The sequence below is a fragment of the Chenopodium album genome, chromosome 8 (assembly GCF_948465745.1).
Source record: "Chenopodium album chromosome 8, dcCheAlbu1.1, whole genome shotgun sequence".
Lineage (NCBI taxonomy): Eukaryota > Viridiplantae > Streptophyta > Magnoliopsida > Caryophyllales > Amaranthaceae > Chenopodium > Chenopodium album.
In genome coordinates this window covers 66401401-66473489 of record NC_137841.1, presented here as the reverse complement: position 1 = coordinate 66473489, position 72089 = coordinate 66401401, and the positions used below count along the sequence as shown (strand labels likewise).

Genomic DNA, 72089 nt, shown 5'->3' with positions numbered 1-72089 from the left:
TCATTTTCATTAACATGTAGGCTAAATCAGAAGGTTGGGGATGCAAATTGCAATACACTGCTCAACTAATGCTACTGAAGAAAAACCATAAGTCTAAGAATAATAATATAGCATCAAGAAGATTTGCAAAGGCATAATATAATATGTTCACTTATGGATAGATATATGTCCATAGCTATAAAACTTATACTTCGTAGATATTATTTGTTAACAGAATTACTCTATGTGATTAACTATTTAATTTTATACGTTTAAAGTTTGACACGGAGTAGATATTATTTGTTTATAGAATAATTCTTACAATTTTATATGAAAATTGCGGATTTTATGTAAAGTATTATGTTAATCAATTTTGATCATTCACAAAAGCTAAATGATTCTTTACAAAAACTTAATGATCATTTTTAATAACTAAATGCTCAATTACAAATACTAAAATATTCACTTATAGAAGATTTTAAAAAAAATTAATATTCAATAAGAAGAATAGTACTTAATAACAAAAGGTTAAAGATATTCTTATAAATATTAGAGCCATTTGAGCATTTATAGGAATTTTTACATTTTTGGAAGATAATGGGAGGAATTTGAGCACTAGATCTTTTGAACACTAGTAGCAACTTGATTATTGGCTTGACCATATAATTGGAATTTGAACACATTTCATAAACTTCATCAGCAGTTTTAAATTGTTTCGTTCCCCACTAACTCAGACTTACTTGCTTCTTCAAAAATAATAATATCCTTTTTTTCCCACTGCAATAATGTAACATGTAATAAATTACATTAGCAATAATGTTCAATTATAATGATGCATTTGGTCAATTACAGTTGAATTACTAAATGTAAAACATAAATGATCATCTATCGTCATATAACTGAACATTATTTCTGAAACTACAAAATAGTGATAATCATTAAAAAAGTCACATGTACAACATATAATTCCATAAACACAAGTATATATATAAATGAACATTTATAATTACATAAATGAACATTATTACAACAAAACAAATATAAAATATATTCACTACTTAAAATGTATATGAGCATTTATAAAACAATGAAAATAATTGAAATTCACATGTACAACATAAGTATTCAAATACAACTACAATAAACATATACAAGTATTTTAATACATAAAAAATACATTAAACATAAATGAACATTTACTGTTACAGAAGTGATCATTATTTTAACTAAGATTATTTTTTTACGACGCACAAAACTGGTAAAAATAATCGAATAGCAAAATTAAAACAACAATATATACTCATACGAAACGCACAAAACTGGAATAAACAACAATAAAAAATACAAAAAAAAAAAAAAAAACCCGAATTAGATGAACAATACAAACTAAATTATTAATCAACTAATAACAACAATAACAAAACCAGAGCATTATCAAAATTAAAGTCAATACAACAAAAACTATGAAATCAGATCATTATAATCATCCAATTACAATTGTAAAACAAAGCATTATCAAAACAATTGACTAATTATCATTAAAAGTAAGAATTACTTATATTGATCTCCATGAAAGAAGAGAGAGAAAATTGAAAAACAATAAATCCAAAAAAAAACCAGGAGAGAGAAAATGAAATTGGTGAAAAAGAGGAGAGAGAAAATGAAATTGGTGAAAGAAATGAGAGAGAAAATGAAGTCTATAAAAATGTTTATATATAGTACTTATTTGAATGGAAGGTATAGAAGGGAAGGAAAAAAAATTATGCAAAAGTAGCTGCTTGATAAAACGACGTAGTATAGAAAGGGGGTGTAGGGAAAGCTACATACACTAGAGTCTAGTTAAAAATTTGTAGCCTTTTATGGTCTTCATATTCGTATCATTGTCTAACATCTAGCCTTATCATTTGGACACAAGGTATATTGATGAGTTGGCCCATATCTAACGATGGACTATGGATGGTCAACACTCAACAAAAAATATTACTTCCTCCATTTTTTTTTTAATGCATTATTCGGTTGTACACCAAGTTTTAGAAAAGTAATACAAAATATAATATTGTAAATGAATGAATAATTTATTACGGAGTATAGAAAAGTAAATGAGAGAATAGAAACCATGAGAGGGAAATGATAAAATAATTTAAATGAGGTTTAAAGTAAAAAAAAATGATAAAATATAGTATAAAGTTACCAAATATAAAAGTGATGTATTTAAAAAAGCACCTATAAAAGAAAAGTGATGTATTTAAAAAAAAAAAAAATAGAGGGAGTAATAATTATTATAATAAACCATGTAAAAGATGAATTCTTACAAAGATAAAATATCTAAAACTTGGGTATAAACCAAGTTGGAGATGAATTCTCACAAAGCGCATCATCACCTTCATAAAATTTATTGTATCTTGAAAATGTCTTCTCATATCCACGCCTAGCACATAATGGGTCATAGTTACCGTAGTAGAACTTTTTATCATATAATGGGTCTCTATAATTATTTGGAAATGCCATATCATGTACACCCATATCATGTCCACGAAATCTGATACATTCATTTGATTCCCAAAAATCTTCTTCATCATCAGTAAAGTAGATAGCATTTCGTTTACAATTATTAGCCTTTGATATATTAGCAACAATTGATGTGTTATTACCGACAAATAACGAAAAATCTCCCAAATCCTTAACTTGCTCCCACAATTTTTTATCAACGTCAAGTTTGTGGACTAGAAAACCACAAGTATGGTAGCCCGGACGCCCATGATCCTCATTTCCGATCCTCATTCGAGAGACTACGTGCAAATGACCATCAAACACCAACTTATACTACCTCCGTTAAATGTTATGTGCAACTTTGGAATATTTTATATCTCACAAATAATACCCCAAAGTTGCACATAACATTTAACGGAGGTAGTACATCTCTCCTATCCCACCAATAACTGCATATTTCAACACGTCGCAGGGAATAGGTAAATAAAGCTTGGCCGTATAGGAAAGAGATTGAAGGTTACATTTATCAGTTTTCTCCATATCACAATAATTATGTGTTCCGTCTTGATATAAAATGAGTAATACTCCGTCCCAAAAACACACATCAATTACGTGATAATATCCACTGCAAGGAGTGTGTATCGAGGTCCATGCTTGGTCTCCGGGCCGAGCAAATGCTAGATCGTCATGCCTCCAATGGATTGCCATTACAATAAACTCATCAACATTACACAAAGTTTCAGCCAATACTCAAGATCATCTATATCCTCAAAGATCTCATCTTCTGGATCAAATGGCATTTTAACATAGACGGGAGGTTTAATTGAGCTTTCGTAATTGGATTGTATAATTCGATTTTCTTGTCACGGTGTAGCAACAAGATCCAACCATATGGTGAACCCCAACATCTCGCCCCAAAAGTCTCTGGGAGACTTAATTCGTAACACTTATTTCTGCCAATACTTAAGATTTTCCTATTACCATCACTATTGTTATTATTAGGCTCACCTAGCAACAACCATGGTGTTGTTGGTTTATATGAACGACTCCATTGGAGTTTGACCATAGCAAAGGCACAATTCCATGAATGACATACCGCAGAGAAATAAATACAGTCTTCAATTGACTCCAATTCCAATGCAATCAAACCGAGAATGTCATGGGGCAACTTAGACCAATCAGCCATCTAATCAGCATTAACTCATATAATTAGAAACATTCAACCAAAACATTAGTTATATTTTAATATTAATATGCACAAAAATAGCCAAAATGTTTAAAGTTAGTGAATTGATGAACTTGGTTTTTCTAAACTGAAATTATTTTTACCGAAAGTTCATCAATTCAATAAAAATCAATAACTTCGAAGAAGAAATATATTTTATACGGAGTAATAAAGAATCGATAAAAATAGTTTCATTTCATAAAAAATAATGCAAAGTGAACATAGCCTAATGTTTAAAAGCAAGATTAGACTATTCACTAGATAAAAGTGAAGAGTCTAATATAAACTAGACACATATGTCAACTATGTCAAATTGTCAATGCAAAATGTCTACCAACATAATGCACCAAAAAAAAAAAAATGTCTACCAACATAAGGTAAATTCTATCCCTATCTTTTAAATTTTTTGAGAGAATTAGTCTTATAAATAGTGTTTGAACAATTATACCCTCTAAAAAAGTTTATTTACATAATTGCTCCCATTAATGTTAATTAACCCTTTTTTAAAACTCTTAAAAAATAGTGTATGGATATTTATTTCCTAACAATATTTTTTAAGTGTTTTCCATCATTAATGCTACTAGCAACTTTTGTAATGTAGGGCCAAAGTGAAAAAGCTTCCCCAATATTGCTAGCTATAGCGCATGCATTAACCATCTTAGAGCAAGTTTAGCCCCAAGTCTTAAGACTTGGGGTGACATCATCATTTTGAGTCTTAAGATTTATACTTAAGACTTTTCCCATTTTTCTTCAAAAATCTCAAGCAAGTCTTAAGTTGAGTCTTGAAATTTCAAGACTCAACTTAAGATTTGAGATTGGGACCCACTTCACCCACTTCATTTTTATTTTTATTATACTTTTTTTTTTTTACACTTTTCTACATATAATATGTCAAATATTTAAGTCTTAGGGCTAAAGTGATAAATTTGTGTAAATCTTAGTGATTCTTAACAAGAAATTGATGACATCATTTTCAATGGGGACCACCAAAAATGATGTTACATCCAAGTCTTAAGACTTGGGGCTAAATTTGCTCTTAATAATATTAAATATAATTTGTTACTACCTCTATTGCACATTATGCGCAGCAAAGGGGTAATGCGCAAAAATACTTACTACTTGACAAATTAGAGAGATATAGAATAGAATGACTTGATCATTATTCATCAATAGGTTGAGTATTTATATAAAACCTAAGCTCATAAGATAGGAAACAATCTTCCTAAAAGATATACGCCTAACCACAAACCCTAAAGATATATTCTCAAAATAATATCTTTAACATAAATATCCTAATTAAATATATTATTCTCTTAAATGATATCTACGGAAAATATATCACACATATATTTTCCGATATCTCTAACACCCTCCCGCAATCGTAACGGCAATAACACGAACGTTGCGATTGGAAATTCTTCAATTTGTTGAAGTCGAGATGCACACTCTTGTGATGTCTCCTTCAATTTTTGTTCTTCTTTTTCAACGAAACGTTCATCTTTTCGAACCCATCAGTGATCAATCAAACAGGAACGTCAATCAAACAGGAATGTCATTCTTTTCGAACCTGCAAATATAACAATTTTTGGTTTTTCCAGAGCAAAACCGAGTTCCAATCAAATATTGGTTTTTCCAGAGTAAACCACACTCAAATCTTTTATTGGTCTTTCAGAGTAAACCACACTCAAATCTTTTATTGGTCTTTCAGAGTAAACCACACTCAAATCTCTTAATGGTCTTTCAGAGTAAACCACACTCAAATCTTTTATTGGTTTTTCAGAGTAAACCACACTCATATCCAAAAGAGCAAAATAATGCTCGAATCAACTCACAAACCTTGTTTCATGACACGGGAGAACCAAATATATCTTGTCTCACGACACAAGAGAGCCGTTTTTTTTAAAAAAATAAATAATACTAATAATAAAAATCCTAGATTAATGCGCCACAACATATCTCCTTCTTCAAGAATCAAAGACCTACGTACTAGGTACTGATCCACCAACAATAAACTCATCAACCTCTTAAAAAAAAAAAAAAAAAAACTTTCACAGCGGAAAAATTTGGCAAAAAGTTTATCCCACCGGTGGGTTGAAATTAAACCCACCGACGGGGGAAAATTTCTGTGAATGACCCCAAGAGTTAACCTGCACTTGATATCATGTTAAATTTTTGAAACAATATGAAATGGGCCTGGGCAACCCAAACAAGGAGGAGAAGAGTTTGGTCCACAAACAAGGCTTTAGAGCTTCCATACTAAAACCAATTGGCAATAGTAGGAGGTACCCCTCTACCTTATAAAGTGAAACCATCTCTCCTCTTTCTTCAATGTGGGATACTCACAAGTGGGATACAATGGGTTTCAACACTCCCCCTCACTTGTGAGTGCCCTTAGAATTTCAGAGCTAACTGGATAAGGCCAGATCAATAATCCTCTTAGGGGCTGGACATCCTGTCGAGGTAAATCCTTATCCAGTAGCGATTAAATACCCAGTTTAGAAGAGACCCACAACCTGGGCTCTGAAACCATGACAAATTAGAGAGATATATAATAGAATGATTTGATCATTATTCATCAATAGGTTGAGTATTTATACAAAACCTAAGCTCATAAGATAGGAAACAATCTTCCTAAAAGATATACGCCTAACCACAAACCATAAAGATATATTCTCAAAATAATATCTTTAACATAAATATCCTAATTAAATATATTATTCTCTTAAATGATATCTACGGAAAATATATCACACATATATTTTCCGATATCTCTAACACTACTCAAACAAAGGGTAAGCTAGAAATTGGGGATTATTAATTAAACAAAAGGCTCGACAATTCAGCCGCACCCCGAGCTGCCACCACATGACCACAACCACTGCTCAGCCGCGATGGGGTTTTAGTGTTCTACTTTCCTTGTACTTTGACAAAAAAAAAAAAAAAAAAAAAAAAAAAAAAAAAAAAAAAAAAACCAAGTGTTGAACACTTTTTTTTTTTTTTGACAGCTAAAACAAAGAGACCTAGTCTCCAAGCTTCAAAAGACCTGCAGACAAACAGTGAAAATAAGGCATAAGCAAATAAATTTTCCTAAGCAGAATTCTGGTTCTCTGAGCTCCTGTTTCCAATCCCTGCAGCCACCTGAGAACCTTTGGATGTTGACAGTAAATCTTAACATGGCAATAAAGATCGTCCAAAGCTGTATTGAGCCCTTTATAAATAGCAGCAAGCACACAGTTATCACCATCTTCATGATCACACAGTTCCTCGCCCTTGCTAGCCAAACCTGCATCATTTTCCAAAACCCAGCTCCAGCCTGTAAACTTGCCCTACTTCTTACACTTGCTGATCTTCAAAGTAGTAGTTTTGCACTTTCCTGTCCCAGCAATCAGGTCAAGATGATGGTTCTTATCAGAACTGATATGAAAAAAACCAGGAGGATAATCACTTTCCTGCTCCTGGTTACTGTCCTGCTCCTGCTTCTGAGAATTAAGAGCAACTCTGCTTTCCATGGACATAATAGCTGATCGAGGATTAGGCTTATAGTTTTTGAATATAGCACCATTCCTGGCCTCCCATATGCATTCAAATCCTGCAAAGAAAGTTTGCAAACTTCTTTCCATGTACTTGCCTTTGGTACCCAGCAACCTTAGCCAATTCTGAATCCAATCTTTGATTGGAATATTGTCTTGGAAATCCACATTGATACCCAGATTACAGCCTTTCCAAACATGTCTAGCAAAAAGACAGTCCCTAAATAAGTGCTCCACGGTTTCAAGATGTTGGCTGCTCTCATATTCATTGTCAAAGCAAAGTTGGCATAGGTGATTGTCTCCTAGACCCCTTCTTTTCCTTTCACATCCAACAAGCAATGCACCTTTGATAATTTTCCACAAAAAAGTTTTTTGCTTAAGAGATCCAGCATGTTTCCAGAATTGTTTCCAGAATCTGTTATTATCCAAACCCTTAGATTGATCTTGCCCAGAGCAATTCTTTAAGTCAAAAAGGAACCTGTAGCCACTCTTGACAGTGTAGACCCCAGCTCTATTTCCTTTCCAAACAACAGTATCATCATATCCTGCTTCCAGATGGTGAAATTGTTGGATTTGCAGCGTGGTGTTATCAGAAAACCACATCCTACACATATCTAAATCCCATTCACCATTCATGTTCACTAGTCTGCAAACATAGTCAGTTGAGATATTGTTTTGGTTCTTCCACTCTGGTGTCTTGCCCTTAACCCAGGGATGGTGAATTCTAGCTTTGCACCCATCACCTAAGGACCACATGCACCCTTGCTTAAGAACCTGCAAACCCCATTTGACTCCCTTCCACCCCCAAGTACCAGCACTTCTACTTTCCCAGCTGCAATCAAATAACTTGCCGTTATCAATCCCATATTTTGGGCAAAACACCTTACTAATGAGGGACTCATTGTCATGAATAATGCGCCACCCTTGTTTAGCTAGAAGAGCTTGATTAAAGAGTCTAGCATCCAAGATTCCCAACCCCCCTTTTTCCTTGGGTTGCGTGAGATGGTACCATTTCTTCCAGTGTACACCCTTGCCAGTCCTGTTCCCTAGCCACCAAAACTTGGCAACTATACTGTTAATCTTTTTAAGAATGTTGATAGAGCACTTAAACACAGATAAAACATAAGTACCCAAACTTGTTAGCACAGACTTAATAAGGGTAAGTCTCCCAGCATGAGATAAGAAAATTGAATTCCAAGCATTTAGCCTTTCTCTTACCCTGTCAATTAACCCACCAAAGATCTGCTGTTTGTTTACTCCAAAATCAGCTGGTATGCCAAGATACACACCAAATTTATTGCTCCTCTTAATGCCTAGCAGATCACTAAACCCAGTTACCTCATTATCATTCATGTTAGGACTAGAAAGGAGAACTGATTTTTCCTGGTTGATCACTTGACCTGAGGCCTTACAGTAGATGTTAAGCACCTCCCTTAACTTTTGCACATACCTCTCTTTGCCTTGTAAGAAGAAAACTGAGTCATCCGCAAAGAAAAGATGACTTATTTTAGGGGTTTTATGAGCAACACTTAGTCCCACAATGTTACCTCTTCCTTCCTCAATCTTAAGAAGACCAGACAGAGCTTCCATACAGAGAATAAATAGGTAGGGGGATAAGGGATCCCCTTGACGAAGGCCACATTTAGGGAGGAACTTATCTTGAGGAGAGCCATTTATAATTACAGATAACGAGACAGAACACACACAATTCATAATCGTTCTAACCATCAAATCAGGCAGCCCAAATTTAATTAGAACTTCCTTTAAGAAATCCCACCTAATTCTATCGTAGGCTTTACTCATATCTGTTTTAACAGCAAGCTTCCCTTTCACCCCTTTTTTAGTCTTTCTGATACATTCTAGCTATTCATGTCCTATTAAAATGTTATCAGAAATAGGAAATGGATTGCTAGAATGTATCAGAAAGACTAAAAAAGGGGTGAAAGGGAGGCCATAAGGCACTCAAATTTCATTCATAGAGGAATCCGAAACCAAAAAGGGAACAATACAGTCTGGAAAATTACTAAACCAAAAGCGACAATTAGTGTCACATGGAAGGCAATGAGCCAACTCATGTGCAACCTTATTACCCTCTCTACGAATGAAACTCCAATCTACATACTCTAGCAAAGAACACACATGATAGATATCATCCAAAATAAGGTGAAAGCTACTCCACCCCTTCTCTTGCGATCGAATTGCATTCACTAACTCCAAACAATCAGTTTCCACTACCAATCTTCGAAAGCCACCATCAACAGTCGCGCGTAGCCCCAGGAACATAGCCTTTGCTTCAGCTATTAATGGCTCCCATCTGTCCTCAACGCGCCAAGTAGCAGCGAATTCGGCCTCACCCCTGTCATTCCTCACAACAGCTCCAGCCATCGAACCAACCCCCGCTTCCACCCCTGCATCAATATTCGGCTTATGCAACCCCATACTAGGAGCTTTCCTCCTCTGTCTTGCTGGCCTCCTACCTAACACCACCACATCATCCTTTTGGAGCTCCAAAAGGCCTTTTCTCTTTATATAGTAGTATAGATTATTATTATTAGTATTATTATTATTATTATTATTATTATTATTATTATTAAAAATTACTTTTTTTTCAAATTATATACTTCCTCCTTTTTTTGCTGCATTACTTTTTTTTTTTTTGAAACAAATTAGTTCATTAATAAAAAGTCATTTGGCATCTACAAATGAAATCTAAATTAACAAATACATAAAATTGAATCAAATTGGGTTTTTCTTCATCAGAGCTACAATCGTTGAAAAGATCTTGCACTGTGGTACATCTCTCGCACACATCGCTGGAATATACAGCTTTTTCGGAGAGACGGTCTAACGATTTGTAGTAGCCGTAAGGATGGTTCTCATCTAATTCGCCTGAACGCATTTAAAAATTTGACAACCGTTGCGATCCCGATCGAACAAATCTTTACCAAAGAACTGACAATAGAGCAAAAGATGATTACTTTTTTGATGAACCCTAACACACAAATAACCCTAAACAAAAACAAACAACTAAACTTACAAAAACTAACGACTCCACCATAGGGAGACGGACGAATATATACATTACTTGTGTAGATTTATTGAAACCCAAATTGCCAAACTAAATAAAATTAAATGAAAAGGGTCGGAAATAGTCTAATTTTCAAGCCTAAACGGCCAAGATTTTGAAGAAACCCTAGAAGAGAAGAGGAGATGAGATGAGAAACCCCAGTTTTTTCAATTCAACTTACTTCTCCTTTTTGTTGCATTACTTTCTTAATTTAACTCCTACCACACCATCTCCATTTATTTTTTCTCTCTACCTCTATCTACTCCAAAAATTGCTTAAAAGTCCACAAAAATAAAAGTGATGCAACTAAAAAAATAAAACGAAGGAAGTATTACTTAATAATTCCCTTACTACCTAAATTATATATTCTGAATAAACAAAGGGTATATTCAAACACCCTATATAATACACATTTAAAAAAAAAAAAAAAAACAAATAAACTTTGACCTTATTTTTTTGGTGGGGGAATGTATAAAAAAAATAATTTATTTTGAAATATGTTGTTAAGTACTAGCAGGTATTATTACAAAATTTCACAATCTTAAGTTCTATATACTTTTTTTGATAATATTTAATTATATACTTAAGGTCAAACTAGTACATTGATGATATATGTCTTAAAGTTGATAGTATCACGTGGGATGAAGGGGGTACTTTATATGAAAGTACGAGTAATCTATTTACTATAAAGCACATTTGGTCTAGCAAATTGATTTGTTATCTCATACTGGTTGTGCATTTGTGGTATAAAATATTATAGATACTTTAAGGGCCTGTTCACATTTATTTAATTTAAGCTCCAATCAGTTCTGTTCAATTTAGCTCCTAATTTCCTTCTCTCATAAAATATTCATTTCAGCTCAACTCAACTCAGTTCAGTTCAGCTCCAATCAGTTCAGTTCAGTTCAGTTAAGCTCTAATCAGTTCAATTCAACAGAGGGTGGAAATTCCCTCTTTGCTTCTATGTATTTATATATTTTTTTTTCCTTTTTAATTTGGGAAATTACTATGTTTTTCATATTCTTATTCAAATTTTTAGTTATTTCATTTTAAAAAAATAAATATATTGTGTGGTGCATAAATTTAAACCATCACTATCTCCAACAGATGTTAGATTTCATTTTAAGGAGCCAAATTGGAGGGTCAATTACATCCCTCATACGACTCATACCCGGTGCTTCATAGCAAAAAGATGATAAATACATGTCCAATACATGGTTTCTAACTATATAGTACAAGGGCAAATTTAATGGTAGTTTTAAGGATTTTTTTGTGTCACACTAAAAGACATGGTGAAGTTTTCGTATTAAATGTAAGCTTCTACTTGTTTAGTGAAAATATTCCAAGCTTAATTTGTTTCAAACATGATATGATTTACCGAGTAGAAGAAAATTAAGTTTCGAACTTTATTTTCCTTTATACGATTTCTCAAAAGTGAAACTAGGCATTGAGATGAATATGAATTTAGTTTGGCTTGGCTTAGGCATGACACTAGCATATTGCATGCGTTGAGGGCCTTGAAAGCACAAGCAAAACTTAAGGCATGCCTTTGACCCAATAAAACTCAATAATGCAAATTCCCACTCAATAATGCAAATTCAACACAACAACCCTGGCACTATTTTACTAGAATTTGTTATATACACCCTAGACCCCTAGTGCACCATACACTCAGAGTTATTTGCTCATTTAATCAACAAATGACCAAATAATAAATTTACTCATTTGTTGATTAAATGAGTAAATGACCTTGGGTGCACATAATAGGCTCTCCTATTTCACTATGTGCCCAATAACTAACTAGCTTGACAACTAGGGGTGAGCAAAAATTCCGGGTACCTGGAATTGGAACGGGAACCGGTTAGGAACCGACGGGTTGAGAACCGGAATTGGACCCAGTGGTTCCAATTCCGGGTAATAAATTAAGGACCCGGTTATAACCAATTCCAATTCCAATTCTCAACTTTATGGAACCGGAACCAGTTAGGTACCCGGTTACCTTTTTTTTTTTTTTTTTTTTTTTTTGAAGGAACCCGGTTTCCTAATATATGCTAAACTAAATAAATTTTAAATAATAAAAATATGTTGAATATATCTAATTTGTAAATTAAAAAAAGTATTATTAATACCTAACATAAATTCAAAATAGCTTAATGCATATATAAATATAAGCATTAAACGCTAAAAAGGAACCAAACTAAAATAAGAAGGGAAAATTACTTTAAATAAACCAATCTTTCCTCCATTCTCCCAAAATAAACCAACCTTTGGATTATTCTAGAATAATCCAACCTTTATACCCCTTCCTCCCAAAATGAACCAAAGTGACCGATCACCTAAACAACCGGTCATCTCTTTCTCTCTTCTTCCTCCCACCATTTGCCATCATCTTCATCCATTACCACCACCCAAAGCTCCATTTGCTGCCCCTCTTATCCAGCACCTCCATGCCACGATGCCACCACACACCAACCCCCTCACAGCTTCCCCTGCCATCACCGCCCAACCCACACACCAACTCCCCTGCTCCATTTCCAAACAACAGCAACACACATTGCAACAAACAACAGCATCACCATCCTCACATTAAAGCCACCTAGAAGCAGCACCACCTCACAAAAATTCCAGCAGCCCTTCTCACAAACAAACCCAACCAAACAACACCAACAACAACCCCTCAAATCGTCCTACACCACCTCACATCAACCAACACATCATACTCCCTCCGATCGCACTCCAGACCGCCACCAATCTGCCATAAATAAGCTTCTCCCTCACTTCACTACACCAACAATAACAACCCACAACCAATTCACAGCAAATTCAATCTCAATTATTAATTTATGTTGTGATTTGTCTCAAATACGGGGAGGTGAAGGGAGGGTTGGTTGGGTTTCCGTTGTGGGTGGGAATCGGAATTACGGTAGAGAAGGTTGGGGTTTGAACCGCCGGCTAAGGAGGGTGGGTTTGCGGGTAGTTTTGGGGGAAGGGGTGTGTTTTTCGGTGGGCTTGAAGCGTTAGGGGGCTAAGGGCTTGTTCATATTTACTGAACTGAGCTGAGCTGAACTGAACTGATTGGAGTTGAACTGAACTGAACTAAACTGAACTGAATTGATTAGAGCTGAACTGAACTGAACTGAACTGTTTGGAGCTGAACTGAACTGAACTGAACTGAAAATAAGTAAATATGAACAGGCCCTAAGGGGTACGGTGGACTATGGTGGTGATGGGGGAAGAGAGAGTAAGAAGGTGATGGGTGGTTTTTTTTTTTTTAGTAAAAAAAAAAGTAAATTAACAAAAAAAAAACCAATCATGAAGTGCCACGTAGCACGTATTACCGGTTGTATCGGATAGGTGACCTGCAAGGTACAATATGGGAAGATGGGGTATAAAGGTTGGAATAATCCAAAGGTTGGTTTATTTTGGGAGAATGGAGCAAAAGTTAGTTTATTTAAAGTAAATTTTCCAAATAAGAATTATAATTTGTATTATATTTTAACAATTATATACATAAATGGGTACCCGGAACCGGAACCGGTACCCGATGGTTCCAATACCAATTCCTAAATTTTAGGACCCGGTTGAATCAATTCCAATTCCGAATCCGAATTTTAGGACCCGATTCCAACCAATTCCAAGTCCGGGTCCTAAAATTTTGACCGGGTACCCGATTTGCTCACCCCTTGCCAACATGACCTACAGTCATCGTTAAGAGCATCCCCATCAATGAGCATTTTTTTGCTCTTGAGCAAAAATGGTGAGCAAAAATGGTAGAAGATGTTCCCCATCAATGAGCATATTGAAAAATGCTCATGAGCAAAATGAAAATTGCTCATAGGATGAGCATTTTTTAAGATGAATAGTAATCATGTGGGGTCCACAATACAAGTAAAAAAAAGAATTAAAAATAATATAGTAGAGAGAAATATAAAAGGGTATTAGTAAAAGTAAGAGAGAAGATGTACTAGAGAGAGAATGGGGAAGAATTTTTTTTTTTTGATCATTGGTGGGATAAAAATATAATCACAAAAATGCTCATGGATTGAAAGAGAGAGAAAGTGGGTAGAGAGAGAATGAGGAAACCAATTTTTGCTCATTGGTGGGAATGCTCTAACAGAGTTAAATGAAAAATGAGCGTTGTAAAAATGAGAGGAGCAGTACATAAGTGAGGAAATAAGGACATGAGATCGTCTAGATGCACGTGCACATACACACAACAAAATAAAATAAAATAAAAAAAAAAATCATTATCAGTCTTTAAAATAGATTATTATCTTCAATTGTTCTCAAGTATATATTCTCTTTCTTCTGAAAATGAATTAACCTGCCGGTAAAGCTATTAATCCCATGACCCTTTCACCTTTTCATTAGATTGGCCAACTTCTCTAAGGTTTGAAGAACCTGAACAAACCAGCAGCTTCTCTTATCTGTGAAAACTCAACATAAAAGACCTGAACTACGATAAAGAGATCTTGAACTACAAAATAATTCATAGGGAAGCACTCGAAGAAGTATCAGCATTTTCATCCCTTTCTTATAAGTTCAGGATATCCCCTTTCTTAAAAGTTCAGGATATCCAGTTTAAATTCTCTCCCACCAACTACAACTATCCTTTTCTTTAAGTACCTGAGCGTACTGTTAAGGTTTTTTTAGGAATTGAACAACTAAATATGGTCTTATCATTACCTTTTCTAATGTTCATTTATTATGAAATTCCAGATGAGAAGATACACTTGAGAACAATTGAAGATAGTTTACACACCAATTTACCAAACAGAACATCGATCAAGGATGGCAGAAGAAAGAGATATAGAAATCATCACAAGCCACCGAATAAATTACAGAGCAACAGTAACAACAGAGAAACTCTAGAAGGCATACATATTTCCTAGCACACAATTCTAAATCATAATTTCATAATATAAGAACATTAAAATTTCATAGTTCCAATACTTCCAAAGTTCCAATCTCTAAAGAAGCCAATTTACTAAACACCAACAAAAAAATCAAATCTATACTTAGGGTCTGTTCTCATTGATTGAAATTAGCTGAGCTGAACTTAACTTAATAATTAGTGATTTTTAACTACGGATTAGTGATCTTTGATTATTTATTGATTATTTATTACTATATATATGTGTATATACATATGTACATATTAAAATATTTATGAAAAATATACTTTATAATTATAATAGTGAATTGCTAAATCGCGTCCGGTATTTACCAGGTAACGTCCGTATTTTAACACGATCTTACAAACATGCCCCCTTTTAATTTTACCCTAATTTACTATTACCCTAATTTACTTCTACCCCTTATAAATTTACCCTATTTTATTTTCACCACACCGGCCACCAAACAGCCACCACCACCAGGCGCCATCCACCATCCACGACTTGAATTTTTTTTTTTTTTTAAAGAAAAAACTTTTGTCAACAACAATTTGCACAAGGGGTGAATGGACGAGTTTACGGAATTGCAGTCGCCGCCGGAGAGGTCACCTGTGCGTACGGAATCGGTGAATTTTTAGACTTTTTTTTTTTTTCGTAATTGCCAGAGGAACGCCTGATATTTTAGAATCTACCTAAAAACATTCTAAAATTTCAGGCGTTCCTACCTGTGTTCGCCTGAAATTTTAGAATGTTCCACGGTAGATTCTAAAATTTCAGGCATTCCTCTGGCTTCATATTTGAAACGCTTAGAAATGTAGTCTCATCCATAGGACATACTAAATTATCAGACGAATAATGGTAGGATCGTCTGAAATTTTAGAATGTACCACGAAAGATTCTAAAATATTAGGCGTTTCTCCCGTGGTACATTCAAACTTTTCAGGCGTTTCCTGTCTGTTTTGATTTTATTATTATTAGGTTATTTAAATATTATTATATCATTATTATTATATGATTTCATGGGTTCTTAAGTAGTTTGTTTTGTGGTTATAGGATTCAGAATTAGAAAATGGCGGTAATGGTGTGAATTACAGTGGCCATTTTCAAACTGACACTGTGTTTCCTACTTTTGATGCTGCTGTTGAATGGGCGAAAGATATTTCGCGAACAATCGGATTTTTATTCGTCTCATCGTCGTACAAAAAAACCACCGATGGTCGGCCGTATCGATATTTGGCTTGCGATCGCAGTCGAAAGAAAAGGCCAAGAGATTTGGAGAATGTGATTCACAAGGACACTAAAACTAAGTCCGTTGGGTGTCCTTTCTACATCAAGATTTATTATGAGAGAAGCACCAATGGTTGGAGGATCCGTGCTAAAAATGATGTAACCGGCACCCATAATCATCCATTCATTGTGTATCCTGAAGGTCATCGACAAATCAGCGGTCTTAGTGCAGGTGCAAAACAGGTTGTGCGTAACTTAACGAGGTCAAAGGTTGCGCCTCGTAATATCATGACAACCATTATTGAGCAATTTCCTGAAGATCATCCAAACATCAGGCATATCTACAATTGTAGAAGTGACATTAGAATGGAGGAGTCTGAAGGAAGAGGAGTGGTTCAACAATTTCTGCATTTGGCTAGAGAGATTCGCTACATTTACTGGGTTATGGTTGATGACATCGGCGTTTTACAGCATGCATTCATGGTGCATCCGATCACGTGCAACTTGTTACGCACATATTCGTACGTGATTGGTATGGACTCTACATACAAGACAAACAGATACGGCATGCCATTCTTTGAGATAGTTGGGGTTACACCGACAAATCAAAATTTTCTTATTGGATATGTCTTCATGAGAAACGAGACACAGGCTAGTTATCGATGGGTGCTTCAGAGATTGAGGGATTTGATTGGATACTAACGGGAGCCATCAGTGTTCTTAACTGACCGTGAGCTTGGACTTTGTGCAGCATTGAAAGCTGAGTTTCCCCACACTACGCATTTACTTTGTAGGTGGCACATTAATAAGGACGTTGAAGCTTATGTGACTGGATTGTTCAAGGACAAGACGGTGGGTGCAAAGTTCAAAAATGGTAGATGGAATCGAGTCATGAATGCTACATCTGAGCCGGAATATGAGTTAGCCTTGCAGAGATTGAAAACAAGTTGGGCTCGGTATCCGAAAGTTGTGGAATACGTTGAGACTACCTGGCTCCCTCATAAAGAGAAATTTGTGACGTGTTGGACGAACAGAGTTCTGCACTTTGGTAATGTTTGTACATGTAGGGTTGAGAGTCAGCACTCGGCAGTCAAGAGTTGGATGGAATCATCAACTGGTTCTTTGGATACGGTATGGGCTCGAGTACATTGCCAGATTGGAAATCAGATTGTTGGAATACGTAACGCTTTAGAGGCTAGTAGATCTAAAGTAGGTGAGAAGTACAGGCACATGCCGTTGCAGCGGCTGAATCAAAAGGTTTCTCATCATTGTTTGTCTGTTCTTTACGATGAGATAGAAAGAATGAGAGGGTTAAGTTATGAGGTGGATGAGCGTTGCGGTTGTGCTCTACGGATCACCCATGGGATACCGTATGAGTACAGGCACATACCGATTGCAAATGTTTGGTACCGGGCTCGTGAACCTAGCGTTATTGGATGGGAGCAACGATACCAACATAGAATTAGTTTGTGGGAAAGATTAGTCGCAACTTGATAGATGTAATGCGTTGATTTCTTTTGTCTGCACTTTGATTATTATTATTATTATTATTATCATCATTATTATTATTATTATTATTATTATTATTATTATTATTATTATTATTATTATTATTATTATTATTATTATTATTATTATTATTATTATTATTATTATTATTATTATTATTATTATTATTATTATTATTATTATTATTATTATTATTATTATTATTATTATTATTATAAGTTAGCATGCCAAAAATAATTATTAAAAAAACACTAACAAGTAAAGTGCTAATGTCCGTACAAATATTAAAAGTGTCCGATTACAATCATAAAAACAAAATAATAAAAGTGTCCAACTAACAATTAAACTGTTCAACTAAGAATAAAATTGTCTAGCGTAACTCAAATCATAACCCACGCATAACATCCCAATCACGAAGGGCCTGTGTAGCCATGGCCTTAGTCTCACGGGACATTGGCCCATGCGACTCAGCTAGTGCACGCTGTGTGAAATCAACGAAGCGTCCAACCCACTGTAAACAATATAAAATGTTTAAAAAATCAATACAATTAATAAAATACTAGATAATAAATACAAGGCTAAAGGAAAATGTACTTACATAATCAGTATTAGTCCTCTCGGGAAGACCGTGACCCTGAGGTACGTCAGGGGGTGACACACGAGGGTGAGAGTATCTGACCAACCATGGAATGTAATCGTCCGTGCATGTAGGACTGCCGCGACTGAGTCTAGTGTAGCGAGCCACTGGTAGACAATACGCAGCAAATGGAATAAAGCTCTCCCACATGTGTATGGACGTCTCAGCCGGGAACTCAACACTATACATCTTAACCTTCTTCGGTCTCTTGGCCTTCTCGGGCCTAATGGGGTACCTAGGTATACCTTGTACTAACCCAAGCTGTCTGACAACTCGATCAGGCATATACGGCTCAATGATGTTGCGATACCGTAAAAATCCCGAGAACAACGTCGTAGGAACAACACTGGCAGGGTCAGGTCCGTAAGGCAGCCAGTTTATCTGCATAATCAAACAATAAATTAGTCACATAAGAGTAACGCGATACAAATCACAACTAAATAATAAATTTCATATTTACCTCAATGTCAGTCAACACGTCAAGTCGAGCACGAAAAGCATAAAGCCGATCTGGGCTCTTCGGTGGCGAACCAACATCCCATAACAATGCACGTGGACGTCCAGGCTCCCTAGTCAGAGTGCCCTGCTGAGGGCGAAAGCATGGAAAATACTCATAAATCCACGCTTGAAGAAGCGTGAGACAACCAGAGATGGAATCACAATCTGCCCGTGAGGCCTGCCCCAACTGACGGTACAAATACGCTAAAGTAGCAGAGCCCCATGAGTAGGAACTAGTGACAAATGTACCCTCGACAGGCTGAAGCTCATGGATGATGGAGGGATGAAGTCTATTACCACTCTTGTCCACAAAGAGTGATGAACCTAGTAAAATCCACAAAAAGGACACCACGTAGATCTCAAGGGGCCTCTCAACATTGAAGGTCGTCTCGAGGACCCTCGAAGAAAGCGCGCCACTAGGCGCATAAGTGGGTTTACGTAGCTCCTCGACAGGCAAATCCATCATGAACGCACAATACTGTCGTAACTGTAGGGGGTCCATAACAGTAGAAACCATAGTACCATCTACAGAGATCCCAAGGATATGATACACGTCATGTAACATGATAGTCATCTCACCGAACGGCAAATGAAAGCTGTTAGTGTCTGGCTGCCATCTCTCCACGAATGCTGAAATCAAGGGCCAGTCGAGGTGCTGATACATAATACCAGGAAGATGTGATAGCCCGCTCTGATCTATCGGGGCTAATGTCTCTGGTAATAACGACTGTCGCAACTGATCTAGTGCAGTGCACATCTTTCTCCTACTCATACATCTCAAAACACCTCGCTCCACACCACCCCAAATTGCAGCTGCAACATGACCACCATAGCTAGGAATAACACTACCATCCTCTGGACCACCGGCCATCGGCGTACTCACTAACTAGCTGTCTTGTATCAGAGTCCGACTACGACTAGTCTCCTGAGTACTTACAAATCTACCATCAGCACCCCTATTCGTATGAATAATGTCATCAGCCTCCTCCTCATCGTCATCGTCATCGCCCGATAAACCCTGTTCTCCTATGTACGAGTACTCGGGACCCAGTGACTCACCCTCCTCCTGATCAGACTCGAAACCCGACCCATCCCTCGGAGACCTTGAATGATGACTCTGTGCTGCGGAGGTTGAACTCGCCATATTAGCATTAGGGACTAGTCCCGTCTCAGTACGAGGCTGAAAACGATATCGGTCTCTCTCCCTCCTAATTGACGCGTTCAAGCGCCGTGATACAACGTGTCGTGTTCCCGAACCCTCAATCTTAATTTTTTGCAAAAGGTAATTAAAATAAGTCTAATTTTAGTTCATAATAATAATAATTATACTAATAATAATAATAGAATAATAATAAAAATAATAATAATAATAATAATAATATATAACATCAAAACAATAATAATAATAATAACAACAATAACACTTGTGGCAACATTTTATTGCATCCATTCCAATTTTATTGCATCCATTCCCCCTCTTTCAAAATTGAATCAACTGCCTGTTTTAATTTTACAATGCCATATCATGAACCATCACACTAATACATTTACAAACCCCTCCGCCCTATCTGAAATTCCATCTATTCTAGTTTTACTCGACATTTTTACACTGCTGTTGACTAAAATAATTACTTCCTGCATCCCACATTATTTTGCACCTTTGTCTTTGGCACAAGATGATGAATTGGGGTTGGAATATTAGTACAGAAGCAAGAGACTATTACTTGAAAAGTCGAGTGTGCAATTATTTTGGGACTCCAAAAAAATGCAAGTTTACAAAACAATATGGGACTAAGGAAAAAGTATCATGAATCAGGTAATGTGCCTCTAAAAACAGAGCTTTGCTATATTGGTATCAACTACTTTCAGTAAAGAATCAGGACTATAACTTGACCCTCAGCTATTGAGGCATGTCACATTTAACAATGCATATTTCTAATTATACATTTTTTTTGTATAAACTGAAGTTGTTCTAAATTCTAATAGCTCATTTTGACCATCAGTAAAACTATAATTGCTCATTTTTTTTTACATCAACAACAATATAATAACAATAACAGCAACAGCAATCTATCGAGTTATACAACAACAACAATATATCGAGTAATACAGCAACAACAACAACAAAAACAACCACATATGAAAAAATAGTTTTTTTAAAAAATAAATAAATAAATAAAACGCCCAGAGATTTAGAATCTCTAGGCTACGAACGCCTGGAATTTTAGGATCCCCGGCCGTATGTTCGAAAATTCCAGGCGTTCGTGTTTCGTCTGGGATTTTCGAACTTACGCCAGAGATCCGGAAATTCCGGGCGTTTCTAGCCTCGAGATTCCAGATCTCCAGGCGTTTCTCAACCTCGACGGAAAATAAAAAAAAAAAGAAACGGCTCACCTGTTCGCCGGAGACGATGCCTTTTCCTCTCTGATTTCCAGACATTTGCGCCACCCTTGAACCGTCAACCCTTAAATTTCTTACAAAAAAAAAAAAAAAATCTTGGTGGTTGATGATGGTGATAAACGGTGGTTGTAGTCTTGTGGATGATAATGGGGGGTTGAATTTGGGGGAAAGAGAAACGGTGGTGATAAACGGTGGTTGTGGATGATAATGGTGGTTGATGATGGTGATAAACGGTGGTTGTGGATGATAATGGGGGGTTGAATTTGGGGGAAAAAGAAAGGGTCGGTGAAAAGGGTGAAGAGAGAGAAAGGTAAAAGTTTAAAGAAAAGGTTTTCATGGGTTATTTAAGGGAGGGTATTTTAGTATGTATTTTTTAAAATACGGGCATTACCCGATAAATACCGGACGTGATTTAGTACCTTTATGGAAAATATATTATAAACATGAAACCCCAAAACATTTTAAACACATATACTATATAATTTAAAAATAAAATAGTATTATGACAATAGTGCGTTTCTGGTGTGGCCAGACACACGGTGTGGCAAGGTGTCACATTAGTAACCTCTGAAGTAACCCTCGAAATAACCCCTGTATAGTAACCCCTGTCTAGTAACCCTCGAAGTAACCCCTATCTAGTAACCCTTGAAGTAATTTCTCTAGTAATCCTCAAAGTAACCCCTGTCTAGTAACCCCCGAAGTAACCCCTGTCTAGTAACCCCCGAAGTAACTCCTAAAGTAACCCATCTAGTAACCCCTATCTAGTAACCCCTAAAGTAACCCTTGTCCGACCCAGTAACCCCTAACCGGATCTAGTAACCCTTGGCAGAATCTAGTAACCCCGATCTAGTAACCCTTGACCTAACCATTAATTCCACTGCTAAAGCGGCCACGAAACCACCAATTCCAACCACCACAATAATCAACCACCACCCATTCCAACCAAATTTACCAGAAGAATACGGAGTAGTCTAATAATACTCACAACTTTCAATACAGTATTATGAAATAATTTTCACACACACACACAAAAAAAAAAAAAAAAAAAAAAAAAAAAAAAAAAAAAAAAAAAACTGATTAAAAAAATTACTCGTAATACTGTATAAAGTATAGAAATCATAGTTCACAAAATATGCTTGCAGTATAATTTCGGCTATAATCATTTGAGGAGCCATCAAAATCATCATCATTTTCAAATAATTAGATGAATTCCCCACCTTTTATATGCCTTGAATCTACACAGATACCAAGGGATTATATGCTAATATTCTTGTTATTATTATTATTATTAGAGAAAATTGTGAAAAATGACCTTTTAAGTGGTCAACTTTTTGAAAAAGGACCTTTTAAGTGAAAACTTGTTAAAAAGGACCTTTTGAGTTGCATTTTGTTTATATGGGGTACTTGGGTGAGCTTGCGACCTTACATGGTGGTCAATGCCGGAGCTCCGACGTTGACTATCACGTGTTAGTCACGTGACTTTTTTTTTTTTTTAAAAAAAACCCAAATTTCCCTCCTTTACCGACCTAACCAATGAAAGAGTTAGGTCAGGAAAGGAGGGAAATTTGGGGATTTTTTTGTTTTAAAAAAAAAAAAAAAAAAAAAAAAAAAAAAAAAAAAAAAAAAAAAAAAGTCACGTGACTAACACGTGATAATCAATGCCGGAGCTCCAGCATTGACCACCACGGAAGGTCACCCAAGTACCCCATACAAACAAAATGCAACTTAAAAGGTCCTTTTTCACAAGTTTTCAGAGTTAAGCTAAAATACGGTCCCTCAACTTTAGTATCTATAGCATTTTGATCCCTCATCTTTCAAACGAAGCAAATTGGTCCCTCAACCACCCATAACTTACTTTTCCGGTGGAAAAAATATCACCAAAGTTTAAGGACCAAAGTGCCCATGTGGCAAAAAAAAAAAATTTAAAAAAAAGTTTAGGGACCTATTCTATTCAGCAAAAGTTTAGCAACCATGATTATTATTTTTTTTTTTGTCAGTTTTTTTTTTCTTAAAAAGGGAATCTTTTAATTGACATTAATTTTTTTCCCATCAACATTAATATTTTGGTTATGATTTGCATTAATAAAACTATAGAATTTCCAAAAAAAAAAAAAAAAAGGATTTTTCACCTTTTCTCACCCTACATCACCAACAACCTGCCACATAATTAAATAAATCAGGAGGCCAAGATTAAATCACAAAATAAATCAAAGGTTGGAATTAAAAGATGGTGATTGCTGATGATTGTTAATGAGGTGCAAAATAGGGGATTGTTTCCCCCATTAGAGCAGCCAAATCGAAAGAGAAGAAGAGAGGGCTTACCCTTTTTTTTTAAAAAAAAAATTCTTTATTTTTTCATTTCCTATTTCTGTAATTTGAAGTGTTTAATTTATTTTTTTGAAAGAAAGTCGAAGTATTTAATTTTTTAAGTCATATTTAATTTTCTTCTTTAATTCTTTAAGTCATATTTTTTTAAAAAAAAGTCATTTAATTTTTTTTTAAAAAAAAGCAAAAAAAAAATTGGGTATGTTTTCTTTCATTTTAATCAAAGTTTGTACATAATAAAAAATAAATATTAATTAGTAGCTGACAAAAAAAAAATAATGATTTGTAATCCCTAAACAAATGCTAACTAGGATAAGTCCCTAGACTTTTGCTTAGTTGGTAGTACACATCCCCAAACTTTGCTGAGTCATAAGTTCCTCCACCAGAAATGGTGAGGCAAGGGTGGTAGAGGGACCAATTTACCTCATTTGAAAGATGAGGGACCAAATATGCAACTAATGCCATAGTTTAGGGACTGCATTTTAACTTATCTCCAAGTTTTCACTTAAAAGGTCATTTTTCAAAAAGTTGACCACATAAAAGGTCCTTTTTCACAATTTTCTCTTATTATTATTATTATTATCGCCGTTGTAATAAGAGCTTAAAAGAATAAAATTATTATCGTCGTTGTAATAAGAGCTTATAAGAATGAAATTTGGCTTTATATCATTAGCAATATTATTAGACATAAACTGAACTGAACTGAACTGAACTGAACTGAACTGAACTCAATTTCAACGTATGAGAACAAGCCCTTAGTATTTAAAAAGTATAACAAAAAAACTAAGAAAGACACATGTCCCCATCCATTCTATTACACTTCTCTAACCATAGTGCCACATGTCATCTAACACTATTAATTTTTTGTTACACCATTTTTTTTTAATTCTTTCATTAAACTTATACTTCATTTTTCATTCACACTTCATCTCTCCCCTTTAATTCAACCTTTTCCTATTCTCTCTTTAATTTTAGCCCATCCACCTTCTATTTAAGCCTCTTTTTCGAAAGTTCCAAAATTTTAATTTCTTTAATCATGTTTCCGATTACATATTATACCCTATAATGACTTACTGATATTTCCTCACTTATCTCTCAATACAATTTTTCTGATTACATATTAACAATTATACCCTATAATGACTTACTAATATTTCCTCACTTATCTCTCAATACAATTTTATATGAATAACCCGTGCATACAAAATCATCATCATTACTTGAATAATCAAAATCCAAAACAACAATTTGCCACAAAGTTCAAACTAATATTTTGTTATAAATCTAAGAACAAAGGCAAATTCCATATGCAAGACAAATTACCCGATTAGTTCTTCTAGAACATCAGCCCATGTCTAATATATTTCAAGTCCAAACAGCTTAAAAATATTCAAGGGATTAAGGGAGCACAAATTAAGCTTGTTAAAATATTATACTCCCTTCGTCCCTTTTAATAGTCCCTTATGGATAAATTTTAGTCCCAAAATATTCATCCCATCTGCTTTTTCTAACAACCATTAATATTAATTTTTTTACCAAAATTCCCTCCAATTTGCAACAATATTTGTGCAAATTTAAGTTTTTCATGTAAATTTTGTTTTTCAATATACTTTTATTACTTCCTTTCAATTTACTTTTTCAATGTACTTTAACAATTCTTATTTGTGTTTATTAATTACCGTGAAAAATGCCAGTAAGAGCATTCACAGCAGTGGGGAATTTTTTGCTCATGAGCAAAACATGATGAGCAAAAATTGTATAAAGGGCACTACATCAATGAAGAGAATCAAAAATGCTCATGAGTATTTTACAATTTGCTCATAGGATGAGCGAAAATGGAGATGAATAGTGAAATCGTGGTCCCCAAAAATCCTCCAAAGTGGCGCCTTTTTTTTGCTTCACACACCCCCAAAACGAAGTGTTTTGGGAAGGTGACTGAAGACCCACAACCCAAAATGATGCGTTTTAAGAGCTGGGAAGCAAAAAAATATAAAAATAAATGCACGGCTGACAGGGGCGCGTCAGTCCAGCGTATGGGGAGCTGACACGCGTCCCTGTCAGCTCTTTAAGCCAATCAGATTTTGTTACCGTTTTTAAACGGTAATAAATTTAAAACGGCTATTTTGGCCGATTTTTAATTAAAAAAAAATCACCAACGGTTATAATTTTTTTTCTCTACAAATAGAGTTTCATTTTGACATATTTTGGCATAATTTCAAAAATCACAAAAACACTCCATATTATTCTTACTCCCAATTCTAGTGAGATTTATTTAATATTTTCTAATATAAAGTTCAAAAAGGTTAAACTTTTTTTTGGTTTATTATTGTTAATTAATTTTGTAAGTACACTCTAATACTTTTATAAATTTTATTGACATATTTTAATTATAATATTTTGTTTTACTTTCAAAAATCACAAAAACAATCTTTATTATTTTTACTCCCAATTCAAGTAATATTAATTTTTTTATTTTCTAATATAAAGTTCAAAAAAGGATTTTTTTTTAATTATTATTGTTAAATAATTTTGTTAGTACTTTAATATTTTCTAGAACGTTGTTAACGATATTTTTATTTTAATTTCAGTGCCTCTTAAGTATTTATTATTGTTGTTAATTTATTATACAATTTAATGGATCCAAACCACCCTAATTACTATCAACTTGCTCAACATTTTTCTGATTTAGGTGATGATTTCATCACTAGTCTCAATTTTCAATTATTCCTACAAAGATTAGGAAACCCGTCTTCTAAAAATTTTGTTCATCAACCAACACCTCCACAAATTCCTAATGAAAACACTTATAATGAGCAACAAACTCCTCCCGTTACCGAAGGGAGCAACTCTGAGTATGATGTCAGCCAAGAAGAAGTTGTTCTGGAGACACCACAATATCCTCTACCACCTCCAAGGAATCCGGCCAATCAACCACTCGCTAAAGCGAGTCGCATTTGGTCAGTTGCTGAGAATGAAGCTCTAATTGGGTTATACCTAAAAATAAGTGATGATGTGCTTCGTGGTATGAGCCAAAAGGCATCCGAACTTTGGCGAAAAGTTCATGCAGCTTACTGTAAACTACAAGCTGATAAACCGCATATTCTCCCACCAAAACCTATGAAGAGTTTGGAGACACATTGGAGAAGCATGACAGCTGATTTGCTACAGTGGACTAGTTGCTATGAGGAGGCAGGCAAACTTCTTGAAAGCGAAAGTGGTTACAATGAAGCTGATCGAATTAAAAATGCTTCCAAGTTGTTTTATATCTCCTCTAATCCACAACATAATTTTGCATTTCCACATGGAGTGGAAATGGTTAATAATGATCCAAAGTGGAGGACAAAACTAAGATGGGGTCTGTCAAAGGAGGAAAGAAAGGGTTGTGGTGCCGATGATGAGGAAGATAGTAGTGGAAGTGGGAAGAGGCCTACGGCGCAGAGTGAGAATGAAATCCATACTGGTGGATATATGTTCGGAGGTCTATGATATGTCCGATTTATATAGTATTTTACCCCCGTCCCTTGGTCATAATTAGTAGTGTTTTTGGCTCTTTAGAGCCACTTTTATTACTAATTGATGTTTTCTAGTGTTTTCGTAGGTTTGGTTGACTTTTGCAGGGATTTTCACTTTTGGAGCATTTTCGTTCCCGAGATATTATGGAGCAACTACGAGCATTGGAGAAGCACGACCAGTTTTTATAGCCCAGGGCCGGTTAGAGCCATCGAACCGGTGATTAAGGGCTCGATATATGTGATACCGGGGCATTTGGACTGAGTATTCAAGACCCGAAGAGGAAATCCAGATTGGCCTGAAGAATTGGAGCCCAATCGAAGTCCAAATAGTGGCCCAAGAGTGTCGCCCGGCCAAAAAGCTGGCGCCCGGAGGCGCGCCCAGCCGGGCGAGGGAAGCAAAGGCTGGTGCCCGAACTCGCGCCCGGCCGGGCGCGAGATTCATACTTGAGAGGAAAAAGGCGCGCCCGATCGGGCGCGTGTTATTATTGGGAGACGATTAGCGTCGTTTAAGTTTGTTTTAGTTTAGGATTCTTGCTTAGTATAAATACTTCTCCGTTAAGCGAGTTTAGGATCTTCTTTTACTCTTTCTTAATTCTTTCTTAGATTTTCTCTCTCTACTTATCTTTTAGATTATTTTCTCTCTCTTATACTTTGTTCTTAACTTTATTCTTAATTCCATATTTATTTGGTAACGATTTCTCTTCTCTTAATCTTAGTTATTTATTTTATTCATTTGATCATGTCTTGTTTATTTATTTTGATTAGTTTAGATTTAATTATGTGTGAGTAGTTTATTTCTAGGGTTTATGGGGATCCATAAATAATTTGAAGGGGTAATTTATTGTTGTCAATTGTCAATGCTAGATTAATTTCCTATTGATTGATTTAATGCTTTGTGACTAGATTTGTGCAGATCTTTTATGCATGAGTTTGACAATATTGATTCGAGATTCGAAAGATGAGAATTGATGTTTAGGTTTAGTTTCAATAGGCAGGTTAATTTATAAATGGTTAAGTCGAGATTCGAGAGATGAGATTTAATATCGGTAGATTAATTGTGTGATTGTAATACGTAGCGAAAGCCCTTTATGATCTGATTAATGTATGCATTGATAATTGATTATTATGTTTTACCCTGAAATATTATTTATTGGTGAACCTATACCCTAGACCTTTTATATATTGTTTTCTCCTTATTCTTAATCTTCGTAGTTTAGTTTCCTTCGATTATAATATTCTGGTTACTTTATAATCTAGATTATTTTAATTAATTACGAATAGAAAGACTCGTTTATCTGTGGATTCGACCCTACTTCCCTATCTACATTAGTTAGAGGATTTAGGAATTACTTTTGATTAGATGATACGACTTTAGCCTGTCAGTCTACCACGACCGAACGGTGTCAAAAAAACGAAGGCTAAGCATAAGGGCAAAGCAGTAGCTTCCGAAAGTGCAATATTGAGCATCAGTGAACAGATAAAGGTGTGTACTGAGGTTAGAGAAAGGGAGGCGAATTGCGACAGCAACGGTTGGAATTTGATAGAGAAAAGGAAAAGAGGAAGCAAAAACAAGTTGATTTTGCAGAGAAGAAGATGAATTTTGATATGCTACAATCACTTTTAGGAAGGACAACACCACTCACTCCAGCTGAATAGGCCCACAAGGAAAAGTTACTTCAACTAGTGTACGGTAGAAAATGATTGTATGTCTTTAACTGTTGTGATTTAATTAAAAATGAAAGTATGAACTACAATTTAGGTTTTATTTTAGAGGTGTGTTAAGTTTATTTTTAATTAGTTGTATTACGAGGTTAGATTTTTCTAATTTATGTAATGAAGTTGAATTGTTGTAAGCAAAGACTGGTCATAATCACTTGTGGTCATGTCTCATTCATGTCCCTTGTCTTACTATGTTTTGAGTAGTCATGAGTCTTTCATGTCACTTGTATTGTTGTATTTTGAATAGTCAAGATTCTTTTCTGTCAAAAAGTATCTTTAATCACTCATGGAATTATCATTTATATTTAATCACTCATGGAATTGTCATTCATATTTTTGACCTCTCATTGAGAGTTCATGCTTATAAATACTAGTGAAACCATCTACGCAAACACAATATAATCTAACTCCTCAAATATATCAAACACTCATAGTTACAAGCAAACACAATGTTTTCCATTAGCTCAACCTCCAGCTCATCTGATTCTGATCAATATGTAGAATTTGATCAGTTAGTTGACGAATTTGTCACAACCCATCTACCAACTTTGTTGTCTAACCAAACACAACCCCAACCCGTATTTGAAATTGAATGTGTTCCAGAGCGTAGAGGGGATACGGATAGAAGAGATAGGGAAAAGGGGCATGTTCAATTATTTAATGATTTCTTTGCGAGTAATCCAGTTTATAGCGACAAACAATTTCGGCGTAGATTTCGAATGCATCGACCTTTGTTTTGTAGGATTATGAACAAGGTGGTCGAGGGGGATCAATTCTTCTAGCAGCATAGGAATGCAACTGGAAGGCTTGGGTTATCACCGTTGTAGAAATGCACCGCTGCAATTAGAATGTTGGCGTACGGTACCTCTCCAGATGTCGTGGATGAGAATCTGCGCATTGGCGAAACAACCTCCAGATTGGCATTGCAACATTTTTGTCAAGGGGTTATTACACATTTTGAAGCTGGATATCTCAAAAGTCCCACCGACGAAGATTTAAGGAGAATCTTACATCAAAATGAAATGCGAGGTTTTCACGGTATCATAGGTAGCATTGACTGCATGCATTGGGAGTGGAAGAATTGTCCTATGGCTTGGAAAGCGCAATACTCATGCCGTAATAAAAATGCAACCCTCATTCTGGAGGCTGTTGCAGATCAAGATTTATGGATTTGGCATGCATTCTTTGGAATCCCTGGATCTTGTAATGATCTTAATGTCCTTTACCGTTCTCCGGTCTTTGATGATGTTCTTCATGGCCGGGCACCTCCAATTCATTTTACCGTGAACGACCATGAATACAAGTTGGGCTATTACTTAGAAAACGACATTTACCCAAAATGGGCTACTTTTATTCAAGTTATAACACTTCCTCAACTTCAGAAGGATAAATTATTTGCTGATAAACAAGCTACGGCTCGAAAGGACGTTAAACGAGCTTTTGGGGTTTTACAGGCTAGGTTTGTCATTCTACGACAACCCTCGGCCTCCCTTGCGTTTAATGAAGACATATTGTGTGACATAATGAAAGCTTGTATCATTATGCACAACATGACTGTCGAAGATGAACGACACAACTATACTCGGGACGAAGTTTTAAGAAGGTACTATGAACAAGATCACCCGCAAATTACAAGACCCACTACAAGTGCTACAGTTAACAACAACGAGCCTTTTGAATTCAATGTTGGCCGACCGCATAACGTTGATTTCGACACGTATGTCCAGAGAAGAATGTCACTACGTGATAGAGAAACTCATGTTCAATTAGAAGCAGATTTAGTGGAACACATTTGGCAAAAATATGGTACTATTAATGAGTTAAAAATTAAGTTGTCGTATAATTACAATTTAATATAGTCTTATGTAATCGTACACTAAAAGTCTAAGCTCGTTACTTATTTGGTTTGTAGTATGTATTAAATGTAATCGTAAGCCACTAAAATATTATGTTGTCTTAAATTTATAATTGTTTCAATATTATTAATTAATATTTAATAATTGTGTTGAGTTAAATAATAGTATAATTGTAATTAGTAGTACTAAAACTTCACTTAACCAAAACTTAATTAATAATAATGTGGTGATGTGTAAGAGAGAGAAATGTTGGTGGGGTGTGTGAAAAAGTAGGAGCGAGGAGTTTGATGAGCATTTTTTTTATCACTAGTGGGATAAAATTTGCTCACAAAAAATGCTCATGGTTGGCAAGAGAGAGAAAGTGGCTAGAGAGAGAATGAGCAAATTTTTTTTGCTCACTAGTGTGAGTGCTCTAAGGGACTATCAAAAGGGGACGAAAGGAGTATAACACAAAATTTGGCATACTAAAATTCCAAATATTTTTTTGATTCCAGACTCTTATTAGTCATTACATGAATTATATCCCCTTATATGTTGTCCACAATTGAACAAAATACATAAACCAATTATATAAATTAAAGGTTAAACTTATATAAAGCATTTAAACAAATTATAAATTCAAGTTAAAGACTATACATATAAACTTAGGGGACGTTTAGTTCAAAGAGTGGTATCGGTTTGGAATCAAGAATGGAGTTAAACTGGTATCGGGTTGGAACTTGATACTTAATACTATGTGTTTGGCTCAATTTTAGAATGGAATATCTCACTATTCACTCTTTTTATTTGATACCTAAGGGAGTGGTATCAGTTTGGAATCAAGTTTGGGGTTAAAGTAGTATCGGGTTGGAACTTGATACTTAATTAATACATGTGTTTGGCTAAATTCTAGAATGGAATCTCTCACTATTCACTCTTTTTATTTGATACCTAAGGGAATGGTATGAGCCAAACCCACCTCCTCTCAAAGGTTTCTAAACCCCATACCTCGTGGGTTTGAATTATGAATTTAAAATTTATGCTTTTGACAACCAAACATATGGTACGGGTTTTAGTCATTCTAAACTCATACCTCATACTTTTATTCCGCGAACCAAACGCCCTCGATCTAAAAGATACTTGTATAATTTAATTTCTTATAGCTAATCACATACAATTACTTTATACATTGTCATAACCGAACACATAAGTACATGAGTTATCTTAAAAGATATGCGAAATTTTAAAATAAATAATACCCAAAGGGGTTTTTTATCCAACGGAGTATAAGTTTTGTAGGAAAAAAATTAAAAGGTACAAATGAAAATTTTGCTACACCCAAAAGCATATAACATTTCAATAAAAGAAAATCCATAAAAAAAAAAGGAAATTTTGCCTTTTACCACCAAAAAAAATCAAAAAAAGGTCTTTTACTACCAAAATTTCTAAAACTTTTATTTTACTACCCAAAAAAATTCTAATTTTTTTTTTACCACCTAACGTCAAAAAAACCATTAAATCTAACGGTTAAAAAAAATTCATAGGTATAGGGGGCCATTTTGGCCCTACAAGTCCAATTTGAGGTCATAATTGACAAAAAAATGATCGAAAATGCCTCGTTTTGTGTATTCATGCAAATCGAGGAATTAAAAACACACAAAAGAGGCATTTTCGATCATTTTTTGTCAATTCTGACTTCAAATTAGGCCCATAGGGTTAAAATGCCCCCCAAAACTTTTAAAGTGAATGTTCTTGACACGAAATTCGAAATATTTTAAAAATTCCTTTAGGTTTTTGACGAAAGGTGGTAAAAAACAATTATTAATTTTTTATTTGGTGGTAAAATAAAAGTTTTAGAAGTTTTGGTGGTAAAAAACATTTTTTTTTCTTTGTGGTAAAAGCCAAAAATGTAACACCCCAAATCTCCCTCTACGGAAATACTAGTATAATACGTATAATTATACCGTAGAGATATACTTGGGCGTATTATCGCCGCGTGATTACGCAAGGCTACTCAAAATACTTAACTCAACAACGAAACTTGCAGCGAAAACTCAACTTTCTTTTATTAATACTTATAAAAATATTACATTGTTATGAGTGCTCAAAAATAAAGACAAGACCAACATTCCTAAACTAGGTGAAGCAAATCCCTGGACTCCCATATGGCCATTCATGACTCCACCTGAAAATAGTTAACACTGCTTACCATTACGGTAAACAGGGCGAACTAAAACAAATAAGAAATACGGATTAGCAAAATACGCTAAGTACGATAAGTGCAATATAGTGTAAACTCAATTTATTTGCAAACATGCTTTTAAAACCAATTCCAATAATTAATCCAATAAATTCAAAACTCATTATTCCAAAACCGATTCCAATGATTCAATATTCAAACTAATTGTTAATAAAACCAATTCATTTATTAAGAACCAATTCCTCTTAATCCAATTCCTCACCCAAGTGTGCACACCCCCCAAGCTAGTCTCCTTATATTACAAGGCTATTCTTGAGGAAAGACCCCGTTCATAAAAATTCCAAGGCCTTATCAATAAACCAAATACGCATAGTGGGATTACTAACATACTTATAAAGCATTAATAATGATAATAATTCAATGGTTCAATAAATTCTTTTAATATCCAATAGTTCCCAATATTATTTAAACACGATAAGTAATCCAAACCATTCAAAACATGATTTAAAAATCAATCATTCAAATACTTTTATTAAATTAAATACCTTCAAACATAATTTATTTCAAAATCAATTTAATTCAATCACCAATCAAATCATGTAAAACATGTTATTCAAACTAATTACTTTCAAAGGTATCTAGCCACCTAAACGTACCTTGATCCTTGCTAGAAAAACCACACAAAAAGAACCTTAAGAACCTTGATTGAACACACCCTACAAATAAATATAACCTTAATCAATATAAGGTTCACAAATAATTAAATTAAAACCTCCTAACTATATGTACATGAACCTTTCAACATAAATATTATTAAAAATCTGATTTTATATAATTAAAGCTACTCATAATAATTATTTATAAATCCCTCATAATAATAATAATAATAATAATAATAATAATAATAATAATAATAATAATAATAATAATAATAATAATAATAATAATAATAATAATAATAATAATAATAATAATAATAATAATAATAATAATAATAATAATAATAATAATAATAATAATAATAATAATAATAATAATAATAATAATAATAATGATAATAATAATAATAATAATAATAATAATAATAATAATAATAATAATAATAATAATAATAATAATAATAATAATAATAATAATAATAATAATAATAATAGTTGAATAAGAGAAGAGAATAAGAAAAGATAAGAAACCAAGGAAAAGAGAAGAATTGGATTTGCGTTGGAAAGAATAGGCAGAACTTGCAGAGGCTATAACTCTTTTGATATAACTCCGAATTGGGTGATTCTTGAGCCTAACCTCAAGTATTTTCGAGAGGAACAATTTTCTGTGAAAAAGTCAATACCCCAAAACTAACCAGAAGTGCCCGGAAATTGTCTTCAAAGATGAACGGGATGATTTGTGTAAAAAGAGGAGAAGAAAAGTAGAGAATTGGTGTGAATAAGTGGGAAGAATTAAGGGTCTATTTATAGTTTTGAGGGTGTAGAAAGGATAGAGATTAAGGTGAAATGAGATTAGAATAAGAACATGATAAGTTTAAGTTTGTTAAATGAATTTGATTAACATTTGGTCTAGATTAGTAGGTTGGTTAAAAGATAAGAAAAATTAAATGGATATACATATGGTTGGGAGAAGGAAGATAGGAACAAAATGAGATAGAGAATTAGAGGTTAAGTTAAATAATTATTAACAAACTAAGGTGATAAAATCACTCTTAAAAACATGACAAGCTCACGTTCACAAAATTTCTGTTTTTTTTTTTTAAATAAAAACGAAAATCATAATAAAATAATTGAATAAATAAAAATTTTAGATAATATCAAAATTACTTAAATACAATGTATATTAGATATTTCTCTTGAAATAGTTAGTATAATAAATATGGACCGACCTTAAAAAAAGATAATTAAACCTATATTATTAATTTAGAAATCCGAAAATAATTAATTATTCAAATGATTAAATACTTATATTTGACGCCAAAATTCAAATATTATTTTGGATCCAAATAATGATTTTACTAAAATACCCTTTTATAAAATAATTCTTAATTAATTAATTAGAAAATACGTATGAAAATATGGGGCATTACAAAAAATTTCTAAAAAAAATAATTAATTAAAAAAAAACTTGATTTCAAATAAAAAAATCAAAAATGAAAAATTAAGAGACCTGTAATATATCAATCGGTCTCTTCAAGAGACACACGAGATTGCAGTACTAATTTACCGTGACACACTTAAGAGAACGATTATATATATATATATAAATCGGTCTCTTTTCTTAACAATTTCCTTTTTATTAGAATAAGAGTATAGGTGTATGTACAATCCGTCCCTCGTTACTGATGTTAACTATGTGACATATAATATATTCGAGTTTCACGTAATTTGTTAATTTATAAATAGTTTCACATAAAAAGTTTTTCATATTTTATTAACTAATTCATTTTAACTACAATACTGATGCATTACAAAATCCCAACATGAACTCTGCATATGCAGCTCAAGTGAAGCAGCAGTGCCAATCAGGAGATACTAGTGCTAACATTGTAGTTTGATAGATCCTAATAGGCCTGCAATTTCAAACGTCGGATGCTTCTATGACATCCTCAACGCGTGATTATGAGCTAATAAAAAATTTAACTTTCACAAAAAAAAAAAAAAAAAAAAAAAAAAAAAAAAAAAAAAACTGAACATGAACCTTGAAATCTAATTGTTTATGCAGTGTACTGATGCAGACATCACAGATGAAAGGTTGATTCTGATCAATGTGCTCTATCCTAAATTTTCAAATGCATTAGAAAAAATAAGATATATACAATGTCATGCAATAGACAAATTTAATACTTTAGACCCATTAAGCAAGTATATAACAATTTTCAACCTACTACAAGTTCATTGGGACCCTGCATACAAGAATTATAAAATATAAGTTCACATACAATAGAAAAAAGAGATTACACTTCCTTATCCAGATCAAAAGTGACTAAAAAACAACTTTTATAGATAGCAAAGTCATCCAAAAGAACAATATAGACAGTAGTATGAACAATACTATGTCCAGCCATAATTTCCATTTTGTTTGATACTTCAGCAGTTCAATTAGACAAAGTGCATTCACATAATTATAGCATAAATATTTCACTACATACAAAGAGCATACACATAATTATAGCATAAATATTTCACTATATATATATATATATATATAACGAATACTCAATCTCGTCGAGTAGCTAATAATACTACTGATCTTAATTAACCCCTCGAATAGAAGATGCAATAGTCTTAATCAACCCTTCTCACAATTACTCCCAATGTAATACCACTTTTCATGATCAAAAGCAAATACCACATCTCCCCTATATTAACCCTTTACAAAGGAAACAACATAACATCACAAAAAAAAAAAAAAAAAAAAAAAAAAAAAAAAAAAAAAAACCCTAATATAGCAGAAATGCGGCATAAGTCTCAAGAGTGGGGAAGATGAATTATTGAAAATAATCAGCAAAAAAAATGAAGGGTGAATTGATAATAGACAGCAATCAAGCATAGCTAATAGTGGAAGACACAATTACCATGAACCTGAAATACTGAGGAAAACATATACAGATAATCAAGTACCCCTTTGGATTATTGACTTATCGCACGATTGATGCTATGATGATATATTTTAGATATGGATCCTAATAGAGCTAATAACAAAATCTCAGCATGAACTCTGCATATGCAGCTCAACTGCAGCAGCAGTGCCAATCAAGAGATGTTGGTGCTAACATTATAGTTTAATGGATCCTAATAGGCCCGCAATTTCAAAATTCGGATGCTACAGTGAGTGCTCTATTAAGCGAAGATTATCTTAATTTCAAATACCACACTCTCATCTGAAAAATATTCTTAAAAGACACGAACAAAAACAACCTTTTCGTGATCTTGACCACAATGAGTTAATAATATTATCGTGAATTTAAAAACCACACCCTTGTCTAAATAATCGACTTACACAGCTAAACTTGTGATCTTACTACACTCCAAGCACTAATCTGATCAACATGAATACTTCGAATGAAGCTGATATATAATTTACCAAATTCAATTTTTCCAAATATGACCTATTTAACAAACTTTATCTTAGACTAACAATTGAGAGTTCGAATTCCATATAGTTAATCAAGCATAGCTAATGGTGGAAGACACAATTACCATGAACCTGAAATACTAAGGAAAACATAAACAAACACTCAAATACCCCTTTGGATTATTGACTTATCGCACGATTGATGCTATGAAGTTATATTTTAGAATTGGATCCTAATATAGCTAATAACAAAATCTCGGTATGAACTCTGCATATGCAGCTCAACTGCATCAGCAGTGCCAATCAGGAGATGCGGGTGCTAACATTATAGTTTAATGGATCCTAATAGGCCTACAATTTAAAACTTCGGATGCTACTGGGACATCCTCAACAACCATGGTTTGTTCTCAACAATTGTCTGTTCACACCAGATAAGACCAATTACAAACTTCTCTATCATTCAAAGCATTCACATAAGTATAACAATAATATTTCACTACAAACAAAGAGCATTCACATAAGTATAACATTAATATTTGACTACAAACAAAGAGCATTCACACAATTATAGCATAATATTTCACTACACAGAACAAATACTTAATGTGAGAGGAATAATTAGATATCGAGTGATTTCTTTATGTGGTATTAGGTAACAATAAATTCAGGCAACAAAAGTTGTAATTTACAAGCATATTAAGCATGTAAAAAGGTGAAAAATACAAGGCTACGGTATAAGTAATTTTTTTTAACAAATACAGTATAAGTTATTTACAGGCAGACTAATTATAGCATATAAAACAAAAACAATGTAATGTGGAGTAATATTTTTTTTTAAAAAAAAAAGACGAATAAAAACCATCTAATACAGAATAACAATTAGAAAAGTGTAACAAAATCAGCTCAACATTGAATCGGGATCATCCTTAATAAACTCCATATGATGTCTAAAGTATAAATGTAGACACCCAAATGTATATCCCCAAAAACCAAACCCAGTGATGAATACTTTTCACGTTGCTTGATTATCGAATGAGGTGAAAGTGTGAAAAGTCTTGTGATGCGGTTGTTTTAATAAAATCTTTCTTTCTGTGTTTTGAAAATGTGCTCTATTTATGAAAATAGCCATTCCAATTTATCTTGATCCATGATAAGGGTCCTGTAATAGTGTAGTTGGGTCGAGCTCACAAAGAGCTTTCCAATGATATATTATAAGCCCAATTCCGATGAATAATGAGGAAGTTATGGTCCAAATACTAAATTGGGTCTGAAATGATCCAGTGATCTAGTGGAGGGCCCATTAATTGTTATTTCTAAAATTATTAAGATTGATTCTAATCTTCTAGAATAGTCTAGAAGGTTTTTTTGAGTTCTAATAGCATTAGAATTGATTATTATTCTTTCTAGAAAAATAATGAATTTGGTTCGAAATAAAACAAGTGTTTTATTATGATAAAATCTGAATTAAAATTAATTAAAACAGAGTTTTATTATTTAATTATATTAAGAAGAGGATTCCGTATAAAAGCACATTTTATCTTTTAATTAGCGTCAAATGACAATGTTGTCGCCAAACGACAGAGCCTGTCGCCATGCGTGATGCTTGTCGTTTCGCGCTGGGCTTTGTCACTGGCGACAAGGGTGTATTTTATTCCGATTCTTTTCTATCGATTCCGGACTATTTTCTTATAAATAGGGGTCGTATTTCCCCGTTTTTATTCATTCACAATCATCAACAATCATCCTTAATTCTCTAAAAGCAATAGCTTATTCTTCTCCCTCTTTCTAAACCTTTCCTTTTTACAAAATTCCGCATTCATAAGTTCTAGACACACCTAGCCAAGTTTGAAGTTGCCTTCGCCCTAAATGTGTAAGGTTGATAATTTATGAGGGTTTGGTCCCACAACTCTATTTCAATTATTTAAATTAATTGTTTGATTTAATATTTTCCTTGAAGTTACTAACGTGTGTATTGTTTTGATAGAAAGAGATACGAGGCAATCAAGTAAGTTGTTTTAATTGTTATTTTTCTTTAGAAAGCATGTTTATATTATATTAATTCCTAGTATCATGTTAGGATGTTATTTGTGGCTTTCTAGTATCATGTTTAGGTTGCTTCCTATTCTTTCTAATATCATGTTAGGGATAAAGATTTGATCTTTCATGCTTAGTGACATGCTAGGATTTGTTATTAATCTTGTTAGTATCATGCCTAAGATCTTGCTAATATCATTATGCTTTGATGAAAATATTATTATTATGATGATGATGATGATGACTGTTATTATTATTGTTGCTTGATATATTATTGTTATTGCTTGATCACGCCCTCTCGTGCAGGTTTAAAGGGAATTTGTATTTGTAATCACGCTTAATAAGATATTAATAATCTTGTTTAGGCTAATTTGATTTTAATTCAAGTGATCGCCAATAATAGTTTTATTTGCGCATTAATATTCAACCAACATAGATTAAACAGGTTTAGGGTTAACCTAGCTATTGATTGTATGTTAGTCAGAAAGCGCACATGAGTATGAGAAGAATAAAGTAGAAGTTTATTTTTAAGGCAAGTTCAATCTCTTTTAGGTTTGATTTGTACCTTCATCCCCGATTATCCAGCCATAGTTCCAGACCACTATGAAGTTAGCGATCTCATGGATCGTGAAGGGGTGTAACCTTCACCATGTGAACGGTTTATAAGTTCCCAAAACTTGTTGACGACTCTTTTGCTCTAGCTTCCTTCCCTTTGGACGCCACTATACTTAAGTGTATGATTACAGTGGGGCTCAAATGTGGGATGCTTGAAATATTCCCTACAATAAACAAAACTAGATATGTGAAATTAAGAGGTAAAATTCATGGCTCGGGCTCATGGTCTGGGCTCGATTAGAGTCGAAAAATGCAACTCATTAGCAACCAAAATTGACTCAATTATCAAATTAGGATGGAAAATCACATAAATATCGTACTTGTATCTTACAATTAACAACGTAAATTACACATAACAAAATTACAGCAACAAAATCGCTCGTTATAATTTTTCATAATTTCAGTAAATAATAGCCAATAATTCAGTAATCCACCTGAGAAGAACCCTAATTTGACTAAACTAACAATAAAATCAACGATAAAGTGAAACTAAATCCTAGATGGTGAAATAAGATTAATTGAAAAAAATAAAAAACACTATACCTCATAAATTGATTCAATGGAGGAGAGAAAACTCAAAGTAGGCTTCAATGGAGAACTCAAAGTGCACTTCAATGGAGAAGAGAGTTAGAGAGAGGGTGAAGCGTAGAAATGAAAAGCTCAAAGGGGAAAAATGAAAACATAGGAGGAGCATTATTGTGGAGAAGGAATGAGAAGTGCGGAGGAGAGAGAAAGAGTCCGTAGAAAAGCCAAGTGCACATGTAAATTAATTGGAGGGCAAAATAGTTTGGTCAGTGTAGATAAGCAAAGCAAAGACAAAATTTAAGGGTAATTTCGGTATAACACTGTTCACTTAATAAAATAGTTTTTTTTTTCAAGGATGTTTTGAATTCGAAAAGAAATTTTTCATAGTAGTTTTAAATAATAAATGATAACTAGATTAGTCTTGTGCGATGGACGATTAGAACAAATAAAATTTTATAAATTTGTTTATTTTTTAATATTAAAAGTAAAAAAAAAAAATCCAAAACAAATACTACATCAAATATTAAAAATAAAATTCAGAGTTCATATAAAAATTGAATGATGAAAGGGCTATGTAAGGAAAAAAAAATTAAATTATTATTATTAGAGATGGTAAAACATTCAAATAAACCAAACTTTTATTATTATTATTATTATTATTATTATTATTATTATTATTATTATTATTATTATTATTATTATTATTATTATTATGTGAGGAAAAAATAAATTATTATTAAATTAAAAGAATTTAGATTATAAACATTCATAAATTATTATTCAACATTCAAACATAGTTCATCATTTAAAACATAAAACAAATTTGCATATAAAATCGCATAGTTAAAAATCTAGCCACGAATACGTACCTTGATCTTTCATATAATCATATGAAACCTCTAACAACAAAATTGACACTTCCCTTCAATAAACCAGTAATCCTAATCAATACTCTTTGAACAAAAGATATAAAATATCGACTCAAACTAATTGTGTGTGAAAAATTGCTTCAACCCTTTTATAAAATTAACACTTGTTTTTGTAAACTAATCTTTAAACTTATAATAATAATAATAATAATAATAATAATAATAATAATAATAATAATAATAATAATAATAATAATAATAATAATAATAATAATAATAATAATAATAACTTATTATAAATGTGAAAGTAAATAAATTAAACCAATAAAAGTAACATAAGCATGAGAATTGGGCTAACTTACTCTTAATGGGTCAAAATATCATTAGACATAAAAATATAGCAGTGAAGGTAATTGTTAGTTGTGAAGGTAGTTGTAAACTGTGTAGGTAGCTTTTAGCTCTCAACAAGATGTAGCTGTGAAGATAGATAATTTAGGTATGATTGTTCGGTAAACTAGCGGTTGATTAGATGTTACATATAAAAATCAATATTTTATATTAAAAACTATAGATTAAATTTAACAGCTATCACAAAAGCTACCTTTACTTTCAAAAGCTAATATTTCTAACTTTTCATAAAAGCTACCTCTACCACTAAAAGCTATCCTAACCACTACTTTGTTAAACACTCACATTTTTTTGTTAAGTAGTGGTTTGACCAAGTCAAACCACTAAAAGCTACTCAAACGCTAACGCCGAACACGCTTTAAAGGAAATGTTGCTATTTAGTTTTGGTTTTTACAGAACACTAAAGACCAAACTTTGGTCTTGGTTTGGAGGGGGACGAAAGAAATCTCTTGTATTTTAATTAAATTAATTGTATAATTAATACATATAGGAGAGAGAAAGTGTTGTGGTAAACTTTTTTTATACCATGGGTGGGGTGATTTTTGGAGAAAGTATATTATATTGTGGTATAAATGATGTGAGAGTATCAACACTAGTGGTATAATTTTATATCACGGTGTAAATATTCATCCAAAAGTTGCAAATTTTTACTACCTTGGTGGCATAAACCTATACCATCAAATGCTTCGTTTCACGTGAAACATGAACCAACCAGGTCACGCCATGTGGCCTGGTTGTCAGACATCTTTTATTTATTTTTTTTTCAATTGCATTTTAAGAAAAAAATTATAAAGTCATAAATTATGAAAAAATTACCATTGTTCATAATTTTTCAAGACATGCACATAGACACCCATATTGATATAGTTTTATATATTTTTGAAATTTACTTTTTTCTACCTAAATTGTTTATTTTTTTTAATTAACTTTATAAATAGTAATTAGTTATTTTCAACATAAAACAACATATAATTATAATTTAATTAAGTGCATAATTCATATACATAGGAGAGAGAAAGTGTGTTGGTAAACTTTTTTTATACCATGGGTGGGGTGATTTTTGGAGAAAGTATATTGTATTGTGGTATAAATGATGTGGAGGAGTGAGAAAGTGGTAGAGAGAGAGGGGTGGTATAAATTTTTATACCATAAGTGATGATTGTCTGAAAGAGTGAGAAAGTGGTAGAGAGAGACGAATGATACTTCCTTCGTTTTTTTAATATTGCACCACTTGCCTTTTAAGAAAGTATCACAAATATTGCACCATTTCTATTTTAGGAAAAGAAATACTTGTGTTTACACAATAAATACCAAATATACCCTTAGAGCCTGTTCATATTTACTGAACTGAGCTGAGCTGAACTGAACTGAACTGAACTAATTGGAGCTGAACTGAACTGAACTGAACTGATTGGAGCTGAACTGAACTAAACTGATTGGAGCTGAACTGAACTGAACTGAACTGATTGGAACTGAACTGAACTGAACTGAACTAAGCTGAAATGAATATTTTATGAGAGAGGGAAATTAAGAGCTGAACTGATGATTGTCTGAAATGAATAATTTCAGACAATCATCACTTATGGTATAAATTTTATACCATAAGTGATGACTGTCTGAAATTAAGAGCTAAACTGAACTGAGCTGAACTGAACTGAACTGATTGGAGCTGAACTGAACTGAACTGAATTGAAAATAAGTAAATATGAACAAGCCCTTACTTTTCAACACTTAATTTTTTTTTATGTATACCATCACATGGGCAATCTTGTATTTTTACCTTTCTCCCTCATCCTTTTTTTCACTACCAAAAATCTTGTGTCAACCTCCTATGGTGCAATAAAAAAAGAATAGAGGAAGTATAAATTCTTATATAATAAGTGATGATGGTCTAATAGTGATAGTTAAAATCCAAAACATTTATTTATTGAATTTAAATACCCAATTGCTCTGCCCAATGGTTCATAATTGAGAACTAAAAAACCACTAAAACTTGGTACCACAGGTCTTCCCATTCCACAGGCAAATTTTGGATTTATTTTAATTTTAATTTTAATTTTTAAATTACAGAGTAGTGAAGTATTTCCAAACATCAACCTACACGTATTTATCCACTTTCTATAAAATCCTTATTTGAAAGCCACTTTTTTCAGCTCACTTTCATGCTCTCAGCTGACGCCAATTCCTTATCATCTTTCTTTCTTTCTTCAATCATCACTTTCTCTCTCCTCAGATTCAACCTTCAATACTCAGATCCCCAAATTAGCATATCATTCATTTAAAAAAAATGAAATTAATTTGAATCAAATTTCTTTTTTCTCCTTTGATTCTTGATTTTCTGGGGTGTTTTTAGTGTTTAATCTTATTGCCTTCCAATTGTTTGATAAATTTCCTCAAAGAAACAAAATTTTCCTATACCCAGTTCAGATTTATTCAAAATTTGTTCAATTAAAGCATCGTGAGATTGAGATTTGATTTATTCTTACTGTACTTGAATTGAGCTAAGTGGGGTATTTTCAAAGATGAGTTTAGGAGCAGTTGAAGAGGAATCTAGGGAAATCCGCTTGCCAGCTGATGTAGATTGGCACATGCTTGACAAATCTAGGTTCTTCGTTTTAGGAGCCGCCCTTTTTTCAGGGGTATCGGCGGCTCTGTACCCTGCTGTCGTGTTAAAAACCCGACAACAGGTCAATCTGGCTCCGATACCATGTTCAAAGATGGCCTTCCTGATGTTCAGACAGGAAGGCCCTCGATCATTCTACAGAGGGTTTGGAACCTCTCTAATGGGTACAATCCCGGCTCGAGCCTTATACATGGCTGCCCTTGAAGTGACCAAGAGTAATATTGGGAAAGCAAGTATTAGAGTTGGATTCTCTGAAACTTCATCAGCTACTATTGCTAATGCTGCAGCTGGTTTAAGTGCATCAATGGCTGCTCAACTAGTTTGGACCCCAGTTGATGTTGTGAGCCAAAGACTCATGGTTCAAGGAAACTTTCCCAAAAATGGGTTTTCATGTTCACCCACTACAAATTACTCAAATGGGTTTGATGCATTTAGAAAAATTTTAAGTGTTGATGGATTTAGAGGGTTATACAGAGGATTTGGTATATCTGCTCTAACATATGCACCTTCTAGTGCAGTTTGGTGGGGTTCTTACTCTGTTTCTTACAGATTAATTTGGGATGGAATTAGTTGTTACAAATGTAAGTGGAAAAATGATGAGAAAAATTGTGAAAATGGCAAGATTTTAGACCCAAACCCTTTGTGTATGGTAGGTGTTCAAGGTGTAAGTGCTGCATTAGCTAGTGGGTTTTCAGCATTGTTTACCATGCCCCTTGACACCATCAAGACTAGGTTGCAAGTCTTGGAGGCGGACCGAAACACCCGAGCCCGGCCGCCTACGGTGGCGCAGACGGTTAGGGATTTGGTCAAGGAAGGAGGGTTTGCAGCTTGTTATAGAGGGTTGGGTCCAAGATGGGCTTCAATGTCTATGTCTGCTGCTACTATGGTCACTACATATGAGTTGCTTAAGAGATTGTCTACAAAACACCAAGCTAGTTAACTTTAGTTTGATTAGATTAGGATTTTTCCAAGCTTTACTTTTTCTTGTAATAGAGGAAATGAATAAAAAGTGTACCTCAAAGCTTGGAATATTGTATATATTCTAGTGTAATGTACATATTAGGTGATCCATCTTTTGGTTAATTGAAGTAATAATCTTTGTTGTTATAATTATTCTTCATAATCTTAGCATGCACTTTGTTGCACATTAGATATGGATAAGGTTTTCTACTAATAAGCTATTCAAGTTGATATTTCTAATGTCATTATTTACACTGCATTGGAGAAGACAATGTTGTCATTGTTTTAATCTTTAATTAGTAATATGATTAACATACATCAACTTGAGCTTTGAGATTGATACATTGTTAAACTAATAAGACATAATCTTTCTATCTTAATACATACATTGTTTAATTAGCATTAAACAGCGCACTTCTGAGAACTTGGAAGTATCACATGACCACCATGATATGGTCATTGGTTTCCATCTTTATCAAGAAGATTCAAGAATAGATATTTTAAGCTTTATATAGAAGCTTTTGACTTATAATTAAATTTATTTTTTATTTTTTATTTTTACATACAATAATTACTTACTTGGAATATAAGTTAATAATATTTTTCAAAGAATTAAGGGTACTTCATTTTAAATTATCTCACCACATCACTTAAAGTAGTACTGTATTATTTAATGTTTTGTTGTATTAAAAATAATACAAGTCTCAATGAAGAGTAATTTGAATTTCTCCGTTCGAAAAAAAAAAAATTGAATTGCTATTGTACACCTAATTTTATCATGATTACCCTTTAACGTGTTACTTTAACTTAAGTGCATCGATTAGCATTATCCATAGAGACAAATAATACTCCGTACAAAATTTATGGAGCAATAATTATATAGACTATTATTGTTTGTCATATCAACCACTTTCAAAATATCGGAATTTGGATGTTATTAAAACTTGAAAGAGGCGACAAATGTAGTTAGAATTTGTAATATAGAATACTTGTATAAGAAATTAAGAATACTCTATATCAAGTGGGTAAGTTAAAACTTTCAAGGGTAATTTCCAAGCCTAATAAAAAATATCCCAAAATTATTAGATAATATACGCGACAGCGAAAAATTAATAAAGTAATTCATCACTTCAATGTAGGACAATTAATCCCAATTCCTCACCAATGTATTATTATGTTACAATGAGCACCAAAAAATAAAATCACAATCTTAATTAATTTTGTCTTATTTTCTCATATTTTTGTGAAGGAAAATACAGAACTTTCTAAAGCCTAAAAGGTTGGAGAATGAGGAGTCAAGAAGTGTACAAGTTGGTTGGATTTTTGGGTCATGTAAAAGAGACACGAGCTCTTTATTCCAACTCTTGATAAATTGGAGGGACACCATGGCAGCTAGCCAGCAGCTAGTGTTCTGTACAAAATATTAATGTAAAATGACAGGACTTTTAATAGAGCTTATTGGTATCCATAATATCATAAAATTAATCAAAACCTACTTGTCTCATCTCTATCTATTAATCTTAGCTTTAAATAAACTTTTTAGTTTATCTTATGTTGAGTTGAAGATATTAAAGTATGATATGAATATTAATTAAAGTTTAGCAATAAGTCATTATATTAGTAATTACATTACAAGTATGATTTATATCCTAATACATTAACCTTGATTTAGATTAACAGTCTTTAATCTAGACGAATATTTATACGTACATGAGTAATTATGAGACTATGTTTAGTTCGGCTTTACCTTATCTTATGTGATATGAAATTATTATTAAAATAATTTTATTTTATATAATTGAGGATATATAAGTGCAGTGTAAATCTAGGGGCACCAAATAAAATACATTGGCTCGTCATAAGTTGTCTAGAAAAACAGTGGGCATTTTCCTCAGAAAATTTCATAAGATCACCTTATCCTTAGGAACTTTAGGAAGTACTCCATAGCAGACATTAAAATACCTTTTGCCCACATTCTCCAATTTGATATAAATCATGTACTTATGACTGAAAAAGGAGGCTTTTTTTTTTTTTTTATAAAAAAAATAAAAAAAATTATTTATTACATTATTTTATTTTTTATGTTCTACATGGATTACATTTTCAGGTGCATAGGGTATGTAATAAATATAATATAGCTAAACCCTTATCCACTCTACAAATAATATTCACAATCTTAATCGGTAAATTTTAGTGAAAATCAATTTAATCCCCATATATAAAGTTAAATTGTGAAGAATTTATCTTATTTATATTAAAACTCGTAAAAATCACATTGGGTTAGAATCGTTCTCAGATAACAATAAAAGTGACCACTTATTTATTATGATTACTGGTACCTTAGATTCAAGAACCTAGTGACAATTTTGAATAATGAATATTAAGCTAGCTAGCTAGTTCTATATGCACGCGATATATGAGCATATACAATGATATCTACTTCCTCCGTTACGTATTATCTGCAATAATTTCCAAAAATGGATGTTATATATATTATGTGCAACAAACTAAAACTTTCCTCTTTTAGTAAAAATTTTTTATGCATAATTACCAATTTACCCTTATTTAGCTTTAATAAACACATCAAATCACATGTTATTAATCTATTAATCTAAATTAGTTAATCCATTATTCAAGCCTAACCCACATTCTCTACTCTCACAACCACATCTACCACCAACACCACCACCACGTTGTCTCTCTCCTCCCTCTCAGCCACCACTTTTCTCTCTCTTCTTTTGGATCTCACACCCACCACACCACAACCACGCACCACTCTATTTGATCGCCGCCCCTTTTCCCGGGAAGTTCACCGCCACTTTCTCCTCCCCTCAACAGAGCCGCCGTTTTCTCCTCTCCGCGTCAGAGCCGCTGCCACCTTTTCTACCCTTCTCAAAGTCGCTCAGAGAAAAGGATCGTGCATGGTGGGTAATTGATTAGGAAAAAGGAGAATTTGAGTAAGCTTGAAATCTCAGATCTAAAGCAAATTTGGTGAAAGATGGATCGATTGTGAAAGATCGTGGTGGGTAAGATAGGTGAGGGTGGTGGTGGGGTTTTCGCGATTTTGCTCAGGTGGTGGGTTTTCGCGATTTCACTCAAGTGGTGGGGTTCCGCGATTTCGATCGGGTGGTGGATTTTGCAATTTCATGGTTGATGCGAGTTGTCTGGAGTGGATTTTGGGTGGTTATGGTGATGAGACTGGATGGGGTGGTGAACTGGTGGTGGTGAGATGGTGACAACGGGATGAGGTGGTGGTGGTTTTGGGGTGTGGGTAGATGTGGGTGGTGGGCGTGGTGGATGTTGCTGCTGGTGGGTGGTAGTGGTGGTTGATTAATTTTCCCCCTTTATCTCTCCTACCCTTAATCACAAAGTCTTTACTTTGTTAATCACCTATTAACAAAATTTGTCTTGGAAAACGTGCAACAAGGTTTGTTGCATATAATGTGTAACGAAGGAAGTATAAAGTGACATATGGTTTCATAATTGATTGTAATCTTTATTTAATTTACTTTAGACAACTTGAGCCTATTTCTGTCTTTTTTTTTTTTTTTTGGGTATTGATTGTATAATTAATTTATTCAATATTATTGTTGTGCAAATTAATGTGAAATAACTTAACAATCATTACAATATTTAGATTTAAACAGATATATAGAGGAATTACAAGATGTCATTGGTTGTAGAAGCTGATGGTTGAGGCCCAAGAATATGTTTTATACTCTATCACTCTTCCTCACATGAAAGGCTCTTTGGGCTTCAAATGTGGATGCAGCACAGGTCCTCTCATACCCGACGCGAATTAATTCCACTTTAAAGGAAGGGCGTGGATGAGATTCGAACCTGTGACCTTTATGTCACGCTGGCTCTGATACCATGTTAAAGGACCAACTCAACCAAAAGCTTAACTTGATGGTTGAGGCACAGGAATATGTTTTATATTCTATCAAATACGATTATACAAAATATGAATGACTTATACCAGGATATACACCCAATTGCATGCACTTTGTTGCAATAAAAGCACACATTTACAGAACAAAAGAACATGATATTTAATATACGCATAAATATTATCATAAAAGCACATTGATGATAGTTAGAAACATACAATAAATAAATTAATTAATTAAAAAAAAAACGAATAAAAGCACGACATTGTAATATCATTAAAAAAAAAAAAAAAAAACCTCTTTAATTTAGGCTATTTGTTTACCTGATGACATTTAAATTCACATACTACTAATCAGATGTAACTTTGACCTATTAATGAGATATGATATGACATTTTTCCATTTCAATAATATAAAAATGTCTCATGCATGAATTTACATTTGAGTTAAACCAAATAACTAATCATTTTGAGAAAGAAAGAAACACAAGTGGTCTAGATAACTTTTACCCACATTTACCTACTAATTAATGATTATACTTGGAGTAATTTGTAAATTAATGGTCAATGACATGATCAAGAAATATGAACTATTTGCCAAATGAGGGAGTACACTGAATTGATGGTTATTGGTACTGCTAATAGTACGGAGTACGAAGTATAATACAAAGAATAATACTAGTATACTGTATAGTATATGTGACAATTTGAAAAACAAAGGTAATATGTACCGAGAGACTACCGACTTGTCATAGTTTTACGTCCCACAAACTATGCAAGTTGCAATTTACAGAGTGGTCGACGGAAAAAACAAGCTATGCTATACAATTGAACAACCATGGGCCCAAGTGCCCAACCCATTTCTTTGTCTTGTAAAATTGTATTCCGTCTCTCCCACAATATATGACACAGTTAACATTATACATATGACAATGTACTAATTTGACTTTATTTTTACACTGTATATACAAGTATACACATAATTAAATATTAATGAAATTATTTTTAAAATTATACGGAGTATTATGAAACTTTATATTAATTATACCTATCTAATAACATATTTAATAATAAAATATATTTTTATTATGTTAGTAAAAAATTATGATCAAAAGCTAATATATGAATAGTGAAAAAAGTTCAATGTCTCATGTATTGTAGAATGGAGGGATTAATTTTTTAATTACAAATTTTAGATTATTTATGAAATACTTTTTGTTAGTGGGAAGAACAAATTATCAATACAGTTGAGGCGTTGAGCTAGTTACTACTCCGTACTCCGTAATTTACTACTCCGTATATGAATTTCAATGTATTTAATTTCTTTGAAAAATAAATAAAAATTGATGAAGTTTAAAATTAGACGAATATAACACGTATCATGTGATAGTGTTTTCTCTAACAACATTAGGAAGTTTAACACTAATAAAAATTTGATCACTCTGTAATATTATTATTTATAGTACAAGATTTTTATGTACTTTGTGCTAAATGCATGGTCCCATATCTAGATCAACGAATATCTGATTAATAATTGTAATAAACTACCTATAATTACAATTATATAAGAATTGGTTTCAGGAAGTGTCCACAAGAATAGCCCTTCCCCAAATGAGCCAAAACCACCACTTCAATTCTGTACCAAGAATAGAGTCAAGACAGATGAGTACAACAGCGATAGATGACAACCAAATAAGATAATTAGGAGAAAAATTATAATTACCTAAAGTGATTAGTAAGGATAAACTAATAGAAAATCAATAATAAAGTTGGTTACTTGGATAGAAGGAAGTAAGAATGATATGAAAATATATATTACTTCATACGTTTCACATTTGTCATTGCAATAAACAAATTTTTTATATCTTGTAAAAATGTCCGTTTTGTTTGCAATTACTCCGTAATGTGAAACTGAAGTATTGTAGTATATTTTATTGGAGCATATTGAACTTGATAGAAGGAATTAAGAATGTTGTGGGAGACTCTTCAAATATTTGGTGTTCTAGCCGGTTCACCCTTTGGACTAATTCGGATTTGGGGATCAGTTCTGGGTAATTAGGGTCTGGTCCCCTCCCCATTGTTGTTGGGGGGAGGGGGTCGAACACGGGTCCTCTCTACCAAGTGTAATCCCAACACCTTTACACCAACAACCAATTTGTCTTCAAGATATATAAATACGTAGTATATACTTGTAAGTTTAATCTTTAAGTCTATGTTCATGTCAATGTTATCTCCAAATTTGCACTTATAAGTTATAATAGATTATTTATAGTGTTTGGACCAAGGTTATAGAGTCCTTAATGGGCAATGCCAATTTGTCAATATAGGGCAAAAACTGTTTACCCAATCTTTCCCTTTTTTTTTTCTTTCTAAAAGTGGTATAAAATAATTATTATACAGAAAATTTGTAGGAAACTACCCTAATTTTAATTATTTTATACTCCCTTCTTAATTTCTTATCCCTCTTATATTTTTATTCCTTAGTACCAAATTCCTCGGAAGCCCTCAAGTATGTTCTCCTTTGTCAGAAATTAATAGTCGATTAGTCACGTATACTAATTTGGAATATTTGAAAAAATTAACTTGATTTAAATTAGAAAGTGTTAAACAGAGAAGTGAACTTCTTCTTTTGGAGGGGATAAAGCCCTAAGGGGTATGAGACTACAAAATGTTGATATTGAATAGCAGATAAAGTAGCATGATAACTGTTTGCCATAGCCAAATACAAAGGAAGGATCATAAGAGAGAGCTCCCAAACTGCAACTTACTGCAGAAGAAATCCTTTCTGAAATTTATAAATTGACTGATATCTTCATAACCCATCAAAAGTACTGAGATCCTTTAAACTACCTGAAATCTACAGAATCTGTCACTATTAGACTATTACCAATAGATTTTTGGTTAATACTATTTCTAATTATGAACGTCCATCGCTAATAGCTGAAACAAAAATGCAATTCTTAGTCATATCATGCCACTCTATCCAGTGTCTGCTGCACACTTTTAGCAGTAAGTATATCTGGTGCAAACACAAACAAATTCTAGTACTTTGTATTTAATAATCAGTGTGTATCACAATGGTAACACATACTCTGTATAAAACTATTAGGAAGTCCAAACAAATGACGAAATGTTAGAAAGCAAAATCCTCAACTCTACTGCTTCAGAGCATAATGTTAGTTAAATTTTGATTGAGAACTGGTGAAACAACAATGACTTTATCTGCTCAACTGCTACTTTCTTCTCCCAGCCTTTCCTTTCGTATGCTCTTTAGTCTTGAACAGAAATTTACTCTACCCCTGCAATTGCATTCCATTCAAGCAAAATCGGCTAAGGGCATTAGTATTTCTCAACCACCCAACAAGAAGTTATAGCACAGTCGAACAATAGCAGACAGTCGGCACAGTTCTTACTCTCCTTGCGTATGTAGCCACGAGCAAAGTGATCATGAGTCAGTTTGAGCCCAAAACAATGTTACAGACTGGGTGCATCTAAGTATTTACATTTCAGCTCATTTAAGACTGTTTGATAATCATCTGTCACATTGGCCGGAGATCTTTTGATCAACTCTAGGGCAACTTGCTCAGCTTCAGAGCTATTTCCCTTTAAAAAGTATCCTTCCACAAACACAGCAAAAGTGTCAAGATTAATCACATTTCCGTCCTTCATAGCATCACTAAGAATTTGAGCTGCTTTCTCCAATTCACCATTCTTACAGTACATAGTTATTAAGCAACTGTATGTCTTATGATCAAGCTGATGACCATCTCGAAGCATACAATCTACAAGTTCCCCAACTAGTTGAACACTACTCCCCGTTTTACTTAGACTAGATATAACAGTATAATACGACAGGAAGTTGGGAACAAGACCAATTTCAGGCATCCATTTCAAGAAAAGTACAGCTTCATTGAGTTCTCCTCTATTTACAAGAACTTGTAAGACAGCATTGAAACTACTAACACTCGGACAAGTACCTCTAGCTACCATCGCCCTCAATAGAGCAATCCCGTCATTTGCTTTTCCCAGCTTACAATACTCATTTACAAGTACCCCATATGCTACAACATCAGGATTTACACCTAAGGAACTCATATCCTTCAAATGTTTAACAGCCTCATCTATTCTCCCAGCAACACAAAACCCCTTAAGCAAACTCGTATGCGTGACAACATCATCCTTTACACCATCCAACCTCATCTTAGTCATCATTTTCTTAGCCTCATCAACCTTACCAAGCAAACAAAACCCATTAACAATCGCGTTATAAGTGATCAAATTCGGTGCAATATCTAGCTTAACCATCTCATCTAAACACGACATCGCTGCCTCCATCTCACCCTTCTTACAATACCCATCAATCAATGTAGTATAAGAAACCACATTCGGCAAACAATCCTGACTCATAAGCATCTTATCAACAATTTGTCTCGCCTCAACCATCATACCCTTCTTACAAAACCCACTTAACATAGTCCCAAAAGCAACATTATTCGGTCTACAAGGCATTTCATCAAACACCTTATGTGCATCCTCAATTCTTCCAATTTTACAATACCCTCGAATCATAGCCGTGTAAGTAATAACATCAACCTTAATCACACCCTCAGCAATAACCTGATCAAAAATGGCGGCAGCCATTTTAACCCGATTAGCTTTAACCAAAACACTCAACAAATTATTACATGATTTTATACAATTACCATCCTTTTCCACCATTTTAGCTCGATAAAACCAATCAATGGCGCCTCGAAGATTGCTCTCAACACCAAAAGCTCTGATCATCTTCGCAATCATGAAATCGCAGAGCATTTTGTGGGATTCCAGAAACTGGGTAGCACCAGAAAAGAGACGATGAGATAGAAGAAGATCAACCATTGCGACATAACAATGAAAGTTGTGAGAGTATTTAGTGGGGTTTGGATTTGGGCGAGAAGCCCAGTCGAAGAAGACGAGAGCATGATAAGGGTTTGATTGATTGTTGATTACTTGGACGACTAAATTAGGGTTTAAATAGGGGGAAAATTGGGAAAGATTTGGGATGTTTAGAGGTCCATTTTTACGGATGAAGGGGAAATTGGGTTTGACGGTTTGAAGGGTTTTGGTTATGGCGGTCACCAATGAAGAAGAAGAGGAATATCTGGAGAGAAATTGGTTGGTTAGAGTCTTGGAAGCCATTGTTGTAAGCTTCGGAATTGCAGTAATTTTTAGGAATAATAAGGAAGAATTGTGAAGATGAGATTGGGTTTCTTTCAATGCTGTAATAATGCTCAAAAAATCAAAAATGGCGATCGTGCAATTTGGTGAATTGATTAAGGCAGATTGGCAGTTGTATAAACAGCCAGTTTACCATTCGTTAATGGCCTGGGAGGTTGGGATTGAGCAAGGGCAGGATCGGCACAAGGACTGACTACCAAAACCCGACTCAACACACAACATTTTCGGATTTGGGGATCAGTTATTGGTGGTTGGGTTTCATTTCTCCCCCATTTGTTGTAGGGTATCAAAAACGAGTACTCATTATCAAGTGTAATCTTAATTACCACTACCGGCATCCAATTAATCCAAAACACAACATAACTTGAGACAATTGCCGAATTGCGCATGGCATTGGCATAATGGACCGTCAATCATACATACTGTGATACTGACCATGGCACTAAATGTGCGCTTGACACAATAAAAGTTGTGCCAAGTATGATCCCCAATCTTAAAAATTGTTAGCCCAATCACAACATAAATAAATAAATAATACTTTGTGAGTTAAGCACAAAATCAGGTACTCAATTCTTCCTTTTTTCACCGTTTAGGTACTCAATTATTTTTACTTTGCTTTTGGGTACTGAGTTAAGAATTCCGGCCAAAAAAAATAAATCAGCCAAAAAATTCAGTACCTTGGGTTAAAGAATTTAGTACCTATGGTTAAGAGTATTTGGGCCCCACCCGATTAAAAAATTCGCGGGTCACCCATTTTTTTTCCCTTTCTTTTTCTTTATTCCCTTTATTCTTTTATTCTTTCCATTTTCTGGAAACATTGCTGCGTCACTTTCGAAGAACAACGAGCTACCTTGGGCTCGATTATGGGGAAAACGACACCAAAAGCAGCCATTTTTTTGAGGTAAAGCTCAATTTCTCATCGTTTATGTTGTTATTTTGATATAAATTTTGGATTTTTTGTCCATTTGTTGATGTTTGTTGCGACCTAAGGTATTCGATATTTTGGGTTTTTTTTTTAACAAATTGATGATGGCGATTGGTTGTGTTTTTTGTGTTAAATTTGTTGCTTTGTTGTTGTTTGTTGTTGGATTAAGCTAGTGTTGTTGTTGAATGTTGATTTCATGTTGTTTACAATGCGCAAGGGTTGGATTAGTTTATATGTTTTTTGCACTAAAACAAGAGATAACAACCGACAATTTTTTTAATTACTCCTTACAAGTTAAGCCCCAATCTACTATACATTAGGTTAATAGTCGATCAAATCTTATATGCATATAGAGAAGACATGCAAATATGCAATCAAATAAAATTATTTAATTTGTCAACAAGAATTTAGATACAAGTATAATGCTCTACATTTATTTAAAGAATAAAGATTTATTCTGTTAATACACTTTATTCACTTACTCAAGCAAAATAGTGTATGAAAATAACAAATTCATCATATATAAACATTTATGTACAATTTGAAGAATATACACAATTTACACTACAAACTGTATTCTAAGGCTTCCTTCTCCCACTAAGAATATCAGATATTCGTTGCTGAAGCTTTTGAATCTCAGTCTCAACTCGTTCAGGGCCCATTTTTATTAATCTATTGTATTCACCCCCTGTTAAAAACAAAGGAGACGCTCAAGATTGTTCTAACTATCGAGGAATTAAGCTTATGAGCCATACTATGAAGTTGTGGGAAAGGGTGATTGAACAAAGGTTGAGGGCATGCACAAGCATTTCAGATAACCAATTTGGTTTTATGCCTGGGAGATCTACTATGGAGGCAATCCATTTGATAAGACAAATGATGGAGTTTTATAGGGTAAAGAAGAAAGATCTTCATATGGTCTTTATTGATTTAGAGAAGGCATATGACAAGGTGCCAAGAGAGATACTTTGGTGGGCAATGTTGAAGAAAGGTATCCCACGAAGGTATGTAGACCTAGTTAAGGATATGTATCGGGATGTGTCAACAAATGTGAGGACATGCGGAGGGTTGACAAAAGATTTCCCTATTACAATCGGATTGCATCAAGGGTCTGCATTAAGCCCTTTTCTTTTTGCAACGGTTCTAGATGAATTAACTAGACCAATTCAAGATGAGGTTATTCGCAAGAAAGTAGGTGTGGCGGGCATTGTAGATAAATTAAGGGAAAATCGTCTGCGTTGGTTTGGACATGTAAGACGGAGACCCGAGGGTGCACCGGTGCGAAGAGTGGAAGAGTGGGACCATGGAGGGATTAAACGAGGAAGAGGGAGACCAAAGATGACTTGGTTGGAAGGAGTGAGGAAGGATATGAAGTGCATGGATTTACGTGAGGATGAAGTTTTGGATCGTAAGGGATGGAGGAGAAAGATTTATGTTGATGACTACACAGAATAATCAAATTTGGTTCATGTTAGCCGACCCCACTTTTGGGATTAAGGCTTTGATTGATTGATTGTATTCACCCCCTGTTCTTTCTATTAAATTGGTTACCTTTCCTTGTAAGCTTTTCACCTACATCACTACCATTAATACTGCATCAATTAACGAAACCAAAAAAAAAAACATACATAGCATACGAGAAAATGCAAGTATAATCGATGAAAACATTAGAAAATGTTCAAATATTAATGCTGTTTGTGTGACTGATATGAATTTATAATGATACGTGTTCAAAAGTAAATAATACATTTAGTGATTGGACATGAATTGAACTTAACACTAAAATATAGGAGGCTAACCTTTCTATAAGGCCATCGATCAATCTCGAAAGAACGAAGTTTCTTTTTAATAACAGTGGCACATAAGCGTAATTCCACACTTGCATCATTTATAGTCCTATCAAAGTATATGGCAAAATCTTGAAGTGTCATATTCTTCACTCGTTCTCTCTGTTTACCTTAGCATATCCAAAAAAAAAAAAAAATAAACATTCGAACAAACATTAGATACAGCTATATCATTGATTTAATTAAAAAACGTTACTTGTAATAAAGATGACACAATATATTGTACTACGTATAATAACGTTAAAAAAAAATGGAAAATGCAAAAAGGATTAATGCAACCTGGATTGAAAGCTCAGTCCTGCTGTATATTAATGGCAATGGTTGATTATCTTCGTCTGAATCATTCATCTCCATCCCTGAAGGGTTAGAAGACTCTCCTCCTACGAACGACCCGCCAACTAATGATTTTTTACAAAAAATTAATAATACTATATAACATAAAACAAATGTTACTATGTCCTATATATAAAAAAAAAAAAAAAAAAAAAAAGTATTACATAATCAAATTTGTCTAGATATATATATTTTATCATCTTCGAGATCAACTTCTATAAATTTTAATTGTATATATACTATAAAGTTAAAGATAATATTGTAAACGACATGCATGCATCTACTGGTAAAACTAAAAGTCAAAGTTGAAAAGTTAGTACGACAAAGGAGAGAGTGTTATTTAATGTTGTAAATAGAAATGATTAATCGAATCACTAACCTCCAGAATTAATCCAATCAAAGCCGATGCTTAGGGCTTCATAAAACAATGAAATAGGTTCTTGCAACAATATGTATCCATTTTGTCTATGATTGCCAATGTAGCCTTTCAAATACTCTCTTATATCCTCGAAGGAACGCGTGCTAAAACTGAATTAGAAGGCACAAATAAATATAATTAGCATCATAATCCAAATTTAATAACATGATATAAAAGAAAGACAAATATACAATAATAATAAGTGTGTTTAAAATTTAACCACAAAACCATGTATACCAATAAAAATATTAATAAATAAATCGACCCTCAAAACCACCAGCATTAAAAAATAAAAATTCGGGTGACTAACATATCACAAACATAGTCGAGATTAAATTGTTAACTTACTCAAGAAATTGATTATTTCCCATGTGATCACCAGAAAGTGGTACCCCGTCATTGAAGTAAAAAGCATGATATATAGAACCCACATTCCCATGGATGTCAAGCCTGGTAGTATAAGTGCCTTGTAACACAAGAAATTACAACATTTAATTAATAAGATAGAAATTATAACATGAGAAAGAGGGCATTAAAAGTACATAAACATATTTTTAAAAAAACCTGAATCTTAATTACCACCATACCTAATAACTAAATATAGTTTATTGTAAAATTATCGTGTGAATTTAAATTAGAGTATTCTTTAATTTCTTACTAAAAAACTAAAAACAATTTACCGAGGAGTTTTTTTTTTTTTTTTTTTTTTTTTTTTTTTTTTGACAAAAGACCGAGGAGTTGTAATATACCTTAAGATCAATACCATCAATTTGTAACAATTACTCACAAGAAAATGTGTCACTATAACTTTTTAAAATATAATGTGTCTCTTCAATAATATTGGCATCCTCAAAGTTACAATATACATACATGTAAAATTATTTGGCATCTATGACATCCATAAATGAAACTAAACTTATAAGCAATTAATAAACAGAATATAATTCTACAAAGTCCTGTTTACCTTAAGCAAAAAGCACTTTTTAAGAACAATGTTTAACATGAATATATAACTGGATCATGCAATAGAAAAAAAAAAGTAATTAATAAATAAATCAAAGATTAAGCCAACAAACAAATGTCATTTTTTTTTATTTAGTAATTCTATAGTGTTAAAAAAAATAATACTTAGTAAATGAAATAAATAATAATAATAAAAAAAAAATCAATACCATTTGTAAACCTAATTATTCTAAGCACAAGACAAAAAGCACAAGGATCATGATTATTAGGATCAATAGGCCCCACTACTTGCAATGGCAATGGCCATTGATCTTCTTGTTGTTGTTGTTGTTGTTCTTGAGGGGCATTATCCTCTTTCCCAACCCCTTGTTGCATTCCCTGGATACTCACATCACCGCCGTCGAATCCAACACTTTGGTGATGATCATCACTTTGAACAAACGGCATTTCTTGTAACGGTACGGGGTCATTCACCCAAGAATCAATCATACTCCAAAAGGCATCACCATCATCATCAATAGGTGCTACCGGCGGGTTCGAGTGCTCGGGACCGTCCGTCGGGTTAGGTTCATGCTTATTAGGATCCATATGGTTTGTTGGAGTGTAAATTTGTAGGAGTATATGCGGATGTAGTGGATAAATTTTAGGGCATGCACAAAAATGGAAGTATGTATATATTGACACTAAATAAAGGAAAATTGGAGGAGAGTGAGATATTTGTAGGGAATGGCGGGAGATGGTAGTTATTTCTGTTGAAGTGTATGTGTCTCTTCGTAAATAACCGCCATTTTACTAACTAAATAAACTACCCTCGTTCTTACATGCGAAGGGTACCTAATAGCTCTCATACAAATGTTAAATTAAATATAAAATTAATTTATCTAATGGAAATATTTAGTCCACTTTATTTTTATTTATTAACAATATCAATAAGTATATAAAAACGACAATTTTATTTTATTTTATTTATTTGGTTAAAATCGATAACAACATTAATACATAAAAAAATATATATATAATATGAGAGTGAGGGATAGCTTATCTGGTTAGAGCTTCCCTCCCAATTTCACATGATCCTTGGATCGAATCTCACCCCTTCCTTATTACCTAATGGGGTGTTATATACCGCCATCCAAAATGATCAAAACTGCCAACATTTAGTGTGAATTGACAACCATACCCTTAGTACTTCACCACTATCTTCCCTCTTGCCACCAATCACTAACACCTTGACACCACCACCCCAATTGATGACTAACACCACCACCACACTGATTGGCGACGACGACCACCACCACAACCACCCTGAACCGGCGACCTACCACATCCCCCTCAAAGGTGACCCACCACCTTCCCTCTTTGGCGGAAACATGGTGGTTTTTTTTTTTTGACAACCGTACCAACCAGCTCAAACCCGGTTACCGGGCACGATAACTGGTTTTGGGCTCCGGTTACCATGGAATCGGTTAAGGTGCAAGGTAACCAAAGTCCAAAACCGGTTACCGTGCGTGGTAACCGAAGCCCAAAACCGGTTACCGTGCGCGATAACCAGAACCCAAAACCGGTTACCGTGCATGATAACCGGTTTTGGGCTCCGATTATCGCGCACGGTAATCGGTTTTGGGCTTCGGTTACCGCGATTGCCTGAAATAAAAAAAATATTAAACCACCACCTTCCCGCCGGCGAGGGAAGGTGGTGGGTCGTCATAGAGGAGGGTATGGTGGGTCGCCGATCAGGGTGGTGGTGGTCATCGCCGATCAGAAGGAGTTGTGGGTCGCCGGGAGGATAAGGGGTGGTGAAGTAATAAGGGTACGATTGTCCATTCACACCGAATGTTGGCGGTGATGATCATTTTTGTTGGCGGTGTTTAGCAATTCACAATGCCATATGCATCATTATTAATACTCGAAAGGAAAATCATATTTCTACCCGTTTGTTACAAATAATAAGAACTAAGGTACCTAGTATAAACAAAAGTGAGTAGTATTTTTTTAAAAAAATTGATGAAAATAAAAGGTGATTAGAAGTTAGGAAAACGAAGGATGTAGGTTGTAATGCTATAGTGTTATAGAGTAGTGGGACAAGAGCTACCCCAATCAATCAGGCTAATTAACAATTTTGTTTCAATTAGTCTGGTTTTTTATTTATTTATTTTTTTAAAAAAATATCAAGCCATCTTCTCTGATCTTCTTCCAGCATCACCACCATAGCCACCTCCTAGTCCACCATCACCACATACACCAAAACCAAAAACCCATCACAACCACCACAAACCCAAAACCCATCACAAACACCTCCATCTCTCTGCCTTCCTTCGATCAAATCCACAAAACGCTTCCCCTTCTGTTTCGGTTAGGATCTGATAACCCGAAAGCCCGAGTCCAAGATCCGTGAAGCTCCTATCGTCCAGATGAGAACCTACACCCCGGGGTGATCCGGGGAAAAAACACTCCGATGATAAAGTTAAAAAGCGTTTAAGAAAAAGATAAGAAGTTATGTAGAGAGAGAAAGTAGAGATCAGAGAGAGAGAGAGTAATAAATGCTACCTTGATTATGGGATTAAGATTGACTATTATCCTTCCAGATGGCAGGTGGCTGCATGGCATACAAAGTACCTTGTGCCATGTGTCAAAGTGTTGTTGCCACGTGCCGATCACTGATAAGCTAACATATCTGCCTTATGCATGGATGCCGATATGTTCGGTAATTGCTGAGGATCCGTACTCGAATAAGATATCGGCCTTTTATGCGATGTCAGCCCGTTTTCCATATCTCCCCATACACCTTTGTCCTCTTTTTCTTCTTCCGCAACAATGGTCGTTTCGCAACGAAATAAAAAGACACCCTATTAGAAAAAGAGTGTAAATTAGAGTCATATCAATCCCTTAGGGAAAGCCTTTCATCTGTGGCGGCATTTTGAAATGCCTTAAACAATGGTGGCGTTGGTGTGGAGGAAGAAAGTGGTTTTGTATTCTGGAAATGGAGGATAGAGGAAGAAAAGGGTGAAAAGAATGCAAAGTTGCCCCAAATTTCACAAAATTACCATAATACCCTTTGATTTGCATTCCAAGTTTATGAGACTGATAAACTTGTATTTTCTCATGAGACAAAGTTAGTATTGAGAAAATTCAGTGACCATGCTACAAATCATCTAATGTGTCATGGTCAATTTTATTTCTATTATAAGAGTGCAAAGTTGGTATAAATTATTTCAATTGATGCAAAATCTATGTTAATTGTATTTTTTTTTACTTAACATTAATTAAACTTATCTAAATTAATCTCTTATTAGTGTAGCATAATAAATACTTCAATTAGTGAATGTGACAAAACTCATTTCACTATATCGAAATTATTAGTTCGGAGTTTCAATTCGGAATTTTCTAAGCTTATTCTATTCACTAGATCTATATACATGTAATGCATATTTTAAATTTCTAATTTAGTACGTCAACTCTTCTAAAAGTGCGAGTAATTGTGAATGTGACAAAACTCATTTCAGTATCGAAAATATTGGTTCAGAGTTTCGGAATTTTCTAAGCTTATTCTATTCACTAGATCTATATACACGTAATTAAAGATGGGCATGGGCCGTGCGGGCACGCGGGCGGCACGGGCCCGACACGATTCCGACACGGCACGGCGGCCCACCTGTGGGCCGTGCCGTGAACAAAAATCTGGGAATCGGCACGAGCACGGCACGAGGCACGGTGGCCGGCCCGTGGGTCGGCACACCAACACGACACGTGGCACGGTCTGGCACGACATTGGTAATTTAATTTTTATTATATGTATTGTTGTTTTTTGCTAAATTAATAAAAGTATTTATATAAACTTAAACATAATTAGATAAATAATTTATATAACCTTAATTAAAATAAAGTTTGTTCAAAACAAAATATATTAACATTAACATAAACATAAATTAATAACATTATTTATATAAAATTAAGCTGTACTAAGAAATATTTATATATCGTTTTTTATTTACGTTCATTTATAAAAAAAAAAAAAAATAAAATAAAAAAAATAAAAAAAAAGTGGCACGGTTTGGCCCGCGGCCCGGCACGACAGGCACGTGGGCTGGGGTGTGCCAAATTTAGGCACGGCACGCCCACCACCACGGCACGGCCCGCGGCGGCACGACACGGCCCGTTGCCCATGTTTACACGTATTGCATATTTTTAAGTTCTAATATAGTACGACAACAATTCTAAAAGGGTGAGTAATTGATGTTAAGTTAAACAAAAACAGATCATAAATTCATAAGATTCACCATATAAGTTTCCCATTGTGACTGTCAAAGTGTCAAGTTTCAATTTTTCAGAGGGTATCCAATTTCTAGTGTCAACCAAGTTCGGTATCACCAAACAAAAGATTACCAAATGAAATGAACATAGCAGGAAGAACAATATTCAACACTAAGGTTCTCAATTCCTACTCAATTTCTCTCTCCAAATTCCAATCAACCAAAACTCCTCTTCATTCCTCTTCTTCATCCATCTTCAACAGAGCAATCAGAGGCAATCTGCCGCCATTAAAGCACAGAAATTCAAGCTTTTCAACAATAATGTCTTCCTCTTTCAAGCCTGAACAAGCTAGGGTTCCTCCTGCTCTTCAATTGCCCACTCCTCCAATCACCAAGGTCGTACCTTTTTCTAATTTTAGTATTTTTTGGGGCATTTTTCTGATTAATTGTTGTTAATTTGAAGTGGGTATTTTGTTTTAATATATGGGGATTACTAATTTCTGTGAAATTTTTGGTGGGCAGTATAAAATTGGGCTTTGTCAGCTTTCTATAACAGCAGATAAAGAGAGGAATATTGCTCATGCTAAGAAGGCGATTGAGGATGCTGCTCAAAAGGGTGCCAAGCTTGTTGTGTTGCCTGTAAGTTTGCTAATCGTTACATTTGCCGGTTTTTGTCAGTTGCAATTGTTAAATTGTTTGATCATTTCCATAAATTAGTCGATATTAATCTTCATTTTTGTTGTGTTATGGTTTTTTTGAATTATAAATTGGGTTTTAGGAAGCAATTATTGCTATATTTGGCTGGGTTTATTAAGTGTTATGCTATTTGTCCAGCAAGTATAGTGTTGAAATTGCTAATAGATTCATAGGATAGTTTTACCGGCTGAATTATGCTGCAATTGGGAGGTTATCATTTTTGAAAATTTGAACTGAAATCAGGGAGTAAGTAGAAGTATATATGATCATTAGAAGAATTTTAGGCGACGTTGAAACAGAATTCTCTAGGGAGGGTATTTTTTACCATGATGGTGAGTGGAATTTCGGGCAATAGGATCATAGGATGTGTACATTGTGGATATTCTGTGATAAATTCCTTTTGGAGTTGGATTGTCAGGAAATTATATGCGATCAAATTAGAAATTCTTGAAATTGGGAGGTTATCATTTTTGAAAATTTGAACTGAAATCAGGGAGTAAGTAGAAGTATATATGATCATTAGAAGAATTTTAGGCGACGTTGAAACAGAATTCTCTAGGGAGGGTATTTTTTACCATGATGGTGAGAGTGGAATTTCGGGCAATAGGATCATAGGATGTGTACATTGTGGATATTCTGTGATAAATTCCTTTTGGAGTTGGATTGTCAGGAAATTATATGCGATCAAATTAGAAATTCTTATGGCCATGCTGTACCTTGTCCTCTAGGATTTTCATTTTTAAGGTGTTCGGATGTATATCGTTTTGGAATTGCTGACATAGTAGCATGTTGAGGAAAGTTGGTTGAGTTTATATAAGAAAATTGGAAGTTGAAATTTTGGGTTCAATTTGGCCAATGAATTACTTCTTTCTTTAGAGGATTTATCTGCTGCTTAATTAAGTGGATATCTCTGTGCTGTAACTTTCTGATCCAGGGGACAGTTGTGGCATCAAATTAATTGAATTTTCCATAAATAAAGATATCACTCATTGTCTTGATGTCCTAATAAAGCTAGTGATAACTATCTTGTATGAAATTGTATATGATGTTAGGGAGTAGGGAGTATGTGATTTGCATAGTTTTGTATACTTCGTATATAATTAGGTAAAATATGCTTAAAGTTGTGCCTCAAAGGTTATAAAAGAACTTAAATTTGTGGATATATAATGTAACTGCAATAGTAGAAGTGTCAATTTCAGTTGTGCTAGTGCTAACCGTAATAATAACACTTCAATCATGATGATGTCAGTTTGACAGCAGTCACAGCACTATGAAATAAATTAGTAGAAAGATTATAAATTAAAACGACACAAATAATGTAGGCAAATAAGAGTTAGGAAAGAGGGAGAAGATATAGCAAGATAATGGTAGACTTATGCAGGATGACTTAAGGAACAAAGAGTATATTTACACAAAAGGTGACCTGGAGGGTGAATGAGCTGACCTAGATTGGGGCAGACTTGAAAACAATAAAGGAATTCCTCATGCATGGTTTAGCATTCTTTTGTTTTAGGAGATTTAGTATCATTCACAGTGGACTGTTAAATGCTTTGATCTTAATAACCTATGTGTGTGTGTTCTTGATGGGAAATGGCTGTTAGACTTCATGATCATATTGATGTTTGTATCAATTCAGGAGATTTGGAATAGTCCATATTCAAATGCTAGTTTTCCTGAATATGCTGAAGATATTGATGCTGGTAGCAATGCATCTCCTTCGACAGCAATGCTTTCTGAAGTTTCTCGTGCCTTGAAGATCACAATAGTTGGGGGATCCATTCCAGAACGTGTTGGGGATTGTTTGTATAATACATGCTGCGTTTTTGATACTGATGGAAAGCTAATTGCTAAACATAGGAAGGTATGCCACTCCCTTCCCTTGCTTCTGTTGTTTGAATAGACCATATTTCTGAACGTAACTTTTTTGACTACAGATACACCTATTTGATATTGATATTCCTGGAAAGATCACTTTCAAGGAATCACAAACTCTTACAGCTGGAGAGACTCCTACAGTTGTAGATACAGGTTTGATGTAAACATGTCTACAAGGGATAATTTGTTTGATTTTTTACTTTCTATTTTTGTGGGATATGCCGATATGGTGCTCAAAGTTGATTTAATTAAGATTTTAAACAGCTCCATCATTCAACTGTGTTTATTTGGTGCATCCATATTTAAGTTACTGTTTCCCATCACATGCTTTGTCAGCCCTATATTGGCAGAGGGTTTGCTTTTGAGTCATAAAACTAGTTTGTAACAAGTTTTTCAATTTTTAATCGCTCAGCTTCCCCCCCCCCCCCCCCCCCCCCCCCTCCCCCACCTCTATATTATATCAAGGCTGTCAAAATTAAGATTCTATGATTAAGAACCAATTGATACCAATTTGGAGGAGAAGCTTAATTTTGTAATCTGTGCCTCCCAGAATCTTTTGAAAGCAATAGAAAGTGAATAGCATCACTGCCTTACTGGTTGATTTCAAGTCAAATTGAAATACAATTTACACATGAAAACGACATTTACACATTCCAGTCATCCAGTGTATATGACAAGCATATACTTTGTTTGTAAAGGAGGCTATATGTATGAAAAAGGAGAGATAAGACCAGTAATTTACTTTATTTTCCTCATGAATGTTCTTTTTTATGGATATTTGATTCATCAAACATGCTAGTTGATTGAGGAATTATCTTTTGTTTATTTTGACTCTGTAAGCATTTTATTGGTATTATTTATCATGAGAATCTGATTTTAGCAATAATCGAACTTACTAGATTCAATTCTGCTATTTCCACTCAAAGGGAGGACCTTTGGCTGGAATTTATCCATCAATATTGCTAGTATAATGGTCATGTTTGTCATTGAAATAGTTTCCTGTTTTGCAAAAAAAATTAGTGTGATACATGATGTCTCATTGAAATGTTTGAACTGTACTGTTTCCTGTTTTGCAAAAAAAATTCGTGTGATACATGATGTCTCATTTTTATTTTCCAGAGGTTGGACGTATTGGAATAGGCATCTGTTATGACATTCGTTTTCAGGAATTGGCAATTCTATATGCTGCAAGAGGTATTTACTTCTGTAACTTTAATGGATCTGCATTTCCACATTTGTTTATTAGCTTCCCTCTAGTCTTATTTTCAGTGTTTATTTTCATCAACATTGACTTGTATCTTCTTCTTTGATACCGTTTGCTATTTCTCTTTACAAACACTTTGTAGGATATTTTTCTTGTACACCTTGCTTGTGATGTCTTTGTAAGTCTTTCTCTTGGTATCTTGATGGTTAGCTAGTAACAGATATTGCTTGGATTTACAAGAATTGCAAAGTTTTCCTTTTACCCAATGTTGAGTACTTAAAGCTTAAACCATCCTTTTTTTTTATGAACTAAAACGCAGGAGTGTTTGTTTTATCAGGAGTATTGAAATTGTGTTGGCTTAGATATGTTGTATTCTTAGTTGATTAGTTGTGGTTAGACTTCACATTTTTCCTTAATAGGAGCTCATTTGCTGTGCTATCCTGGAGCGTTTAACATGACTACTGGACCGCTGCACTGGGAATTGCTTCAGAGGGCAAGGTAGTGCTCATGAACTGTGATTACCCAATTTGAATTATTCTTCTTTTCCAATCAATGCATTACAATTGCTTTATCTGTTTCGGCCGATGTTAATAAATGGCTTTCATGAATTATTTTCACTAATATTGTTTTCAGACTGCTAAGATTGAGGAATTAAAAATGTGTAAACTGAGTTGCTGTTTTTTTTTTAGTTTCCTTTCTTATTGATGATATATATTAAACATTGCCGAATTATTGCAATAGAACAGCGTTATCTTTGAAATATGAATCTGCTAGGATATGGCCAGAGTAAATTGTGCAATTAAGAAAGTATGATGAGTGACATATGGAGATACAGATATTATGAGGCTATCACGTCTATCCCAATTGTGTTTATTATACATGTAAGACGGAGACCCGAGGGTGCACCGGTGCGAAGAGTGGAAGAGTGGGACCATGGAGGGATTAAACGAGGAAGAGGGAGACCAAAGATGACTTGGTTGGAAGGAGTGAGGAAGGATATGAAGTGCATGGATTTACGTGAGGATGAAGTTTTGGATCGTAAGGGATGGAGGAGAAAGATTTATGTTGATGACTACACGGAATAATCAAATTTGGTTCATGTTAGCCGACCCCACTTTTGGGATTAAGGCTTTGATTGATTGATTGATTGATTTGGGTGCCCAAGTAGGCAAGCATGGATTCTTAACTTACAACTGCCTCAAAAGAAATACAAGAGCTATATTTTTTCATGGAGTCTATTTCATGAGGAGAATATGTAGAAGATGTAGAGTTTCTATTTTTTGACTCATAATTCTGTGTATACTTGTTGATTAATGATAACAGTAGTTAAATTGGATAGTTGGGTAGAAAACTTCATCAAGTTCCCAAGATTCTTTGATAGTTTCCTTTTGCTCTTAAATTAAGTAGTTTGACAGCCCTGCTTAAGGCAAGTATGTGGCTGAGTGGCTCTGTTCTGTGTCACTCTCACAAGAACATGTTCTTTGGGGACAATGGACTAATAACAGATCTGTTAAGTCTTTATTCTCACAAAAAATGTTGGTTTATCAGGTACAAGATGGCTCATTAAAATGTCCAATGTTACATGTTTAGCTTGTTATATGATATCAATCAATCAAAGCCTTAATCCCATAACCGAGGTCGGCTACAAGAATTAAAAGTGATTATTCCATATTGTCATCCATAAAAATCTTCCTCCTTCATCCCTACGATCAAATACCTCATTCTCACGTAAATCCATAAGCTTCATATCCTTCCTAACTCCTTCCAACCTAGTCATTTTCGGTCTCCCTCTACCTTATTTAACCTCTCTATGATCAATAAATCTTGTGATGAAGAGAAACTGTTTGCCGTCTATTTTCTTAAATATTATAAATCACTCACAAGGACCCAAATATATAGTACTTATTTAGTCTTTATTGGGGGTCTTGGTTGGGTTGTTGGAACAACTTAGTTGCTTGGACTCTTGGAGGTAAGCTGGAAAAATGCTTTGACCATTTCTAACCTATCCTCGGTATCTTCCCTATAGTAATCCCTGAACAGTCAATTCATTGACTATCAGGAAAATTCTGCTATGGCTACATGTTTGCTGATGCATCCTATAATTAACATTTATATTGTCCTCTGCTGAGTATGAAATGAACCCCTGAGTTGCTTGTTTTAGGCGACTGATTGACCAATGCTACTTCTTGCTGACTAAACATTGTACATTGCTTTATAGAGTATGTCTGGAGTATTGTTTCTACATGTTATTCATGCATTTTCATCTTGTTGTTTGGTTTAAGCAATATTGTTAATACCAATCACAATGAAGCTCATATTACTTTTGGATTTCTTTGATCTAGTACATGATTCAAGCTTTTATGGCAGTATATTGTTGGAGTATTATTATTGTGCTTTTTTTCACTTCACCTATTGATTTAATCCCAATGAATCCTTAAGAATGCGTTGTCTTTTCTTTTTGCAGGGCTGTTGATAATCAGGTAACTTCAGGACCTATATATTTCGGCTTAAGCTGATGCATGTGCTTAGCATCAGTATTCATTTTCTGCATGAAATCGTACTGTGTATGGACTTTTTACTTTCCCCTTTTTCTATAGACAATCCTTGTCAAGTCTGAAGTTTGACCTAAGGTTAGTGAATAGAACCTCTTGAACATGTTGCCAAAATGCCAAGCCTGTCATATACCTGACAAGAGGTGCTGTAGGAAAGGAATCTACAACTTCTTAAAACCTTAAATATTATCCTTCTCTACAGCATACAGGGTGTATTTAAGAAATTATTGAACAAAAAATATTTGTTGATACTGGAATTCTGGACTTGGTCTTATTTTTTCCGAAATGTTGCTCTGAAGCAGTTTCCCATAAGGAGGCAGGGGAAGAGTGTGTGTGTGTGTGTGTTGGGGGGGCGGGGGGGGTGCAGTCATTCTTATGACATACATGTTATAGAATACTAAATGCAATGCGGGAATTTTCTCTAGTGAAGAGTCAATGAAGAACATACTGAACTTTGGGTCTAATTGGTGAAGTTTCCAGGGTAGCATACTACTACTGGAAGTTTCCAATGCATGTTTTAATGCTAGCTTAGTAGAATTATTGGTGTCTTTCTGTTGGCTAACGTGTGTTTTCTACTTGCAAATACCAGTTATATGTAGCTACTTGCTCTCCTGCGCGTGATGCTGGTGCTGGTTATGTTGCTTGGGGTCACTCTACACTTGTTGGACCTGTGAGTATCACACTTGTGCAAATCCCACTTGTTCTGCACTTAACCTAGATTATCTCAGCTTTGATGTTTATGTATTTTCTCTCTCATGCTCTGTTGTACACATAACTGCTGAAGCATTGTAGTTAGGCAAGCAATTACCAAAAATCAAGAAGACAATAACAAAAAGCCCTATGCCTCTGAAAACCCAATGACTTGATGGGAATTCTCCACACAAAAAGAGCCCGGGGGGTGGGGGTGGGTTAGGCAATGTTAAGTAGGGTGTGATATAGCATAGGACTTGCGTAATACACTTTTGTATCGGGAGATTAAACTCTGTAAAGCCCTCCAAGCGAGACAGCCTCAACCTTTCTCTATCTGGTGACATAACTAAACTTGAAAGACTCTTGAAGTTGAAAACATTTTTTGTACACATAGGATTTATATCCTTAAAAGACTTTTTGCTTATACATGGACTTCTTCAAGGGCTGAGTTACGATATTGTCACTCTTCCTAAATCCCTGCATTATCTAAATCCTCACCATGATTGTGATTGCTTTTTTTACATGCTGTTTCTTAAAAAACTTAGTGTACATCATACGCAGTACATTTGTCATCAAAAGTAATTCACATTTTACCATAGGAGATACCTATGCCAAATTTATACTGTTAAAGAACATTTCTTGGATGAATGGCTCACAGATTTATACCATTCTCTCTCAATGAATCCTGAGAGATCAGATTTTTCCTTAGGCATCATGAAAATAACTGAGGTCTGCTTAGCTTCTTCTGTAGTACTTTAGAAAGTGGTAGATTCTTGTAATGTTGCATGTTATATTGCTGAACTGAAAAGTCATTTGGCAGTTTGGAGAAATCTTGGCCACAACAGAACACGGTGAAGAGATTATTATAGCTGACATCGATTACTCATCAATTGAACTCCGAAGGTGAAAATAAGTTGGCCATAGAACATTAACAGTTTATTAATGTCAATATGCTTCCTTTTTTTGGTTTGTGATTCGTTTACTCTGAATGATAGGACTAATCTCCCATTGGAGAAGCAACGCCGAGGGGATCTTTACCAGTTGGTGGATGTACAAAGATCTTGATCTTTATGGCATGCTGGGATATGAACAGATGACAAACAACTTTGAGAAGGTGAATACTGCATTCATTTGCAAACTTGGTGGATTTCAAAAGACTAGAATAAACTGTATTGCGTGTAAAGTTTCCGCGTTGAGATGAGCTTAAGCGATGTGGATAGCAGTGTTGGACAAATTTCGTATGAAAAATGTTGTTAAATATGAATGGTGAATTTAGTATTTCACCAAGGAATAATATGTACCTCTATCTAGTCGGGGCCAAGATTATGAAGACGGAGTATTGACATAGTGATCGTGTCAGTCTGTAAATTACTCTATCCTAATATTATGAAGATGGAGTATCAACATAATGATCATGTGTTGGAGATTGTAAATTTCGTTACACTAGAATTATATGGAATCTTTCCTAATTTGATAAATACCAACTGTTTTCGTTTTGTAATGACAAACCAAAGTACAACTGCCCCAAGTTTTGAAAAATATTTAGGAATAGGAAAATAGCGTGCTTTGTGTGTGGCCGGCCATACCATGATGCCGTGGTGTGGCCGCTTGTTAAAGAACAAAATAACCCCTTATAACACTGACCAAATTACTTCTATAAGGCCCTGTTCTTTTGAGCTTTCAGGCAGTGCAGGACAGAATAGAGCAGAGCAGATTTCAGCAGAGCACGGTTAAACTTTCACACACTGCAGAGCAGAGCAGAACAGAGCAAAGCAGATTTCAGCAGAGCAGGACAGAGCAGAGCAGAGCAACTCTAAAGAACAGGGCCTAACACTAACGAAATAACCCCTGTAACACTAATGAAGTAACTCTCATAATGGTAGGCTAGGCTGGTAGCCATATTTAAGTATTTTTTTTTGTTTTCACAGGAGAATGTGTTAGGAACATGTTTATTAGGGAATGTCAATCAATGTAAAAAAAAAATTAAACTATGGGGCAATTTTCCAACCAATTAGATTCAGGACTGCACACAAGCCCATTAAAAATTTAGAAAAATAGGCCCATTGGGATA

The 72089-nt window shown here is 34.2% G+C and overlaps 7 protein-coding genes across 7 annotated transcripts; 4 read left to right on the top strand and 3 right to left on the bottom strand.

Annotated features, from left to right (window-relative positions):
• Positions 1–6714: 6714 nt before the first annotated feature.
• Positions 6715–9027, bottom strand: LOC145555362 (uncharacterized). The gene is made up of 2 exons (XM_081617107.1): positions 7032–9027; positions 6715–6977 (listed from the first exon to the last, which is right to left on the bottom strand). Exons 1-2 carry the CDS (start codon positions 9025–9027, stop codon positions 6715–6717), a joined length of 2259 nt encoding a protein of 752 aa, XP_081473233.1.
• A 159-nt stretch (positions 9028–9186) lies between these two features.
• Positions 9187–9663, bottom strand: LOC145555360 (uncharacterized). The gene has a single exon (XM_081617106.1). It carries the CDS (start codon positions 9661–9663, stop codon positions 9187–9189), a length of 477 nt encoding a protein of 158 aa, XP_081473232.1.
• A 6089-nt stretch (positions 9664–15752) lies between these two features.
• Positions 15753–17907, top strand: LOC145555359 (protein FAR1-RELATED SEQUENCE 5-like). The gene is made up of 3 exons (XM_081617105.1): positions 15753–15812; positions 16240–17068; positions 17165–17907. The coding sequence occupies exons 1-3, from the start codon at positions 15753–15755 to the stop codon at positions 17905–17907; spliced, it is 1632 nt and encodes a 543-aa protein (XP_081473231.1).
• An 11954-nt stretch (positions 17908–29861) lies between these two features.
• Positions 29862–30872, top strand: LOC145555358 (uncharacterized). The gene has a single exon (XM_081617104.1). It carries the CDS (start codon positions 29862–29864, stop codon positions 30870–30872), a length of 1011 nt encoding a protein of 336 aa, XP_081473230.1.
• Positions 30873–43704: 12832 nt separating this feature from the next.
• On the top strand, positions 43705–45309 carry LOC145556319 (uncharacterized). Its single transcript, XM_081617971.1, has one exon. The coding sequence runs from the start codon at positions 44099–44101 to the stop codon at positions 45137–45139; it is 1041 nt and encodes a 346-aa protein (XP_081474097.1). The 5' UTR covers positions 43705–44098; the 3' UTR covers positions 45140–45309.
• Positions 45310–51704: 6395 nt separating this feature from the next.
• Positions 51705–54423, bottom strand: LOC145556318 (uncharacterized). The gene is made up of 2 exons (XM_081617969.1): positions 52462–54423; positions 51705–52347 (listed from the first exon to the last, which is right to left on the bottom strand). Exon 1 carries the CDS (start codon positions 54224–54226, stop codon positions 52523–52525), a length of 1704 nt encoding a protein of 567 aa, XP_081474095.1. The 5' UTR covers positions 54227–54423; the 3' UTR covers positions 51705–52347; positions 52462–52522.
• Positions 54424–63043: 8620 nt separating this feature from the next.
• Positions 63044–71496, top strand: LOC145556317 (omega-amidase, chloroplastic-like). Its single transcript, XM_081617968.1, has 10 exons — positions 63044–63397; positions 63524–63640; positions 65334–65558; positions 65632–65725; positions 66692–66766; positions 67196–67274; positions 69241–69256; positions 69918–69998; positions 70839–70921; positions 71014–71496. The coding sequence occupies exons 1-10, from the start codon at positions 63143–63145 to the stop codon at positions 71081–71083; spliced, it is 1095 nt and encodes a 364-aa protein (XP_081474094.1). The 5' UTR covers positions 63044–63142; the 3' UTR covers positions 71084–71496.
• The last annotated feature ends 593 nt before the right edge of the window (positions 71497–72089 follow it).

Excerpts from the sequence above, each read along its gene's own strand:
- LOC145555362 (XM_081617107.1), bottom strand. The coding sequence starts at position 9,027 with ATGAGTAAAGCCTACGATAGAATTAGGTGGGATTTCTTAAAGGAAGTT. Across the intron at positions 6,978-7,031 it reads TACTTTGAAGATCAGCAAGT|GTTTGGCTAGCAAGGGCGAG; the intron begins GTAAGAAGTAGG and ends AAAATGATGCAG.
- LOC145555358 (XM_081617104.1), top strand. The coding sequence starts at position 29,862 with ATGTTGGCGTACGGTACCTCTCCAGATGTCGTGGATGAGAATCTGCGC.
- LOC145556319 (XM_081617971.1), top strand. The coding sequence starts at position 44,099 with ATGAGTTTAGGAGCAGTTGAAGAGGAATCTAGGGAAATCCGCTTGCCA.
- LOC145556318 (XM_081617969.1), bottom strand. The coding sequence starts at position 54,226 with ATGGCTTCCAAGACTCTAACCAACCAATTTCTCTCCAGATATTCCTCT.
- LOC145556317 (XM_081617968.1), top strand. The coding sequence starts at position 63,143 with ATGAACATAGCAGGAAGAACAATATTCAACACTAAGGTTCTCAATTCC. Across the intron at positions 63,398-63,523 it reads CCACTCCTCCAATCACCAAG|TATAAAATTGGGCTTTGTCA; the intron begins GTCGTACCTTTT and ends TTTGGTGGGCAG. Across the intron at positions 65,559-65,631 it reads TAATTGCTAAACATAGGAAG|ATACACCTATTTGATATTGA; the intron begins GTATGCCACTCC and ends TTTTGACTACAG.
- LOC145555359 (XM_081617105.1), top strand. The coding sequence starts at position 15,753 with ATGGACGAGTTTACGGAATTGCAGTCGCCGCCGGAGAGGTCACCTGTG. Across the intron at positions 15,813-16,239 it reads CACCTGTGCGTACGGAATCG|GATTCAGAATTAGAAAATGG; the intron begins GTGAATTTTTAG and ends TTGTGGTTATAG. Across the intron at positions 17,069-17,164 it reads GAGAAACGAGACACAGGCTA|CATTGAAAGCTGAGTTTCCC; the intron begins GTTATCGATGGG and ends GACTTTGTGCAG.
- LOC145555360 (XM_081617106.1), bottom strand. The coding sequence starts at position 9,663 with ATGGGGTTGCATAAGCCGAATATTGATGCAGGGGTGGAAGCGGGGGTT.